Source organism: Ranitomeya variabilis, chromosome 2 (assembly GCF_051348905.1).
Source record: "Ranitomeya variabilis isolate aRanVar5 chromosome 2, aRanVar5.hap1, whole genome shotgun sequence".
Classification (NCBI taxonomy): Eukaryota; Metazoa; Chordata; class Amphibia; order Anura; family Dendrobatidae; genus Ranitomeya; species Ranitomeya variabilis.
In genome coordinates, this window is record NC_135233.1 from 237,383,599 (window position 1) to 237,449,644 (window position 66,046).

The 66,046-nt window shown below is 45.9% G+C and overlaps 1 protein-coding gene across 2 annotated transcripts; it reads left to right on the forward strand.

Moving 5' to 3' along the window:
- The first annotated feature begins 36,915 nt into the window (after positions 1-36,915).
- Positions 36,916-59,438, forward strand: LOC143805195 (ficolin-1-B-like). 2 transcript variants are annotated; one of them, XM_077284171.1, is made up of 10 exons: positions 36,916-37,137; positions 37,614-37,727; positions 38,539-38,583; positions 38,665-38,718; positions 42,155-42,190; positions 53,081-53,125; positions 56,157-56,284; positions 56,982-57,111; positions 58,197-58,331; positions 58,925-59,438. In XM_077284171.1, exons 1-10 carry the CDS (start codon positions 37,047-37,049, stop codon positions 59,185-59,187), a joined length of 1,041 nt encoding a protein of 346 aa, XP_077140286.1. In that variant the 5' UTR covers positions 36,916-37,046; the 3' UTR covers positions 59,188-59,438. The 2 variants fall into 2 exon arrangements, with proteins under 2 accessions (XP_077140286.1, XP_077140287.1); XM_077284172.1 differs by having other exon boundaries at positions 36,996-37,137; positions 37,614-37,912; positions 38,403-38,583.
- Positions 59,439-66,046: the final 6,608 nt, after the last annotated feature.

The following is a 66,046-nucleotide window of genomic DNA, read 5'->3' on the forward strand; positions in this document are numbered from 1 at the left end:
TGTCTGCCATCTCCCCAGATTTGCGACGTGTGCTGCAAGAGTTTCAGGCGGATAGACCTGATCGTTGTCCACCGGAGAGACTGTTTGTCCCGGATGGATGGACCAACAGAGTCATCTCCGAGGTTCATTCTTCGGTGTTGGCGGGCCATCCTGGAATATTTGGTACCAGAGACTTGGTGGCTAGGTCTTTTTGGTGGCCTTCCTTGTCGTGGATGTGCGTTCCTTGGTGCAGTCTTGTGGAATTTGTGCTCGGGCTAAGCCTTGCTGTTCTCGAGCCAGTGGTTTGCTGTTACCTTTGCCTGTCCCGAAGAGGCCTTGGACGCACATTTCCATGGATTTTATTTCAGATCTCCCTGTCTCTCAGAGAATGTCTGTCATCTGGGTGGTGTGTGATCGTTTTTCTAAGATGGTCCATTTGGTGCCCTTGCCTAAGTTGCCTTCCTCCTCCGAGTTGGTTCCACTGTTTTTTCAAAATGTGGTTCGTATGCACGGGATTCCTGAGAACATTGTTTCTGACAGAAGATCCCAGTTTGTGTCTAGATTTTGGCGGACCTTTTGTGCTAAATTGGGCATTGATTTGTCTTTTTCGTCGGCCTTCCATCCTCAGACGAATGGCCAAACCGAGCGAACTAATCAGACCTTGGAGACTTATTTAAGATGTTTTGTTTCTGCTGATCAGGACGACTGGGTTACTTTTTTGCCATTGGCCGAGTTTGCCCTTAATAATCGGGCTAGTTCTGCTACTTTGGTTTCTCCTTTCTTTTGTAATTCGGGGTTTCATCCTCGTTTTTCCTCGGGTCAGGTGGAGCCTTCTGACTGTCCTGGAGTGGATGTTGTGGTTGATAGGTTGTATCAGATTTGGAATCATGTGGTGGACAATTTGAAGCTGTCTCAAGAGAAGGCTCAGCTCTTTGCCAACCGCCGTCGCTGTGTGGGTCCCCGACTTTGAGTTGGGGACTTGGTGTGGTTGTCTTCTCGCTTCGTTCCTATGAAGGTCTCCTCTCCTAAGTTCAAGCCTCGGTTTATCGGTCCTTATAAGATTCTGGAAGTCCTTGGCCCTGTGTCATTTCGTCTGGACCTCCCAGCATCATTTGCTATTCATAATGTGTTCCATCGCTCGTTGTTGCGGAGGTATGTGGTGCCTGTGGTTCCTCCGGTTGAGCCTCCTGCCCCGGTGCTGGTTGAGGGAGAATTGGAATACGTGGTGGAGAAGATCTTGGATTCTCGTATTTCTAGACGGAGGCTCCAGTATTTGGTTAAATGGAAGGGCTATGGTCAGGAGAATAATTCTTGGGTTGTCGCCTCTGATGTTCATGCAGCCGATTTGGTTCGTGCCTTCCATGTGGCTCATCCTGATCGCCCTGGTGGTTTTCATGAGGGTTCGGTGACCCCTCCTCAAGGGGGGGGTACTGTTGTGAACTCTGTGTTCAGGCTCCCTCTTGTGGTCACTGGTGGTATGGTGTGACTTTTGCTTTGGGCTCCCCCTGGTGGCTTTGCCTGTTATCCTGCTGGTCTCTGGCTATCAGCTGGTTCGTTATCCTCTGGGAGGTTCCTATATAGCTCTGTTTTACTTCCACTTGTTGCCGGCTGTCGATGTAATCAGTGCTACTCAGATTCCTTCTGACTACCTTGCTCCCAGTCCATCCAGGATAAGCTAAGTTTTGTTTGCTCATTTTTTTGATCAGCAGTGTTTATCATGTTTTCTGTTCCAGCTTGCTAAAATGTATTTCCCTCGCTTGCTGGTTGCTCTAGTGGGCTGAGTTTCTCCCCACACACCGTTAGTTGGTGTGTGGGTTCTTGAAATCTCAGGATGGATATTTTGTAAGGGTTTTTTATTGATCGCATAGACCCCTGCTCTATTTTCTGCTTTCTAATACTAGTGGGCCTCTTTTGCTGAATCTGATTTCATCCCTACGTATGTGCCTTCTTCTTACTTCACCGTTAATATTTGTTGGGGGCTTCTATATCTTTGGGGATTATTTCTCTGGAGGCAAGCGAGGTCTTTCTTTCTCTTTAGGGGTAGCTAGTTCCTCAGGCTGGCTCGAAACGTCTAGGAATTTTTTAGGCACGTTCACCGGCTACCTCTAGTTGTTTTGGATAGGTTCAGATTTGCGATCAGTCCAGTTACCATCTCCCTAGAGCTCGTCCTTAGTTTAATCACTTGCTGATCTATTTGTAATCCTCAGCCACTAGGGATCATAACAAATACCCCAAAGTTTTAGACAGCCCCCCACAAATAATAACGGTGAGTTAAGGGGAAAACACAGACGTAGGAATGAAAACAGGATTTAGCAAATGAGGCCCACTAACTCTAAATAGACTGAAGATAGCAAGGATTCTGTGCGTCAGTATAAAATACAATCAAAATTATCCACGCAGAGAATGCAAAAAACCCCCACACCGACTCACGATGTGAGGGGCGCAACTCCGCACCCCAGAGCTTCCAGCGAGCGAAGAAATCACATATAAGCAAGCTGGACTGAACTCATCATATACTGAGAAACATTTTCAAGGAAATAATGAGCAAACATGAACTAGAAAAACTTAGCTTCTCCAGAGGAGACAGGTCACAAGGGAAGTCCAAGAGAGATCTGAACCAGTACTGAATACAACGACAGCAGGCAACAAGTAAAGGTCCAGGTGGAGTTAAATAGGAGCCAGACTAGCAGAAAACGAGGCAGCTGAGCCCAGCTAGAGACCAGCCGTATAGCTCAAAGCCACCAGAGGGAGCCCAAGAACAGAACTCACACAGTACCAGTCATGACCACAGGAGGGAGCCCGAGAACGGAATTCACAACACTCTGGTACCAAAAATACCAGGATGGCCAGCCAACACAGAACAATGGACCTCAGAAATCACTCTACTAGTCCATCTATCAGGAACAAACAGTTTCCCCACTGGACAGCGGTCAGGTTTGTCAGCCTGAAATTCCTGAAGAACCCGTCGTAAATCAGGGGAAATGGTAGAAAGGACCACCCCTTCTTTCAGAATGCCGACCGGTTCAAGGACCTCAGGAGAATCAGGCAAAAAACTCCTAGAGAGGGCATCAGCCTTAATATTCTTAGAACCCGGAAGATACGAGACCACAAAATCAAAACGGGAAAAAAACAAGGACCATCGAGCCTGTCTAGGATTCAGCCGCCTGGCAGACTCGAGGTAAATCAGATTTTTATGATCGGTCAAGACCACAATACGGTGCTTAGCTCCCTCGAGCCAATGTCGCCACTCCTCAAACGCCCACTTCATAGCCAACAATTCCCGATTGCCGACATCATAATTGCGTTCAGCGGGCGAAAACTTACGGGAATAGAAGGCACACGGTTTCATCAAGGAACCAACAGGATCCCTCTGAGACAAAACGGCCCCTGCCCCAATCTCAGAAGCGTCAACCTCAACCTGAAACGGAATAGAAACATCTGGTTGACGCAACAGGGGCAGAAGTAAATCGGCGTTTAAGCTCCTGAAAGGCTGAGACAGCCGCAGAGGACCAATTCGTCACATCAGCGCCTTTCTTCGTCAAATCGGTCAAGGGTTTAACCACACTGGAGAACTTAGCAATGAAACGGCGATAAAAATTAGCAAAGCCGAAAAATTTCTGAAGGCTCTTCATACATGTGGGTTGAATCCAATCATGAATGGCCTGAACCTTAACCGGATCCATCTCTATAGATGAGGGAGAAAAAATGAAGCCCAAAAAAGAAACCTTCTGCACTCCGAAGAGACACTTAGACCCCTTCACAAACAAAGCATTATCACGAAGGATCTGAAATACCATCCTGACCTGTTTCACATGAGACTCCCAATCATCGGAAAAAATTAAAATGTCATCCAAATATACAATCATGAATTTATCAAGATAAGTCCGGAAGATATCATGCATGAAGGACTGAAAAACAGATGGAGCATTAGAGAGCCCGAATGGCATCACAAGGTATTCAAAATGGCCTTCGGGCGTATTAAACGCAGTTTTCCATTCATCACCCTGCTTAATACGAACAAGATTATATGCCCCCCAAAGGTCAATCTTAGTAAACCAACTAGCCCCCTTAATCCTAGCAAACAAATCGGAAAGCAGAGGTAAAGGGTATTGAAACTTGACCGTGATCTTATTCAAGAGGCGATAATCAATACAGGGTCTCAAGGAGCCATCCTTCTTAGCAACAAAAAAAAAACCTGCTCCCAACGGTGAAGAAGATGGCCGAATATGTCCTTTCTCCAAAGACTCCTTAACATAACTCCGCATGGCGGTATGTTCAGGCACAGACAGGTTGAAAAGTCGGCCCTTAGGAAACTTACAGCCTGGAATCAAGTCAATCGCACAATCACAGTCCCTATGCGGTGGAAGGGAACTGGACTTGGGCTCATCGAATACATCCTGAAAATCAGACAAAAACTCTGGAATTTCAGAAGTGGAAGAAGAGGAGATTGACATCAAAGGAACATCATTATGAAACCCCTGACATCCCCAACTAGTCACAGACATAGACTTCCAATCCAACACAGGATTATGTGCCTGCAACCACGGAAAACCCAGCACGATAGCATCATGTAAATTATGCAACACCAGAAATCGACAATCTTCCTGATGGGCTGGCGCCATGCACATGGTCACCTGTGTCCAGAACTGGGGCTTATTTTTAGCCAAAGGTGTAGCATCAATGCCCCTTAAAGGAATAGGGTTCTGCAAAGACTGCAAGGGAAAACCACAACGCCTGGCAAACTCAAGTCCATTAAGTTCAAGGCGGCGCCTGAATCCACAAACGCCATGACAGAAAATGATGATAATGAGCAGATCAAGGACACAGATAATAAAAATTTAGGTTGTACAGTACTGATGGTAAATTAACTAGCGATCCTCTTTGTACGCCTAGGACAGACTGAAATGACATGAGAAGCATCGCCACAATAAAAACACAACCCATTCTGACGTCTAAATCCCTGTTGTTCCGTTCTAGACAGAATCCTATCACACTGCATTGACTCAGGCATCTGCTCTGAGGACAACGCCACAGCGCGCACAGTTCTGCGCTCCCGCAAGCGCCGATCAATCTGAATGGCCAGAGACATAGAATCACTCAGACCGAAAGGCGTGGGAAACCTCACCATAACATCTTTAACGGATTCAGAAAGAGCCTTTCTGAATATTGCCGCCAAAGCATCATCATTCCATTTAGTCAACACAGACCATTTTCTAAATTTCTGACAATACAATTCTGCCGCTTCTTGACCCTGAAACAGGGTCAACAAGGTCTTCTCCGCTTGATCCACAGAATTTGGTTCATCATATAATAATCCTAAAGCCAGAAAAAAGGAGTCTACATTAAGCAAGGCCGGATTCCCAGATTCCAGGGAAAATGCCCAATCCTGAGGATCGCCATGCAGCAGGGAGATGACAATTTTAACCTGCTGCATGGAATCACCAGAGGATCGAGGTCTCAGAGCAAAAAACAGTTTACAGTTGTTTTTAAAACTCAAAAATTTGGACCTGTCCCCAAAAAACAAATCAGGAGTAGGAATCTTAGGCTCTAAAACTGGAGTGTGAACAATATAATCAGAAATACCCTGTACCCTAGCAGCAAGCTGGTCTACACGAGAAGCTAATCCCTGAACATCCATGCTAGCACAAGACTCCACAGCCACCCAGAGAAAAAGAGGGAAAAAAAACCAAGCAGGCTACAGAAAAAAAAATGGCTCAACACCTTTCTTCCCTTCTTCTGAGATGCATTTAACTCATTGTTGGCCAGTTGTACTGTTATGATCCGGTGACCTTGGAGCCGCATGAGACTTTCTCAGGAGAAGGTGGAACCTGTACTGACCGCAAACCCTAAACTGACACCACAATTAGAAGTAGCCGTGGGGTGTACCTAACACATCCTAGACACCTTGACACAGCCGGAGGACTAAATACCCCTATAGATGGAAATGGGAATTCTATCTTGCCTCAGAGCAGAACCCCAAAGGATAGGCAGCCCCCCACAAATATTGACTGTGAGTATTAGAGGAAAGACACACGCAGACAGAAATCAGGATTTAGCAAAAGAGGCCACGCTAGCTAAATAGGAAAGGATAGGACATAATACTAAGCGGTCAGTATTAAAACCCTAAAAATATCCACAGCAGAAAATACAAAAATTCCACCATCTAACTAAAGACATGGAATGTATATCTGCATCTCCTGAGAATCCAACTTGACTGAAATATCCAAACACAGTCCAAGCTGGACAAGAAAAAACAATGAATAACACTGAATTGTAAAGCACACCGCATGTGTGCTGTAGAAACAAAAACCAGACACTTATCTTTGCTGATTTTGCAGCAGGGCAGGAGGAACCAGACAGAGAAGCAAAACCTCCAAGAACAATGGACAACTGGCAAGGGCTAATGAATCCTGCACACCTAAATACCCCAGTCAGAGCTGCAATCAGCAGGGACACCTGCCCAGGATTGCAACCCAGGGACAACTGCACTACCACCAACAACCACCGGAGGGAACCCAAGAGCAGAATTCACAACACATCCCCCAGTTTAACCCGAGTGTGAGGAGTGGCCTAATAGATAGGACCCTTTGCTCCCCCTGGTGGTTGGAGTGTGAAGTGTAGTGTGTGACTGTGATACCTGGTCAGGTGAACTCCTTTAGTGCCATCAGACGTACCATCACTCCCCCTGGTGGGAGAGCGACAATACTGCAACGACCAGGACTCTGGGGCGCTGCACTCCCCCCCCTCCCCCCCCCGCTAAGTCCAGTACTCCCGGACTGGGAAAAGAGGAACAACTATACATGTTAGCAAAAGACATACAAAATTTTTGGAATGCTGTAAACAAGTAAATATAACAGTGCTTCCCTTTATGGGAGGTGAGGACACTTGAAAATACAAACAAGAACATATTTACATTGTGCTTAAGATTTTAAATAACACTTACTAATTAACTAACTATAAATAACTGTTATTACCCATACGGGTATGCTATCTACTATCTACTAAGTGCAAATACAAAACAGTACTTTTCCTTTAAGGGCGTGTACCCACCAAAGGCATGCTATAAAACTCTACAGTATAAATCAACATTTTCTTCATTTATCTAAGTGCAAGGTCTATCAACCATCTATTTATGGCTCTCTGGAGGACTCACTAACCCCTACGGGTTCACTTTATTGAAATTCGGCTTTCAACTTTCTCTTGTCCTCAATCTCTAAAGTACATAATTAAACATTTCTTATTGCTAGCTGACTAACTACATACTACTACTATGTAAAACATTATCACTATCTAATTATTTAAGGCAACATTATCATGTTTTAGGCTAAGTACAACAAATGAACATTCCCTTTAAGGGGGAACCAAGTCTCTTCTGAGGTAGTGCAAACTATCAATTTGCAAGTCTGTTTAAAGCAAGAACTTCCGCGCTGTAATCAGGAACAGTCTCTTCAAAAAGCTCTTCTTTTTGTGAAACCAGTAGGGAGCACCTTTAAGAAGGCGCAAACTATATACAGCGACAGTTTGTGAACCATTCACCGTCCATGATTCGGCAGTCCTTTGATAAACATAGAAAACTTGTGCAAAACTTAGAAACAAAAGCAATAGGGATCCCGGGTAAACGAAGGGATCCCTTTAAGAATTAACCCTTGACGGGTCTAAAGCAGCAAACCAGGAAACAAACAGTTAACTATTTACAGTTTTTAGTTCTCCGAGGTTTATTCTTGTAAATTGCAAGACATCAGTCGATAGTGAACACTTCTTGACCAGGGAAGCTTTGGTTCTGTGCTCTCGTCTGATGCGGTGTCAATGTCGTTGGTTCGCTTTTCAAATGCGGTCAAGTCACTAGGAGTCTGGGTTCAAATGTCAGTTTTAGTGGCAGGTTCAGTAGTAGAAATGATGCACACAGTGGTGGTAGTGTTGGGATTCGCTAGTTCAGAGACTAGGGGGTTAATGTCGTTAGTCTTAGTTGTGGCAGGAGGTAGCACAGCTACGCGGCCTATCAGCAGTCCTTCGATCACCGAGGCAGGGTCGGCATTCTTACCTGCTGCAGCAGGGTCCTCGATGTCGGCTGGCTCTGCTGGCGGCTGTGTCCGCGACGGTGTTGGCAGCGGCTCCTGTAGCGATGTAGGGAGAGGTGGCGATGTTGAGGAATCATCCACAGGTGTCGTCCGGTATGCGGCCCTGGTGGTTACCCGCATCTGCAGGAGCTGGTCAATCAACTCCTCCATTCCGGCCTGCAGGGAGTCGGTGTCAGCGGTGGAGGCCTGGTTCCGGTGCCCTTCCGGGTAGCTGGGGGAGTCCTCTGCTCCGACCCCACGCTCTGGTCCTGAGCAGCTCGCCATGGCGTCCTCCACGTAGTTCGCCTCTTCCTGGTCCTTTTCCCGCTCTCTCCTTCGTGGGCGGTTTCGCTTTCTTTGTCTCCGCCCTCCATTGAGGATCAGAAGGCGGATCTCGGCTGCTGACGGACACGTCCTCAAGGTACAGAAATATTTAGACTGGGCGGCCATTGTTCTTCGCGCTTCTCAGTTCGTTCACGCCCACAACTACACGCCCTTCTTCTTCTTCTGCGCTCCTCGTGGTGCTGTAATGGCGGCGGTTTTGGTGTGAATTTTGGCGGCACATGGCAATACACAGTCTTTAAGCAAATCACAGTTCAAGCACAATTCTGGCACAGTTCACACATGACCCGATTCTTGGGCTTAACCCCTTCCCGACCTTTGACGCCACGTAGGCGTCATGAAAGTCGGTGCCAATCCGATCTGTGACGCCTATGTGGCATCATGGAATGATCGCATCCCTGCAGATCGGGTGAAAGGGTTAACTCCAATTTCACCCGATCTGCAGGGACAGGGGGAGTGGTACTTCAGCCCAGGGGGGTGGCTTCACCGCCCCGTGGCTACGATTGCTCTGATTGGCTGTTGAAAGTGAAAGCCAATCAGAGCGATTTGTAATATTTCACCTATGAAAATGGTGAAATATTACAATCCAGCCATGGCCGATGCTGCAATATCATCGGCCATGACTGGAAAACCTAATCTGCCCCCCCCCCACCGCCACCGATCACCTCCCCAGTCCTCCTTTCTGCCCGTACTGTGGTCCGCTCCCCTCCGTCCTCCTGTCCGCTCCCCCGTCCTCCTGTCCGCTCCCCCCGTGCTTCAAACCACCCCCCCGTGCTCCGATCCCCCCCGTGCTCCGATCTCCCCCCCTCATACTTACCGAGCCTCGCGGTGTCCATCCGTCTTCTTCATGGGCGCCGCCATCTTCCAAAATGGCGGGCGCATGCGCAGTGTGCCCGCCGAATCTGCCGGCCGGCAGATTCATTCCAGGTACATTTTGATCACTGTGATAAAACCTATCACAGTGATCAAAATAAAAAAAATAGTAAATGAACCCCCCCTTTATCACCCTCATAGGTAGGGACAATAATAAAAATAAAGAAAATATATATATATTTTTTCTTCCCCCACTAGGGTTAGGGTTAGGGCTAGCGTTAGGGTTAGGGCTAGGGTTAGAATTAGGGTTAGAACTAGAGTTAGGGTTAGATTAGACTATATGCACACATGGTGCGGATTTGGCTGTGGATCCACAGCGGATTGGCTGCTGCGGATTCGTAGCAGTTTTCCATCAGGTTTACAGTACCATGTAAACCTACTGAAAACCAAATCCGCTGTGCCCATGGTGCGGAAAATACAGCGCGGAAACCCTGTGTTGTATTTTCCGCAGCATGTCAATTCTTTGTGCGGATTCCGTTTTACACCTGCTCCTCAATAGGAATCCGCAGGTGAAATCCGCACAAAAAATACTGGAAATCCGCGGTAAATGCGCAGGTAAAACGCAGTGCCTTTTACCTGCGGATTTTTCAAAAATGGTGCGGAAAAATCTCACACGAATCCGCAATGTGGGCACATAGCCTTAGGGTTAGGGTTGGAATTAGAGTTAGGGTTGGAATTAGGGCTAGGGTTAAGATTAGGCTTAGGGTTAGGGGTGTGTTGGGGTTAGGGTTGTGGTTAGGGTTGGGATTAGGGTTAGGGTTGGGATTAGGGTTAGGGGTGTGTTGGGTTAGGGTTGTGGTTAGGGGTGTGTTGGGGTTAGGGTTATATCTAGAGTTGGGATTAGGGTTTGGGGTGTGTTGGGGTTAGTGTTGGAGTTAGAATTGAGGGGTTTCCACTGTTTAGGCACATCAGGGGTCTCCAAACACAACATGGCGCCACCATTGATTCCAGCCAATCTTGCGTTCAAAAAGTCAAATGGTCCTCCCTCCCTTCCGAGCCCCGACGTGCGCCCAAACAGTGGTTTACCCCCACATATAGGGTACCAGCATACTCAAGACAAACTGGGCAACAATTATTGGGGTCCAATTTCTCCTGTTACCCTTGCGAAAATAAAAAAATGCTTGCTACAACATAATTTTAGAGGAATGAAAAATTATTTTTTATTTTCACGGCTCTGCGTTGTAAACTTCTATGAAACACTTGGGGGTTCTAAGTGCTTACTACACATCTAGATAAGTTCCTTGGGGGGTCTAGTTTCCAAAATGGGGTCACTTGTGGGGGGTTTCTACTGTTTAGGCACATCAGGGGCTCTGCAAATGGAATGTGACGCCCGCAGACCACTCCATCAAAGTCTGCATTTCAAAACGTCACTACTTCCCTTCCGAGCCCCGACTTGTGCCCAAACAATGGTTTACCCCCACATATGGGGTATCAGTGTACTCAGGACAAACTAGGCAACAACTATTGGGGTCCAATTTCTCCTGTTACCCTTGTGAAAATAAAAAAAATTGCTTGCTAAAACATCATTTTTGAGGAAAGAAAAATTATTTTTTATTTTCACGGCTCTGCGTTGTAAACTTCTGTGAAGCACGTGGGGGTTCAAAGTGCTCACCACATATCTAGATAAGTTCCTTAGGGGGTCTAGTTTCCAAAATGGGGTCACTTGTGGGGGGTTTCTACTGTTTAGACACATCAGGGGCTCTGCAAACATAACATGATGCCCGCAGACCATTCCATCAAAGTCTGCATTCCAAAACATCACTACTTCCCTTCCGAGCCCCGGCATGTGCCCAAACAGTGGTTTACCCCCACATATGGGGTATCAGCGTACTCAGGAGAAACTGGACAACAACTCTTGGGGTCAAATTTCTCCTGTTACCCTTGGGAAAATAAAAAATTGTGGGCTAAAAAATAATTTTTGAGAAAAGAAAAATAATTTTTATTTTCTTGGCTCTGCGTTATAAACTTCTGTGAAGTACTTGGGGGTTCAAAGTGCTCACCACACATCTAGATAAGTTCCTTTGGGTATCTAGTTTCCAAAATGGTGTTACTTGTGGGCGGTTCAATGTTTAGGCACACAGGGGCTCTCCAAACGCGACATGGTGTCCGCTAACGATTGGAGCTAATTTTCCATTCAAAAAGTCAAATGGCGCGCCTTCCCTTCCGAGCCTTGCCGTGCACCCAAACAGTGGTTTACCCCCACATATGAGGTATCGGTGTACTCAGGAGAAATTGCCAACAAATTTTAGGATCCATTTTATCCTGTTGCCCATGTGAAAATGAAAAAATTGAGGCTAAAAGAAATTTTGTGTGAAAAAAAGTACTTTTTCATTTTTACGGATCAATTTGTGAAGCACCTGAGGGTTTAAAGTGCTCACTATGCTTCTAGATAAGTTCCTTGGGTGGTCTAATTTCCAAAATGGGGTCACTTGTGGGGGAGCTCCAATGTTTAGGCACACAGGGGCTCTCCAAACGCGACATGGTGTCCGCTAACGATGGAGATAATTTTTCAAAAAGTCAAATGGTGCTCCTTCCCTTCCGAGCCTTACCATGTGCCCAAACAGTGGTTTACCCCCACATGTGAGGTATCGGTGTACTCAGGAGAAATTGCCCAACAAATTTTAGGATCCATTTTATCCTGTTGCCCATGTGAAAATGAAAAAATTGAGGCTAAAATAATTTTTTTGTGAAAAAAAAGTACTTTTTCATTTTTACGGATCAATTTGTGAAGCACCTGTGGGTTTAAAGTGCTCACTATGCTTCTAGATAAGTTCCTTGGGGGGTCTAGTTTCCAAAATGGGGTCACTTGTGGGGGAGCTCCAATGTTTAGGCACACGGGGGCTCTCCAAACGCGACATGGTGTCCTCTAAAGATTGGAGCCAATTTTTAATTCAAAAAGTCAAATGGCGCTCCTTCCCTTCCGAGCCCTGCCGTGCGCCCAAACAGTGGTTTACCCCCACATATGAGATATCATCGTACTCAGGACAAATTGGACAACAACGTTCGTGGTCCAGTTTCTCCTTTTACCCTTGGGAAAATAAAAAAATTGTTGCTAAAATATAATTTTTGTGACTAAAAAGTTAAATGTTCATTTTTTCCTTCCATGTTGCTTCTGCTGCTGTGAAACACCTGAAGGGTTAATAAACTTCTTGAATGTGGTTTTGAGCACCTTGAGGGGTTCAGTTTTTAGAATGGTGTCACTTTTGGGTATTTTCAGCCATATAGAACCCTCAAACTGACTTGAAATGTGAGGTGGTCCCTAAAAAAAATGGTTTTGTAAATTGTGTTGTAAAAATGAGAAATCACTGGTCAAATTTTAACCCTTATAACTTCCTAGCAAAAAAAAATTTTGTTTACAAAATTGTGCTGATGTAAAGTAGACATGTGGGAAATGTTAGTTATTAACTATTTTGCGTCACATAACTCTCTGGTTTAACAGAATAAAAATTCAAAATGTGAAAATTGCAAAAATGTCAAAATTTTCGCCAAATTTCCATTTTTTTCACAAATAAACTCAGAAATTATCGACCTAAATTTACCACTAACATGAAGCCCAATATGTCACGAGAAAAGAGTCTCAGAACCGCTAGGATCCGTTGAAGCGTTCCTGAGTTATTACCTCATAAAGGGACACTGGTCAGAATTGCAAAAAACGGCCAGGTCATTAAGGTCAAAATAGGCTGGGTCATGAAGGGGTTAAGTAGATCCTGTTTGCGACGCCAAAATGGAATGCCCCCAGGCGCAGGGCAATGGGGTACTCGGTACCGGGTCCTGCGGTTCGGGGGATGTCACAGTGGCCCGACCCGGTCCGTGGCCCTGCTAAGGGGCGCCCAATTAAAGGTGTGGTTTGTGAAATGTTCGTGACGCCAACTGTGGTGTTCGGTCAGGGTGACCGACGCTGCTTAGGGGTCCGCTGGGGTGATGTTATGGCAGCTAGATGGAATACCTTCCCACAGGTGAAGTATGTCCCCAGGGCTTCCCAGTGGGGTAGATGATGATGGTATAGGTCGCAGTAAATAATGAGGACACAGGGTTGCAGTCTCTTTACCTTTTACTGTAGACTTCAGCGTCCACAATCCAGAGCACTGCTAACAGGGCTGGCTGAATCCGGCCGGTCCGAAGGCACATCCAGAGTTCTCTTTGCAGGTGGAAATCAGTAGCCTTCCTACTAGCGCCTGTGTGTTGTAGTACTTCCCTGCTGAGCACCACGGGATAGTCCTTACAACTGTTGTGTATGTTTCTGATATTCTCTCTCTCTACGTCCCCCAGATGATATGGATAGGGCGACCCATATGACGGCGTAGGCCTGGAACTATTTTATAGGGACCCTAGAGACGCCCCTCTCCCACAATTTGCCTCCGTTGTCTTCATTAGGTTAAAGGTTGGGCAGCCAACTTGGAATTAACTGTCCTGCCATTGTTTGAAGTAATGCGTAGAGCCTATTACTCCCTCGGTGTTCCGGACACCAGCTACACGCCTCAGAAGGATGTTGCCGATCTTAAGGCAGGACTCATCCTGGTATTATCTCCTTGTGCTGTGATATCGTTTCTCACTCCTCCACAATATACTTCGCTTCTTGTCCTTTCCTAGGATGCTGCCGCAATGAGGTGCAGGCGCAGCTCTGTAACGTTCTATCTCTTGCTAAGTCTCTGTCAGGATCCCACCCCTGACAGGGACCTCTGTCTGCAGCTCAGATGTTCCTCCTTCTCTCCCTGTCTGCCTGACAGGTCTTCTCTGGGTCTCACCCAGGCAGCTTTTCTGACTAACTTCCTATCCAACCCCCAGTTTTACTTGAGTGTGAGGAGTGGCCTGATAGGACCCTTTGCTCCCCCTGGTGGTTGGAGTGTGAAGTGTAGTGTGTGACTGTGATACCTGGTCAGGTGAACTCCTTTAGTGCCATCAGACATACCATCGCTCCCCCTGGTGGGAGAGCGACAATACTGCAATGACCAGGACTCTGGGGCGCTGCATATTTGCACAGTGACTCCACCAGCAGAACAGTGAATGCAGCTCTGGAGTATAATACAGGATGTAACTCAGGATCAGTAATGTAATATATATACACAGTGACTGCACCAGCAGAATAGTGAGTGCAGCTCTGGAGTATAATGCAGGATGTAACTCAGGATCAGTAATGTATGTACACAGTGACTGCACCAGCAGAATAGTGAGTGCAGTATAAACGTGCCCAGGGTGGTAGCTGCGGGCAAGTGTCATGGATTCGACACCCCGGCAAGTTACTGTCATGCTCCCGCTTGCCTCGCCACCTGTATTCCGCCATACTTACCACTCTGCGGCGTCCCCGCGTGTCCCTGCTCGTTTCCGAGCTTCTGCTCCTCTCACGCGCCCGGCTCCTGGTCCTCCTCGGGTGCGCGCGTGCACTGGGTTCTGCGGCACATGCGCTCACTTATCTCGCTGACTCTGGCCGCTCTGTCTGCTACACTCTGTGCTCTGGAGGACTCCCACCCGGAAGGTATTCCGCCGCCCTCCTTATCAGGCTGCCTCTTCCTCCTGGCAGTGCCTGATTGTCATTTGTGTTCACATTTGATTCTGGTCCCACGTCATCCTGTCTTTCCGTCCTCCAGTCTCCTCTTATAGCAGCCTTATTAGCCTTTAGTCCTTTGTGTTTCTCCCTAGCCTTCTCCCTCACCTGTTCTCTCTCTTTCGTTTCTTTATAGTGCCTGCCTTCCAGTGTCTCCTGTTTGTTCTTGCTGCCGTGCCTTCATAATTACAGTTAGTCTGCGTCTCTAACCTCTCCTGCCAGGTTCCCAGTGTCTCCTGATTATCCTTGCTTCCGTGTCTTCTCCATACCAGTCTATCTTCACCTCAATCCTGTTCTAGTGTCCTTTACCCCTGCCGTCCCCACCATTTATACCATCGTCTCAGTCTTGCCTGTCTTCCCTGTGCTCTTTCCGAGTCTACCTGCATCTCCATCCTGTCCGTATTCCTGTGCTCCAGCCGTTTTATTTTCTCTTCTGTACATCTCCTCTAGGTACTAGCTGCTGCGGCAGTAGTCTCCCTTGGGCCTGCCCCTAACGCTCCCTGTATAGGGGGTGGTTCTCCGGGTCCACTCGCCCTAGGAGGGTTCGCTGTCGCGGTCTAGCGGGTCCACCTTTTGGAGTTCCTCTAGCGTTCTCACAGTACAATCAGGCCATGGACCCCACTGGTACCTCTGCCTCCGCTCAAAAAGAACTAGGGGTTCTTCGAGAGAATCAAACCAGGATCATGGCCTTTCTAAATGCCATGGAGTCCCGCTTATCGGCGTTACAGCCCTCTGATTCAGGGAACGCGTCCCAGCTGGCCAGTCTCCAGCAGGAGCTCGCCCAGCAACGCAACACCCAGGGCCATATCCTTAATTATATGGCTTCGGTGGATAACCGTCTTCTCTCCCTGCAGTCGGCCGCTTCAGTTCCTGCTCCAGCTCCGGCTCCGCATCCACCGCCTCGTCTGGCTGAACCTCCGCAGTATAGTGGAGATCCTAAATTATGTTGAGGTTTCTTAAACCAGTGCCATTGTGTTTCACTTGGGGGGGAGGCTTTGGCCTGGGTGAATCCACTCTGGGAGTGGGACGATCCTCTGGTTTCCCAACTTTCCACTTTTTTGGAGACTTTCCATAAGGTGTTCGATGAAACCGGACGCCTGGCCTCTACTACCGAGTCCCTTTTTAATCGCCACCAAGGTACCCTTTCTGTCGGCCAGTATGCCATTCGATTTCGTACCTTGTCATCTGAGCTGGGGTGGAACAATGAGGCCTAGGTGGGAGCTTTTTGGCGTGGTTTGTCTTCTCGAATCAAGGACGACTTGGTGGGTCGAGACACACCGACGTCTTTGGAGGATCTCATATCTTTAGCAACTCGAATTGATCTTCGCTTCCAGGAACGTCTTCGTGAAGTAGCCAGAGAGAGAAGACCTTCCCGTCTATCTTCGGCCACTCGCAGTCCTCCCCGTTCGCGACTCGCCTCTTCGCCTCCGGTTTCGGCACCTGAACCCATGCAAGTGGATCGTCTCAGACCAGCAGAGCAATGCCGCAAGGAGAGAATCGCACAAGGTCTCTGCTTCTACTGTGGCAGCGCGTCCCATCTTCTGCGTTCTTGTCCGGTGAGGCCGGGAAACGCCTCTACCTAGGCCAGGTAAGAGAGGCCTCCCTAGATATCAGTGAATCCTCTCTACCTTTAACTCTTTTTGTTTTAGTTAATCGTGGTGCTAGTCGTTTTTCTGAGGAGGCTTATATAGATTCTGGTGCTGCAGGGAACTTTATTCAGTCAGAGGCGGTCAGGAGACTTCACATTCCTGTCAGATCCCTGGAGACTCCTCGATGGATAGCTTCGGTCGATGGTAGGCCCTTGCGGGAGACCGTTACCCTGGTTACTGTGGAGGTGGAGTTACAGATCGGAGCTCTGCATCGGGAGAGAATAGCCTTCTATGTGCTGCCTTCGTTGTCTCATACGTTCCTTTTGGGTCTTCCATGGTTAAGAACTCATGAACCCGTCCTGGATTGGCGATCTGGTGATGTTTTACGTTGGGGTCACGCCTGTCAGACCAGGTGCCTACTTTCTGTTCAACCGGTAAAGATTCCTCAGTCTACCCTGGCACCTGCAGATTTGCCTTCGGCCTACTGATCCTTCGCATCTTTGACAAGAAGGAGGCGGAGAACCTGCCCCCGCATCGTCCATATGATTGCCCGATCGACCTTGTTCCAGGCATGACTCCACCCAGGGGTCGAATTTACCCACTGAATCCTCTTGAGTCTCAAGCCATAACCGAGTATGTCCAGGAGAATCTAGCCAGAGGTTTTATCCGGAAGTCCTCTTCACCCGCGGGTGCAGGTTTCTTTTTTGTCAAGAAGAAAGATGGGTCTCTTTTTCCCTGCATCAACTACCGGGGTCTCAATAATATCACAATTAAGAACAAGTACCCGCTTCCTCTTATTCCGGAGCTATTCGACCGTCTTCGAGAAGCACGCATTTTCACGAAAATGGATCTCCGTGGGGCCTACAATCTAGTCCGTATTCGCTCTGGAGAAGTGGAAAACTGCCTTTAACACCAGGGATGGGCACTTTGAGTATTTAGTCATGCCCTTTGGTTTATGCAATGCTCCTGCAGTATTCCAGGAGTTTGTGAATGATGTTTTTTGAGACATTCTGTACTCTTGTGTGGTGGTATACTTGTATGATATCCTTATCTTCTCTCCGGATCTGACCACCCACAGAAAGCATGTCCGTCTCGTCCTACTGCGTCTGAGAGAGAATTGTCTTTATGCCAAGCTTGAAAAGTGCGCCTTTGAAAAGTCATCTCTTCCATTCCTGGGTTACATTATCTCAGACTCTGGTCTACGCATGGATCCGGAGAAGGTGTCTGCCGTGCTCAACTGGCCACGTCCTAATGGTGTCAAAGCTATCCAGCGATTCCTCGGTTTTGCAAATTACAATCGGCAGTTCATCCCTCACTTTTCCTCATTGACCGGACCTATCATCTCTCTGATACGCAAGGGGGCCAACCCTCACATCTGGTCGTCTGAAGCCAAAGATGCTTTCTTGTCTCTGAAACAAGCCTTCGCCTCTGCTCCCGTACTTCATCGTCCTTAGGTAAATAAACCTTTTGTCCTAAAGGTAGATGCTTCTACCGCTGGAGCGGTATTTTCTCAGAGGTCCTCCTCTGGGAGGCTTGTCACCTGCGGTTTCTTCTCCAAGACATTCTCTTCCTCAGAACGGAACTACTCCATTGGCGACAGGGAGCTGTTAGCCATCAAGTTGACATTGGAGGAGTGGAGATACCTTTTGGAGGGAGCCGTTCATTCATTTAAAGTCTTCACGGACCATAAGAAACTGGCATATATCCGTTCGGTCCAGAGACTTAATCCTCGGCAAGCTAGATGGTCTCTGTTTTTTGCCCGTTTTAATTTTGAGCTGCATTTTTGTCCCAGTAAGGCTACTTTCACACTAGCGTCGCTTGCTGTCCGTCGCAATGCGTCGTTTTGGAGAAAAAACGCATCCTGCAAAGTTGCCCGCAGGATACGTTTTTTCTCCATAGGCTTGCATTAGCGATGCATTGCGACGTATGGCCACACGTCTCATCCGTCGTGCGATGGATGTGTTGTGTTTTGGCGGACCGTCGGCACAAAAAAGTTACATGTAATGTTTTTTTGTGCGTCGTGTTCGCCATTTCCGACCGCGCATGCGCGGCCAGAACTCCGCCCCCTCCTCCCAGGACATTACAATGGGGCAGCGGATGCATTGAAAAACTGCATCCGCTGCCCCGTTGTTCATTATTTTCACAACGTGCATCGGTACGTCGGGCCGACGCTAGTGTGAAAGTAGCCTAATAAGAATCTCAAGGCTGACGCATTGTCCTGGTCTTTTTTGTCTACTGATTCGGAGGAGGAACCCTCCCATATCTTGGATCCTTCCAAGGTCATTATGGTGGCACCTGTCAGTCTGACTTCTTTACCTCCAGGTAAAACTTTCGTTCCAGTGTGCAACAGAAGACTACTCCTCCGCTGAGGACATGCTTCTAAGTTGGCAGGTCATGTCGGCTTCAAGAAAACTCTCTTACTCGTGTCCCGCTATTACTGGTGGCCAACTCTTCTTCAGGATGTCCGAAGCTTTATTGCCTCCTGTCCATCTTGTGCCAAGAACAAGACTCCTAGGCAGCTTCCCTCCGGTCTGCTTCATCCGCTTCCAGTCCCATCCACTCCTTGGCAACACATTGCAATGGACTTTATTACCGATCTGCCTCGAATTTCCGGTTGCACTGTCATCCTTGTCATCGTAGATAGTCTCTCCAAGATGGCTTATTTCATATCACTTCCTGGTTTACCTTCAGCACCTGAATTGGCGAAAGCTTTTGTCCATCATATATTTCGCATTCACGGTCTTCCTCAACATATTGTTTTGGACAGAGGGGTCCAGTTCACCTCTCGGTTTTGGAGGGCTCTCTGCAAATTTATGGACATCACGCTTGATTTCTCATCTGCCTACCACCCACAAACCAATGGTCAAGTGGAAAATACCAATCAAACTTTGGTGACTTATCTCCATCATTTCTCTAACTCTCATCAGAATGACTGGGTAGATTTACTTCCGTGGGCCGAATTCGCATACAACAATCACACCAGCGAATCTTCTTCCAAGTCTCCTTTCTTCATCGTCTACGGGCAACATCCTGGTATACCTCTTCCGGTTCCTCCTGTCTCGCGTGTCCCAGCGGCTGATCTTCTGTCCGGGGAGTTCTCCAGGATTTGGCAGGAGACTAAGACCGCTCTCGAACAAGCCTGCGACAGAATGAAAAGACATGCAGACAAGAGGCATTTGGATTCTCCCCTATTTCAGCCTGGTGATAAGGTGTGGCTATCTTCCAAGTTTGTCCGCTTAAAAGTTTCCTCGCACAAACTGGGTCCCCGCTATATTGGACCCTTCGAGGTCTTGACCCCTATCAACGATGTCTTTTATAAGTTGAGACTTCCCGCCTCGCTCCGCATCCCCAATTCTTTTCACGTTTCCCTCCTGAAGCCGGTAGTCCTCAATTAGTTTCATACCACTTCCACTCGTTCGCCTCAGCCTAATTTTTGTAAAGATGTTTTTGAAGTTAAACACATTCTTGCTATGAAAAAGATAAGAGGGAAGACCTTTTTCCTAGTTGATTGGAAAGGTTTTGGTCCTGAGGAAAGATCTTGGGAGCCTCGGGAAAACATCCAGGCTCCTCGAATCCTGGCAAAATTTCTTTCTGGTCTTAGGAGAGAGGGGCATAAGGAGGGGGGTTCTGTCATGCTCCTGCTTGCCTCGCCACCTGTATTCCGCCATACTTACCACTCTGCGGCATCCCGGCGCGAACCTGCTCGTTCCCGGGTTTCTGCTCCTCTCGTGCGCCTGGCTCCTGGTCATCCTTGGGTGCGCGCGCGCACTGGGTTCTGCGGCGCACGCGCACACTTATCTCGCTGATTCTGGCCGCTCTGTCTGTTACACTCTGTGCCCTGGATGACTCCGACCCGGAAGGTATTCCGCCACCCTCCTTATCAGGCCGCCTCTTCCTCCTGGCGGTGCCTGATTGTCATTTGTGTTCACATTTGATTCTGGTCCCACGTCATCCTGTCTTTCCGTCCTCCAGTCTGCTCTTATAGCAGCCTTATTAGCCTTTAGTCCTTTGTGTTTCTCCCTAGCCTTCTCCCTCACCTGTTCTCTCTCTTTCATTTCTTTATAGTGCCTGCCTTCCAGTGTCTCCTGTCTGTTCTTGCTGCCGTGCCTTCATCATTACAGTTAGTCTGCGTCTCTAACCTCTCCTGCCAGGTTCCCAGTGTCTCCTGATTGTCCTTGCTTCCATGTCTTCTCCATACCAGTCTATCTTCACCTCAATCCTGTTCTAGTGTCCTTTACCCCTGCCGTCCCCACCATTTATACCATCGTCTCAGTCTTGCCTGTCTTCCCTGTGCTCTTTCCGAGTCTACCTGCATCTCCGCCCTGTCCGTATTCCTGTGCTCCAGCCGTGTTACTTTCTGTTCTGTACGTCTCCTCTAGGTACTAGGTACCGCGGCAGTAGTCTCCCTTGGGCCTGCCCCTAACACTCCCTGTATTGGGGGTGGTCCACCGGGTCCACTTACCCTAGGAGGGTTCGCTGTCGCTGTCTAGCGGGTCCTCCTTTTGGAGTTCCTCTAGCGTTCTCACAGTTACAGAAAAAAGGGTGTTCTAGATGTGTGTGCTGGCAGTGTTGCTATGGATACCTTCACCTTCAAGTTGGTCCCATTCCACTCCTCACCAGGATCATTAGACTTCAAGACAAGGACACCAGGTGCGTTCATAACAACAAGCACTCTTTACATGGCAACACGCTTAGGTACACAAAGCAGCAGGCAGTACACCTTACAATGTCTTCTGTTTCATACAAAGGTACGCGTTTATCGGTTTCTGGCTACGGCACTTTAAACACGGATGGTAAATTAGCAGAGAAAATTAGATAAAATTCCAACTTTCCGGTGGAGGGACACACAGGATGATATGTTACACTGTGAACCCTGCACCCAAACAGTCTGTTATCGCTCCTAGAGCTGTTTCGCTCTTCTGTGTCCTGAGCTGGGGTAGCATAGCTCCCAACCGTCCCTCATACTGCAGGACTGTCCCGATTTTGAGGCTGTGCCCCACAGTCCTGCATGGGACTCTACCTCTCCCACACAGCCAGCAGAAGCAGCCGACACGCCCCCTGTTATAAGGCCATGCCCCCTCTGTATCTTCTTCCGGGACGGTGGTTCAGAGAGGGAGAGAGGACATTCTTAGGTACCTGTGAGTGTGTGTGTGTACTGCACACATACATGCAGCTGGCTCTGCTGTGTTTACAGTACAAGGCATTATAACGAGGAGTAGTGGCAGCAGTTAGAGCAATCCAGTGCAGCCTGTTAGTCACAGGCACAGTATATGTATATATGGATCCTTTATTTACTACAGCAGTTATGGAGTGGAGCCAGTAGTGTTGTTGTCTGAGTGCATGCAGAGTTCGCAGAGCTGGGCTACATTGCAATGTGCAGTATCTGTGAGGCAGCAGTGTGGACAGCGACAGGTGGTGAAATCTTTGCCTGCATTGTAAGCTGAGCTGCTGAGACATATCTACAGCCCCGACTGTACATTGGCATCGGCATGTGGGGTCATTATACAGTAAGGAGCACTGTGTGGCCCTTATACAGTATGGAGCATCATGTGTCAGTGGCCATTATATTGTACGCATCATCATGTGGGGCCATTATACCGTATGGAGCATCATGTGGGCCCATTATACTGTACGCAGCATCACGTGGGGCCATTATACATTATGGAGCACTGTGTGGCCATTATACAGTATGGAGCACTGTGTGGCCATTATACTGTATGCAGCATCACGTTGGGCCATTAAACAGTATGGAGCACTGTGTGGCAATTATACAGTATTGAGCATAATGTGTGGCCATTATACAGTATGCAGCACTGTGTGGCCATTATACAGTATTGAGCATCATGTGGAGCCATTATACAGTATGGAGAATCATGTGGGGCCATTATACAGTATGGAGTACTGTGTGGCCACTATACAGTATTGAGCATCATGTATGGCCATTATACAGTATGCAGCACTGTGTGGCCATTATACAGTATTGAGCATCATGTGTGGCCATTATACAGTATGATGCACTGTGTGGCCATTATACAGTATTGAGCATCATGTATGGCCATTATACAGTATGCAGCACTTTGTGGCCATTATACAGCATGGAGCATCATGTGGGGCCATTATACAGTATGAAGCACTTTGTGGCCATTATACAGTATGCAGCACTGTGTGGCCATTATTCAGTATTGAGCATCATGTGGGGTCAATATACAGTATGCAGCACTGTGTGGCCATTATACAGTATTGGGGCACCATGTGGGGCCATTATACACTATGAAGCACTGTGTGGCCATTATACAGTGTTGGGCATCATGTGGGGCCATTATACAGTATGGATCACTGTGTGACCATTATTCAGTATTGAGCATCATGTGGGGCCATTATACAGTATGCAGCACTGTGTGACCATTATACAGTATGGAGCACTATGTGTGGCCATTATACAGTATGGAGCATCATGTGTGGCCATTATACAGTATGGAGCACTGTGTGGCCATTATACAGTATTGAGCATCATGTGTGGCCATTATACAGTGTGGAGCACTGTCACTGTTATAGTTACAAAAAAAACTCCTCACCTCTCAACGTTCCCGCACTGCGCTGCTCCCTCCTTGCTCTGGTCTCGGCAGCTGCCGCTGCACTGCCTGACACACAGTGAGTGCGCAATGACGTCATCGCTCACTCTGCAGCGGCAGTGTCAGAGGCAGAGTGGGGAATGATGGGAGAGGGAGCGTCAGGTGACGCTCTTTCCTCCATCATTTGCTTTGAACTTTAACGGCAGACGTGGGTAAAGTTCAAAGCGGCGGCAGGGGAGTTGGCGCTTGTGACAGGCGGGCCCCCCTGCCTCACAGGGGCCCCATAGCAGCTGCGTGATGTGCCGCTAGCTGAGGGCCCCTGGGGAGCAGGGGCCCTAGGCACTGGCAGCTGCCTGCCCCTAACGCCGGCCCTGAATGGGCCCCCCTGTCTCACCAGGGCCCCAGCACTTGCCCAAGTACGCCGGGTGCTGACGCCGGCCCTGAGTAATGTAATCTATGTACACAGTGACTGCACCAGCAGAATAGTGAGTGCAGCTCTGATCAGCTGTTGCTCACTGTGGTGATTGAGGGTGTGGGTTACTGTTCCTACTGTTTTCTCCTTAGCTAAGGATAGTTTCACACTAGCATTTTGAGGAGCTGCGGACTTCCTCCGTGAGGCCCCACCCTCGGCCGCTAGCTCCACCTACTTCTGCATGCGGCCTGCATGCGGCCTGCGTACCTATCTTTAACATTAGGTACGCAGGTCGTGCCGTTGTATGTGGATGCTTCCGCATGCGTCATTTTGACGATGCGGAGAAAAAAAGAAATGGCTGCCAGCTGCGTCCTACGCTGGTAGCCGCATCGTCAAAACGACGCATGCGGAGGCATCCACGTACAGTGGCACGACCTGCGTACCTAATGTTAAAGATAGGTACGCAGGCCGCATGCAGAAGTAGGCGGAGCTAGCGGCAGAGGTGCGGCCGATGGCGGGGCTTCACGGAGGAAGTCCCCAGCCCTCCGCAGTTCCTCAAAACGCTAATATGAAACTGGCCTTAGAGAACCAACCTCTCTCCACCTGGGGACCTGTTCTCTCTTGTACGCAGGGAGGGAGTAGGTTTCCTGGGATGAGTGATGGAGCGAAGACCCAGGCTTCTGTTCCCTGAACCAGGCTGGTGGGAGGCAGGCGAGGCCAGCGACCGGCCTTCACATCAGAAGACTCGGAGTTAGGGGCACTCCACGAAGAGTCGCAGCAGTGTGTCTCCTGGGGAGACCCAGAGAAGCCACAAGACTTCCAACATGGAGGAAAAGCCTACCAGCGTGCGTGATGGAGGTCCTCTGAGTGCTCAGAGAGGTGAGGTTGACCTCACAGTCCTCAGGTTGGAGGTTGTAGAGACCCCAAGAGTCTGCTTCCACCTGTGACTCCTGGGTCATGAGCCACCTCAATGAGTATGAAGATGTGAGTAAGACCATCAGGAGGCTATAGGAGATGCTGTGCTACACAAGTGCCAAAGCTGCAGGTGCTTCCAAACTGAGGACACAAGTTCCGGTGGAGGTAAAGAGGCTTAAGCTTGAAATTAATGAACTGGAAGTCAGAAAAGCTTTTGGAGCGCCCGCTAGGGCCGTGGGGTACCCGGGCCAGGTCCGGTGGTCATTAAAGAGGCAGTCACGGTGGCAGTGACCCGGTCCGTGGCCCTGGATGTCCAAGTTAAAGGGAAGGTCTTTAAAGGGGTTGTTTTGAAAGAGTAAAGAATGTTTGTGACGCCACCTGTGGTATTCGGTCAGGGATAACTGACACTGCTTAAAGTGGTCCACTGGGGATGGTGTTATTACAGCAGGTATGGTATGACTTCCTACAGGTGAAGCTTAGTCCCCAGGGCTCCCGGTGTAGTGGGTAAAAATGATAGATGGTGTAGTGCCAGAAAGAATTGAAGGACACAAAGTTGCAGTCTCTTTACGTTTTACTGATGAATTTCCAGTACAAAGGTTACAGGTGTTCTTTGGAATCCGGGCAGCCTGGAAGCGACTTGGAATCCCTTTAGCCAGGTGGGGTTGGAAGCCTTCCTTACTGTGCTGTAATGTGCATCCCTTGTTGCCTGAGGCTTCTTACAAGGTCCTCTCTGTCCTAGGATGGCACCCACACGGCAGGCAACACAAGCCTTTTTACAGGTGTCCCTACTTGCGGCGACTCTGGGCTCTATATGCTGCTGAGCCTTCGGGTATAGTTGTGGACAGGCGACTTGAAATCTCCTGCCCTCCAGTTCCTGCTGTAGGGCATACAGTCCCACACAGCCTCGGACTCTCGGTGTCTGGTTCCTGCGCTTCAGCGTGGAGGGTGCTCAGTCGCAGCTCCCCTCCAGCTCCTCACTTCTCCTTTCCTCCTTCTCCCCTCACACTCTCCTACAGACTCCACTGTCAGGAGCTGCAGAACCACGTGTCTGCTCAGCTCCAGCTCTCTTCTCGACTGACTCTCTAACTCCTCCTCCAGCCAGAGTATATAGGGAAGCCACCCTCAAACCGGGTCTAGAGCTCCCCCTTCTGGCCTGGAATCAGAACAGTGTTGTATGCACATGTTACCTGTTAAAGGGAACCTTGTTGCTTCCAGGCATGGCATTACCCTCCCCAAGAGGAAGGCAATACCACTGTGGTACCCAGACTCCTGGGGTGCCACACTTTTATCAGAGAGGAATGGTCCTTTCAAGGAAAAACTGATGAGAGAGGGCAGATTTAGAGATATGGCTGATACCAGAGAGCAAAGGCCAATGGGGATGCAACCTGAAAGCCAGGTGGATGATGACAGTGATGATGACCAGTAGAAAGCCCCACCTGGCACCCTGCAAAGTCATTCACAGGACACGTGCAGCGAGCTGCCTGCAGGACAAGTGATAGTGACATCCGACCGCAGTTCTGCCGGCTGTAAAGATTATGGGGTATAACTCAGGAGACTCTTTGCGTGGAACAAGACAACTACAGGACACAGTTTTATAAGTGGTAAAGTCTATATTATAACACGGTGATTCAAACAGGTGCAGATCAAAGCTCAAGTCCACAACACTTGGTGTAAATATAAAATGCAGCTTAACAGTCTATAGGAACTTTAGAGGAAAAACGCAATCAAGCAGAAAGTCTATGAAGCACAGTTGTACTTGAGGAAACTTGACACGAATAAGTCCTTGTTTAGTCCAAACACAGATAAATATGCTTATAAGACAATTCAAGCAATGTCTTAGCTCAACCAGGAAGGCCTAGGTGATAATCTCAGGTTTAAGCAGAGCAGCAACAGCTTACATGTCCAGCAAATGCAGATGGAAACAAACACAAGCAGCCAGATGGAGGATTACTGGAAACCGATGTATGCAGCAGAAACTCAGAGCTGAGTAGCAGGATCTCCACACAGGTTCACAGGAGCAGGTGCAGGTGCAAAGCCAGGGAGTCGCCAGGGTCAGGAGCTGCATGCAGGGCAGAATACTCTAGCACAGACTAAAGGCTGGGGTGGAGTTATATAGCAGGAAGACACAGTGCACATGAGACCAAAGACGCCATCTTGGAAAAGGGCAGTAATGCACAAAAGGTAATAAAAATGTTCAGAGTCCTGACACCGGCTCTAGGAAGGACATTGACAACAGCAGCTAGGGAGGGACACTAATGGAAGAGATAAAGCTCCTGAAGTCCCCAGGGTGCCTTTAGAACTTCCATCTTGGTGATGATCTACTAGAGGAGGCACCTTGTCATGAATCCCCAATGGCTAGGGATAGCACAGGACAAGCAAATAAAACAAATATCGGACGAGCTCTAGGGTGATGGAACCTGGGCTGACCGCTGCCCTACGCCTGACAAACGCAACTAGAGATAGCCGGGGAGCGTGCCTACGTTGGTTCTAGACGCCACGCACCAGCCTAAGAGCTAACTAGTACTGCAGAGAAAACAAGACCTCACTTGCCTCCAGAGGAATTAACCCCAAAGGTATAGTTGCCCCCCACATGTATTGACGGTGAAATGAGAGGAAGGCACACACATAGAGATGATGTATATAGCTTTAGCAAATAGAGGCCCGCTGAAAACTAGAAAGCAGAATGATACAAAAGGGGACTGAGCGGTCAGCAAAAAACCCTAATCAAAAAAACCATCCTGAGATTACAAGAACCCATGTGCCAACTCATGGCACATGGGGAGAACCTCAGTCCACTAGAGCAACCAGCTAGCATAGAGACATTCTAAGCAAGCTGGACCAAAAACCAAACAACTGAAAATCAGCACTTAGCTTATCCTGAAAGATCTGGGAGCAGGTAGGCAGGAACCAAACAGAGCACATCTGAACACATTGATAGCCGGCAAGGGAAATGACAGAAAGGCCAGGTAAAATAGGAAACACCCAGCCTCTGATGGACAGGTGGAAACCAAAGGCCGCCACCCACCAAAGTCACCCAGTACCAGCAGTAACCACCAGAGGGAGCCCACCAACAGAATCCACAACAGTACCCCCCCCTTGAGGAGGGGTCACCGAACCCTCACGAGAACCCCCAGGGCGATCAGGGTGAGCTCTATGGAAGGCGCGGACCAAATCAGTCGCGTGAACATCGGAGGCGACCACCCAGGAATTATCCTCCTGACCATAACCCTTCCACTTAACCAAATACTGGAGTTTGCGTCTGGAAACACGAGAATCCAAGATCTTTTCAACAACATACTCCAATTCTCCCTCCACCAGCACCGGAGCAGGAGGCTCGACCGAAGGAACAACGGGCACCTCATACCTCCGCAACAACGACCGATGGAACACATTATGAATAGCAAACGATGCTGGGAGATCCAAACGAAAAGATACAGGGTTAAGAATCTCCGAGATCCTATAAGGACCGATGAACCGAGGCTTGAACTTAGGAGAAGAGACCTTCATAGGGACAAAACGAGAAGACAACCACACCAAGTCCCCAACAAGAAGTCGGGGACCCACGCGGCGACGGCGATTAGCAAACTGCTGAGTCTTCTCCTGAGATAACTTCAAATTGTCCACCACCTGATTCCAAATCTGATGTAGCCTGTCCACCACCACGTCCACTCCAGGACAATCCGAAGATTCCCCCTGACCAGAGGAAAAACAAGGATGAAACCCCGAATTACAAAAAAAAGGAGAGACCAACGTGGCAGAACTAGCCCGATTATTAAGAGCAAATTCGGCCAGTGGCAAAAAAGCAACCCAGTCATCCTGATCAGCAGAAACAAAACACCTCAAATAAGTTTCCAAGGTCTGATTAGTTCGCTCCGTCTGGCCATTCGTCTGAGGATGGAATGCAGACGAGAAAGACAAATCAATGCCCATCTTGGCACAAAACGTCCGCCAAAATCTAGACACAAACTGGGATCCCCTGTCAGAAACGATATTCTCCGGAATCCCATGCAAACGAACCACGTTCTGAAAAAACAAAGGAACCAACTCAGAGGAGGAGGGTAACTTAGGCAAGGGCACCAAATGAACCATCTTAGAAAAGCGGTCACACACAACCCAGATAACGGACATTTTCTGTGAAACCGGGAGATCAGAAATAAAATCCATGGAAATGTGCGTCCAAGGCCTCTTCGGGATGGGCAAAGATAACAACAACCCACTAGCCCGTGAACAGCAAGGCTTAGCTCGAGCACACACTTCACAAGACTGCACAAAGGTACGCACATCCCGAGACAAGGAAGGCCGCCAAAAAGACCTGGCCACCAAATCTCTTGTACCAAATATTCCAGGATGACCAGCCAACACAGAAGAATGGACCTCGGAGATGACTCTACTGGTCCAATCATCCGGAACAAACAGTCTTTCTGGTGGACATCGATCCGGTTTATCCACCTGAAACTCCTGCAATGCGCGTCGCAAGTCTGGGGATACGGCGGACAATATTACCCCATCCCTAAGGATACCAGCAGGCCCAGTGTCTCCAGGAGAGTCAGGCACAAAACTCCTGGAAAGAGCATCTGCCTTCACATTCTTTGAACCTGGCAGGTATGAAACCACGAAATTGAAACGAGAAAAAAATAATGACCAACGAGCCTGTCTAGGATTCAAACGCCTGGCAGACTCAAGGTAAATGAGATTCTTGTGATCAGTCAAGACCACCACGCGATGTTTAGCACCCTCAAGCCAATGACGCCACTCCTCAAATGCCCACTTCATGGCCAAAAGCTCCCGATTACCCACATCATAATTGCGCTCGGCGGGCGAGAATTTTCTAGAGAAGAAAGCACATGGCTTCGTCACCGAGCCATTAGAACTTCTCTGTGACAAAACCGCCCCCGCTCCAATCTCGGAAGCATCAACCTCCACCTGAAAAGGAAGTGAAACATCTGGTTGACACAACACAGGAGCAGAAGAAAACCGGCGCTTAAGTTCCCGAAAGGCCTCCACGGCCGCAGGAGACCAATCAGTAACATCAGCACCCTTTTTAGTCAAATCAGTCAAAGGTTTAACAATACTGGAAAAATTAGCAATGAACCGACGATAAAAATTAGCAAACCCCAAGAACTTCTGAAGGCTCTTAACAGATGTAGGTTGTGTCCAGTCACAAATAGCCTGAACCTTAACGGGATCCATCTCAATAGTAGAAGGAGAAAAAATGTACCCCAAAAAAGAAATCTTCTGGACTCCGAAGAGACACTTTGAGCCCTTCACAAACAGAGAATTGGCCCGCAAAACCTGAAACACCTTCCTGACCTGTAGAACATGAGACTCCCAGTCATCAGAAAACACCAAAATATCATCCAAATACACAATCATAAACTTATCCAGATATTCACGGAAAATATTGTGCATAAAGGACTGAAAGACTGACGGAGCATTGGAGAGTCCAAAAGGCATTACCAAATACTCAAAATGGCCCTCAGGCGTATTAAATGCGGTTTTCCACTCATCACCCTGTTTTATCCGCACCAGATTATACGCACCACGAAGATCTATTTTAGTGAACCACCTAGCCCCCTTAATGCGAGCAAACAAATCAGTAAATAATGGCAATGGATACTGGTATTTGACTGTAATCTTATTCAGAAGGCGATAATCTATACAAGGCCTCAGGGAACCATCTTTTTTTGCCACGAAAAAAAAACCTGCTCCCAGAGGGGACGAAGATGGACGAATATGTCCCTTTTCCAAGGACTCCTTAATATAATTCCGCATAGCAGTGACAGATTAAATAAACGACCCTTAGGGAACTTACTGCCAGAAATCAATTCTATAGCACAGTCACACTCTCTATGAGGAGGGAGCGAATTGAGCTTAGGCTCCTCAAAAACATCCTTATAATCTGACAAACGCAGGGATCTCCGAAGGAGTCGATGAAGTGATAGAAATCGGAGGTGCATCATCATGAACCCCCTGACATCCCCAGCTTAGCACAGACATTGTTTTCCAGTCCAGGACAGGATTATGAGTTTGTAACCATGGCAGACCAAGCACTAGTACATCATGTAAATTATACAGTACAAGGAAGCGAATCACCTCCTGATGAACGGGAGTCATGCGCATGGTCACTTGTGTCCAATACTGCGGTTTATTCATAGCCAATGGTGTAGAATCAATTCCCTTCAGAGGAATAGGAACTTCCAGAGGCTCTAGACTAAAACCGCAGCGTTTAGCAAATGACCAATCCATAAGACTCAGGGCAGCGCCTGAATCCACATAGGCATCGACGGAAATGGAAGACAGTGAAAAAATCAGAGTCACAGACAAAATGAACTTAGACTGCAGAGTATCAATGGCAAAAGATTTATCAACCCTTTTTGTGCGTTTAGAGCATGCTGATATAACATGAGCTGAATCACCACAATAAAAACACAAACCATTTTTCCGCCTATAATTTTGCCGTTCACTTCTGGACTGAATTCTATCACATTGCATAGTCTCAGGTGCCTGTTCAGAAGACACCGCCAACTGGTGCACGGGTTTGCACTCCCGTAAACGCCGATCAATCTGAATGGCCATAGCCATAGACTCATTCAGACCTGTAGGCGCAGGGAACCCCACCATAATATCCTTAATGGCCTCAGAAAGACCATTTCTGAAGTTTGCAGCCAGGGCGCACTCATTCCACTGAGTAAGCACCGACCATTTCCGAAATTTCTGACAATATATTTCCGCTTCATCATGCCCCTGAGAGAGGGCTAATAAAGCCTTTTCAGCCTGAATCTCTAGGTTAGGTTCCTCATAGAGCAATCCCAATGCCAGAAAAAACGCATCCACACTGAGCAACGCAGGATCCCCTGGTGCCAATGCAAATGCCCAATTCTGAGGGTCGCCCCGTAGGAACGATATAACAATCTTGACCTGTTGAGCAGGGTCTCCAGAGGAGCGAGATTTCAAAGAGAGAAACAATTTACAATTGTTCCTGAAATTCAGGAAGGTAGATCTATCTCCAGAAAAAAACTCTGGAATAGGAATTCTAGGTTCAGACATGGGAGTGTGAACAACGAAATCCTGTATGTTTTGAACCTTTGCCGCGAGATTACTCAGGCTAGAAGCCAAACTCTGAACATCCATGATAAACAGCTAAGATCAGAGCCATTCAAGGGTTAAGAGGAGGTAAGAAGCAGCTAGACAGCAATTAAGGGCTAGGCAGCAACACTCTGAAGGAAAAAAAAAAAATTTCCTTGAACACTTCTTTTCCTCCTGCTTCAGCCCAAACAATTAACACTTTGTTGGCCGGCTATACTGTCATGAATCCCCAATGGCTAGGGATAGCACAGGACAAGCAAATAAAACAAATATCGGACGAGCTCTAGGGTGATGGAACCTGGGCTGACCGCTGCCCTACGCCTGACAAACGCAACTAGAGATAGCCGGGGAGCGTGCCTACGTTGGTTCTAGACGCCACGCACCAGCCTAAGAGCTAACTAGTACTGCAGAGAAAACAAGACCTCACTTGCCTCCAGAGGAATTAACCCCAAAGGTATAGTTGCCCCCCACATGTATTGACGGTGAAATGAGAGGAAGGCACACACATAGAGATGATGTATATAGCTTTAGCAAATAGAGGCCCGCTGAAAACTAGAAAGCAGAATGATACAAAAGGGGACTGAGCGGTCAGCAAAAAACCCTAATCAAAAAAACCATCCTGAGATTACAAGAACCCATGTGCCAACTCATGGCACATGGGGAGAACCTCAGTCCACTAGAGCAACCAGCTAGCATAGAGACATTCTAAGCAAGCTGGACCAAAAACCAAACAACTGAAAATCAGCACTTAGCTTATCCTGAAAGATCTGGGAGCAGGTAGGCAGGAACCAAACAGAGCACATCTGAACACATTGATAGCCGGCAAGGGAAATGACAGAAAGGCCAGGTAAAATAGGAAACACCCAGCCTCTGATGGACAGGTGGAAACCAAAGGCCGCCACCCACCAAAGTCACCCAGTACCAGCAGTAACCACCAGAGGGAGCCCACCAACAGAATCCACAACAGCACCTATAGGTAAGAAGAAATAGGAAAAGAAGACCAAGCCAAAGCTACAAGAAGTGCTAAGCTATGTGTATACCACCCTCACTATACCCCCTGAGTCAGCTGCGGGGTCAGCTTGCTGCATAAGCCCCATTGTCCATTCCAGCCTGGGTTCTGCTTGGAGAGATCACAAAGCGAGGTAGTGAGGTGCAGAGCTCCGTCTCTGCTTGTAGTAACAAGGACGAAGCATGAGGTGCATCAGCCGAGAGGCTGTACAGTGAGGGCGGCGCAGCAGTGGTCATTTAGTCAGTCCACAATACTGTGGTTTGCTCCTCAGTGGGAGGGTGGAGCAGCCCATTGTCGGGGGCAGTTCCAGTAGCTTTGGTGCCTCTGAATACTGTTGCTACTGATCACTTAGTTGAGGAGCGGCGGCAGTGAGAGGCCTACCGGGGCTAGAAGTTCCGCTACTCCCACCAAAGGGCTATTCTGTGTTGGTGCCACTTTTCAGGAAGATTCTGATGCTAAAGATCAGTGGGGCCACAAAGAAGCTAAGGATCAACGGTGCCTGGTAGCAAATGCAAAGCAACGCAAATTACCAATTGATGATGCAGAGGACACACCTAAGACCAGGGGTCAGGTTGCTTTCAGTTCTGTGTGGTTGGCCAAGCCCTTGTGCCTGATGATGCTGAGATCAAAATGTCCACTGTTTTTACTGGTTCAGCAGGAGTGAATGCGGTGGTGGATGTGAATGAGGCAAATTAATTGTCTAGTGGTGTGGTTGCTGGTTTGGTGGAGGGTGAGATGGTGATGGAGGTGGGTAATAGTGATGCTATTATGGCGGATGTAGTCACTGGTCCGGTTGCCCCTTGGTGGTGGCAACGTCTGCCAGAACACATGCCGGTGTCACCTCTGGGGGAAAGGGCATCCTCCTCGTTTTTGGGCTCCGAGGATGGCATGTTGCAGCAGCATCTCGTTAAGGCTCTAAAAAAGGGGGAGAGATCACTAATGGTAGAGGGTCGAGAGGTTGATCTATCCTTCTGGATAGAGAGGCATGGCCTCAGGGTCTTCCGAGAACAAAAAGGGGGGATACAGTATGGTTCCTCCCAACAGCCGGGCCTGACAATGTGCATAGGAATGAGGTCTGTTTTCGGTGGAGGGGCAGTGATGCATGTCCTTCAAGGTCTTAGGTTGTGGAGCTCCTATGTCATGGGTGTGCCAGGTGCGACAGTCATTTTGGATCCGGCTGTAGAAGGTCGTTGCGCTGGGCTTTGCAAGCACCTTCTTGATTTTTATCTCTGTATGGAGTGATATCCTTCTCCCTTTAGGATCTAGCAGCGACCTTCATCTTCTGCTGCTTATTGACACACCCTTGCTAAATGTTTAGGTAAGTGTATTCCCTCATTTGTCTTCCTTTGTGTTTAGTTGTAGTAGGGTCTGACTAGTGCTCACCCCATCCCCTCATTATCTAGGGCTTATTGCTAGGGGCAGTCAGTGATTAGGTTCCTGCTCAGCGATAGGTGTGGAACCTATTTAGGGATGTAAGGGCAGACAGGGTGTTTCAGATCTGCCTAGGGGTCTCCACCCCCCCTTTCCTAATGTTTGGGCTCCCCCACCCTCTTCCCGTTGCTGTGCACCTAGCTTCTCCTTCATCCAGCTTGACATGATCAGGGAAAAGGAAGTTAATTTGGCTTGCCATAAATGGGCTTGCCATAAATAAATTGTCTGGTCCAGATGGCTTAACATCTGAATTCTGTAAGACCTTTAAGGACGCTTTGGTTCCCCTCTTGATTGAGGTATTCAATGAGTTTCTTTCCTCAGGCACTATGCCAAAGTCAATGAGGAGTTCTGCACTGATCATTTTGTCAAAGGGTAAGGACCCATCTTGCATTGAGAATAGGTGTCCCACAGTGCTTGTCAATGCAGACAGGAAGGTTTTGGCAAAGGTGCTGTTTAATCGGATGGTGAAATTTGCACCCTGACTCCTTTCGGAGGCCCATCATTGCTCTGTTCCAGGCCACAGCACATTTAGTGCTGTGCTCTGTTTCTGAGAGGCAGTGGTGCAGGGTAGGGCTGGTCACTGGAAGGGGTTCATGCTGTCAATGGACCAGGCAAAAATGTTTGGTCGTAATAATCACGAGTACCTCTGGTTTGTACTTAAGAAATATGGTCTGCCTGGGAAGTTTGTTGATTGGCTTAAGACCTTGTACGGTGAGGCATAGAGTTTGCTGCTTGTGAACGGTTGGATTGGCAGCTCTTTTGAGGTTGGGTCTGGTTTTTGCCAGGGTTGTCCCTTGGGCCCACTGCTGTATGTGTTTGCTATTGATCCACTTCTTAGGAGGGTGGAACGTGGACGATTGGCTGGTATCAGGATAGACCAGGCAGCACTGGAAGTCACTCTGAGGGTGGTGGCATATGCTGCTGATGTCACTCTTTCTGTTTCCTCTCACGAGGAGGCAGAGTGGCTGATGTCAGAGGTAGATAGCTTCTTGGAGGCAGCCGGGTCCAAGATCAGACGGGATAAGGGTGAGAGTCTCTGGCTACAAGGAGGAGATTCTGGTTTTGATCTCCCGGACACCCTTCCAGGACCCAAACTCTCTGCAAAAATCCATGGCATCGAATTTAGCCAGGGGGATTACCCCAAACAAAATTGGGACAGCAGGCTAGATATCGCCACTCAGAATGTGAACCAATGGAAGGGTTGGTCTTTGACCCTAAGGGTATGTGCACACGTCAGGATTTCTTGCAGAAATTTCCTGAAGAAAACTGGTAGTTTTCTGCAAGAAATCCGCTTTTTTTTTTTGCGTTTTTTTCCCGGTTTTTTTTAGCGTTTTTTTTTAGCATTTTGCAAGCTTAATTAGCTTGCAGAATGCTAAAGTTTTCCAATCGATCTGTAGCATCGCTTGGAAAACTGATTGACAGGTTGGTTGTGACCAACTTTTTACTATAGATGCAGCCTATGCAGCATCAATAGTAAGATAGAATGTTTAAAAATAATAAAAAAAAATAAAAAAAATGGTTATACTCACCTGCAGACAGCCGATCTCCTCAGCGGCTTCCGTTCCTATAGATGGTGTGTGTGTGCAGGACTTTCGATGACGTCGCGGTCACGTGACCGCGACGTTATCGCGGTCATGTGACCGTGACGTCATCGCAGGTCCTTCACACACACACCATCTATAGGAACGGAAGCGGCGGCATGCACCGATGAGAGGCGGGAAGACTCCGGGGGCCATCGAAGGTGAGTATATGACTATTTTTTATTTTAATTCTTTTTTTTTACCAATTATATGGTGCCCAGTCCATGGAGGAGAGTCTCCTCTCCTCCACCCTGGGTACCAACCGCACATGATCTGCTTACGTCCCGCATGGTGTGCACAGCCCCATGCGGAAAGTAAGCAGATCAATGCATTCCTAGGTGTGCGGAATCCCCGCAATTCCGCAAATGCGATTTTTTCGCGGAAAAAAAATGCAACATTTGCACAAGAAATGCGGAATACACTGAAAATAATGGGAGGCATATGTAAGCCGGTCTTTTTGCGTTTTTTTTCACGTTTTTATCACGTTTTCATAGCAAAAAAACACGAAAAATACTGAACTTGTGCACATGGCCTTAGGGAAAGAGAAAACCTGATCAAGACTTACCTGCTCCCTTTACTTATTTATCTGAGCAGTGTGTGAATCTTGCCGAAGCTTCTTTGGACTTGAGTCTACTGTTTGTTCTTCCAACTCTTATGGGGGAATAGACAGTACCTGGTCAAGAGGGAGGTTACTTACCATATGAGGAGACTAGGAGGGTTGAGTATGGTTAACCCCGTAGTATTAATTGTGAATACCTTCATTAAGACCAATATTGCAAACCTCTGGAAAGAGAGGGCTCCTCCGTGGGTATTCTTCTGTAGGGGATGGTTTCAGCCTTGCCCTCCTTTCTTCCAGGAATGAGAGACAGGAGGGCAAGCGTAGGATCTTCGCATACCGCATCGACATCTTCCGGCTTATGCTACCTTGGTCCTGAAGGTAATTTGCCAGTGGGGTCTAGGAATGTAGGAGATCAGGGCTCTACCAGGGAAGCTCTTTGACAAAAGGGTTGTGTTGACCCATTTTCAGAGGCCTCTGGCATTCAGGGATTGCACAAGTTGGGATCTTGGGGTGGGTTTGCATCTTTTGAATTCTATAAGGACCCTCTCGAAGTTTTGGGACTTGACTTGGCGCTGCTTCCATGGGAAACTGTGTGTGAGGGACAATCTAAAGTGTAGGAGCTCTGAGACCAGGAATTTCTTGCCTCTCTACTTGCCCAAAAATATTCCTAATGTGCTTTTATAGGGCGGCTTGTGGGTGGATTTGTGCCAGCTACTTCAGAATGATTAGTGAGGATATGTCTACTTTAAATTCTAAGTAGCACTTCAGAAAGAAAGTACATAAAGGGTAACTTACTAATATTGTGCTTGTTTAATTGGAAATTCTCATTAAAATGTTTCCAAAATCCCAAACATTTACTCTGATATTTTGTAACAGGACTATGCCCCCAAAACTCCAATAACACAACCTTCACCCTGTGCTGGGTAAATACACTGGAATCAGCCATTGGCTGCATCACCTTAGAATATCACTTTCTCTTTAATGATTAGGGGTCAGCCAGACATTACGGGAAATGTGATGCATATTGGGACACTGTTTGCAGCCAGGTTGATGATACATAAGCTCTGCATAGATCAGTGGATGAGAGACAGAAAACAACCATGAAAGGGTTATCACAATATATACTGTGCATTATCAGCGGACTCTTCATCTTGTTGTATCAGAAATGTGAAGCAGAAGCCTCATGTCCAGGTAGGAAAAACACCTATATCTTCTCTTAATATATTCATGTATATTACAAGGGAAATGATATATAAAGATAGAGAGTGATATACATAGATGTGAGATAGATATTAGATAAATAGATGGGTAGATAGATATGTTAGAAATATGAGATGAAAAAAAATAAAATGTGCATAAAATACCGTATCTTAAAACACGTCACATGATTATAACAATCTGATAAGACTTTTTCTGATATTTAACTTAATATATTTACTAATTATTATTATTATCTTCTCTGTGAATTCCTATCATCAAGTCTAGCACCTCTCTGTATTCCCTCTTACTTCTCTCTTGTGGATATGCCATAAATGTCTGACATGCCCCTATGCCCATCTGGGACATTTATGGCATATCCACAGGACAGAAGAAAAAGTGAATGGAGAGAGTTCCTATGGTTATGCCATAAATGTCCAAGATGAGAATGATCTCCTTTCTCTCTTTAGAAGTGAAGATTGTAGAAGTTGGGGATTCCAAGCAGCTAACTGTCCTGCAAGGATGTCCTGGATTTCCGGGCATACCGGGTACACCCGGACCACAGGGACCCGACGGAATGAAAGGTATTCTGATCCAATAGAGGAACGCTTGTAAACTAGGGATGCTTGCCTTTCTAAGTTTTCTATACATTTTCATATCTTTGCATTACAGAACCCTATGATCATCTAAGTTTGGATCAATAGAACCACAATGGATCTGTGCCATAAAATGCAACCATGATTCGACCGGAGATTGCATCTTACATGTTGTATTACAGGTCCTTCTCAAAAAATTAGCATATAGTGTTAAATTTCATTATTTACCATAATGTAATGATTACAATTAAACTTTCATATATTATAGATTCATTATCCACCAACTGAAATTTGTCAGGTCTTTTATTGTTTTAATACTGATGATTTTGGCATACAACTCCTGATAACCCAAAAAACCTGTCTCAATAAATTAGCATATTTCACCCGTCCAATCAAATAAAAGTGTTTTTTAATAACAAACAAAAAAACCATCAAATAATAAACACTTTTATTTGATTGGACGGGTGAAATATGCTAATTTATTGAGACAGGTTTTTTGGGTTATCAGGAGTTGTATGCCAAAATCATCAGTATTAAAACAATAAAATACCTGACAAATTTCAGTTGGTGGATAATGAATCTATAGTATATGAAAGTTTAATTGTAATCATTACATTATGGTAAATAATGAAATTTAACACTATATGCTAATTTTTTGAGAAGGACCTGTATACGTGGATAGAACCACGTATAATACAACATGTGTTATACATTATACATTACACGGTACCAAGATATATATCTTTCCTGTATTATACGTGGGAAGCAGTAACCTTTCATATGGATTCTTTTTATTTAGGATTTCCAGGGATTCCTGGATTACCAGGCACGGTGGGAATGAGAGGTATTAAAAAAAAGAATGAAAAAAGAGACAATTGGTTTGGCTTTGGTTTTATAGGTCTCATGATTTTTGTTTTACATTAAGGTGACACAGGGGCCCCTGGTCCGCAAGGGATGCCCGGACCCCCAGGAAAACAAGGTAATAAAAATGTACATCAATTTGTACAATACTACCTCGAAATATAGTGAATACTCTGATGACATGATCTTGGGCAATACCTCACAGTTATTACATCACTTTGTATAGCACACCTAATCAGCAGTGTCCATCATTGTCTTTATACAAGTAGAGGCAGGGAATGCAGCAGCCATCTTATGGTGAATCTGGATAGCGAGAGGATGTCAGAGCTCACAGTGTAGCCATAGACATAGAAGTCACAAAAGACTAAAGAAACTGTACAAATAGTGAAGAAGATTAATGTGTGAGAAAAAGAGAATAATAAAGATTTAATTACCATATATACTCGAGTATAAGCTGAGGCATCTAATTTTACCACAAAAAACTGGAAAACGTATTTACTCGAGCATAAGCCGGGTATACATTGTCCTCTCATCTCTATCCGGGTATGCATGACTCCTCATCCTTATCCTGTTATGCATGGCTCCTCATCCCCATCCTGGTCTGCATGGCTCCTCATCCCTATCCTAGTCTGCATGGCTCCTCATCCCTATCCTTGTATGCATAGCTCCTCATCCCTATCCTTGTATGCATGGCTCCTCATCCCTATCCTTGTATGCATGGCTCCTCATCCCTATCCTAGTCTGCATGGCTCCTCATCCCTATCCTTGTATGCATAGCTCCTCATCCCTATCCTTGTATGCATGGCTCCTCATCCCTATCCTTGTATGCATAGCTCCTTATCCCTATCCTTGTATGCATGGCTCCTCATCCCTATCCTTGTATGCATGGCTCCTCATCCCTATCCTAGTCTGCATGGCTCCTCATCCCTATCCTTGTATGCATAGCTCCTCATCCCTATCCTTGTATGCATGGCTCCTCATCCCTATCCTTGTATGCATGGCTCCTCATCCCTATCCTGGTATGCATGGCTCCTCATCCCTATCCTTGTATGCATAGCTCCTCATCCCTATCCTTGTATGCATGGCTCCTCATCCCTATCCTTGTATGCATGGCTCCTCATCCCTATCCTAGTCTGCATGGCTCCTCATCCCTATCCTTGTATGCATAGCTCCTCATCCCTATCCTTGTATGCATGGCTCCTCATCCCTATCCTTGTATGCATGGCTCCTCATCCCTATCCTAGTCTGCATGGCTCCTCATCCCTATCCTTGTATGCATGGCTCCTCATCCCTATCCTTGTATGCATGGCTCCTCATCCCTATCCTAGTCTGCATGGCTCCTCGTCCCTATCCTAGTCTGCATGGCTCCTCGTCCCTATCCTGGTATGCATGGCTCCTCATCCCTATCCTGGTATGCATGGCTCCTCATCCCTATCCTTGTATGCATGGCTCCTCATCCCTATCCTAGTCTGCATGGCTCCTCGTCCCTATCCTGGTATGCATGGCTCCTCATCCCTATCCTGGTATGCATGGCTCCTCATCCCTATCCTTGTATGCATGGCTCCTCATCCCTATCCTTCTGGATCCTACCCGGGGTTGTATTGTCCCATCCATTGGTAAGCGCTGCCTGCATATTTGATTTATTCAGGGTGACTTTTACACTTGACTTTAGCAGCTCACTGCCAGGATTGGTATTTGTATTACTGACTTTACACATCGGGGTATGTCCACTCTTTTTCAGCTATCCTAAATGCACCTTAATTGTTTCTGTATAAATTTGTATGCATTATGTATTAATATTTAGTATATGAAATAAAATATTTATTACTTTTTAACCTATACACTCCTGTGTCCTCCTTTTCTCATCCCTATCCTTGTATGCATGGCTCCTTATCCATATCCTAGTCTGCATGGCTCCTCATCCCTATCCTTGTATGCATGGCTCCTCATCCATATCCTTGTATGCATGGCTCCTAATCCCTATCCTAGTCTGCATGGTCTCCTCATCTCTATCCTTGTATGCATGACTCCTCATCCCTATCCTTGTATGCATGGCTCCTCATCCCTATCCTTGTATGCATGGCTCCGTATCCCTATCCTAGTCTGCATGGCTCCTCATCTCTATCCTTGTATGCATGACTCCTCATCCCTATCCTTGTATGCATGGCTCCTCATCCCTATCCTTGTATGCATGGCTCCTAATCCCTATCCTAGTCTGCATGGCTCCTCATCTCTATCCTTGTATGCATGACTCCTCATCCCTATCCTTGTATGCATGGCTCCTCATCCCTATCCTTGTATGCATGGCTCCTTATCCATATCCTAGTCTGCATGGCTCCTCATCCCTATCTTAGTCTGCATGGCTCCTCATCCCTATCCTTGTATGCATGGCTCCTAATCCCTATCCTAGTCTGCATGGCTCCTCATCCCTATCCTTGTATGCATGGCTCCTTATCCATATCATGGTATGCATGGCCCCCATCAAAAAACATAAAAAAAAAAAAAAACCATCCTGCTTACCTTGCTGCGCTCCTTTGCAGCATCTTGTTCCGGTGCCAGCACCTGATTTATGCTTGTAAGCAGCGCATGGCAGTGACCAGCTGCCGTAATACTCACTGCTCTCCACACCAGGACTATGTGCGTGGAGGGCAGTGAATATTCTTTTCTCTTTAGCAAGGGTTAGCCGCAGCAGAAGTCTCCTGCCTCTTCTGACCCGCTGCTCCGCCGCTGAGGCTCCCCCTCCATCTTTTGGGACCCTCATTCGAGTATAATATGAGGGGGAAATTTTCAGCACAAAAAAATGTGGTCATCATCCAATTACATGTGGCCGTATATATTGAGGTCACTTGGACTTGATTAAGACTGACTGCACATTGAAGTGCTTGAAAGAGGTTGCATACAGTCCTAAGAGGAAGCAGAGTACTATAGACATCTTTTCTCAGCATTTGGAGGCTTTGGATAATTTTGATTCGTGGTGGTGAACTGATTTGCTGCAGAAGATAATTGAATTTCCTGGCAACATTTGTTAAATTCAGATTTCAAAAGATTTGCTGCACTAGTAGCACTAGCCATCCATCACAGAGAGGAGGAGGATCCTTTTCCTGGCCCCTTCAACACAGTTAGATAAATTTCCTAGATGAATATACTGTTCCACATAAATATATGCATATATGTCCGGTCTTTACCTTAAATTGTCCAGTGACTTCCTCTCGTGGCCGGCATTCCAGAGTTTGACTGTCCTACTGTAAAGAACCCTTTGCTATATTAATAATGTAAGGTTCTTTTCTTTATATCTCATGATTGATAAGTGTCTTTAGATATCAAGCAAAACAAAATTATTAGTCTCTCTCACTACAAGGTAAAGCTAAAGGAGTTACCAGCCTTATGATATTGATGACCTATCCTTATATCAGATCTGTAGGGTTCTGACATTCAGCACTCACACCGGTCATCGGTATCATAAGGTCGGACTACCCCTTAAAGTTCTATGACTTTTATAGTCTGGTATAATCTGTGCATTGTGTAATACTTGTTTTTCTTTTCTTTTTGCACAGGAGATAATGGACTACCTGGGAAACCAGGCGAACCAGGTAAAGATGCTGGTTTTCATGTATATAAGGTACTGGTAGAGGGAAATGTCAGAATACTGAGGCTATGTGCACACATTGCAGATTTTTCCGCGTTTTTGACGCTGTGGCTCTGCAACAGTTTTCCATGCGTTTAACAGTAGCATGTTAACCTATGGAAAACCAAGTCTGTTTTTTCCGCAGCATTTCAATTCTTTTGGCGGATCTGCAGCGTTTCTGCACCCGTAGACTTGCATTGAGTCAGGCACATCCGCAGCAAAACCGCAGATGTAGGCTATGCCTGCTACAGTGACAGTGATTGACACATTAGCCAATGATGGGACAGTAGTAGTCCCATCACCCGGCTAATGTGTTGAATGTAAAAAAAAAAAAAACACATACACACATATACAGTACATGCAACATACAACATACAGTACATACAACATATGACATACTGAACATACTACATACAACATACAACAGTACATACAACCAGGGCTGGGCTGGGACTAAAATTCAGCCCTGGCATTTGAAGTTACACAGGCCCACTTGTCACATGGTGACTGTATAATATCTTTGTACACTTGTAGGTTTCAAGTGAGGGGAGTGTAACACAGTCGACTATATAAAATATAATTACAGCTGTATCCAGCATTACAGCTCTGTCCTATTTATGGCTTTTAGTTGCAGTACCAAGAAAAGCCGCTACTTTACCTACATAACTGGATCTCGTAGATAATGAAGGGATGAGACGACCAAAGGCTATGGAACCACATTCTGATGCTTCATAAACTTTGCCTACAGCCACTTTTGGTTCTGCTGCGCAGCACGAGACCCGGTGACTCTGAAGAGCGGTTACATCAGTAATGTCACTGCTTTTCAGCTGTTCCGGGTCTTGCGCTGAGCTCGACGACTGTGAAGAGCAGTATTGTTACTACCGTCACCGCTCTTCAGAGTCGCTGGGTCTCGCCAGGTCTGGGCTAGTAGTGGGGGAGTCTGATAGACACCTCTCCATTACTTACACCAGGGATTGATAGCAGCTGACATTACGCAGCTGACATCAACCCTAAAAATCATTACACATACCAGAATTAAATGCTCTGGTGGCTGGGAAAAGCAGTAGAGTTAGTGCTATTCCCAGGCGTCGGGTGCCAACTACAACTGTCATCATCCTTGACTGGTCTCCCTGCGAAGCATTTCTGCTGTATTTACATGCGCTGATCTCAGGCCACTAAACGAGTGTGATCGACAATACTGAAGTCGTTCTCTTGTTTCCCAGCCTCTTTACACCAACTGAGAAAGAATGAAGGGAACAGAACAATCACAATTAGATCAATCTGTCCCCATATAGTATCATGTTATCAGCAGCACAACTACAGTTTACACCGGCGATGTGCTGCTGAGAACAAGAATTTCTGTTCCCACATAAACAATCCAATCACTCGATGAATAGGCAGCATTTTGCTTGTTTAGTATAATACACCCCATAGTCCTCCATATATTATAATGTGCACCTCAGTCCTCCATATAGTATAATACACTCCTCAGTCCTCCATATAGTATAATACACTCCTCAGTCCTCCATATAGTATAATACACTCCTCAGTCCTCCATAAAGTATTATACACTCCACATAGTCCTCCATATAGTATAATACACTCCTCATAGACCTCCATATATTAAAATACACTGCAATTCCTCCATATAGTATAATACACTCCTCAGTCCTCCAAATAGTATAATACATTCCTCAGTCCTCCAAACAGTATAATACATTCCTCATAGTGCTCAATATAGTATAATGCCCTGCCATTGTCATCCATGTAGTACAAATCACTTCCCATAGTATAATGCACCCCATAGTTCTTCATATAGTATAATGTATTCCCCATAGTCCTTGATACAGTATAATGCAGCCCACATATAGTATAATGATGCCACCCCAGAATATAATGCAGCCACCCCAGATAATATAATGCAGCTCCCTCATATAGTATAATGCAGCCCCTGCATATATAATATATGGTAGCCCCCTTAGAGCATAATGCAGCCCTCCATAGAATATAATACAGCACCCTATAAAATGTAATACAGCCCTCCCCCATAGAATGTAATGCAGTCAGCCCCCATAGAATGTAATGCAGCCAGCCCCCTATAGAATGTAATGCAGCCAGCCACCCATAGAATGTAATGCAGCCAACCCCATAGAATGTAATGCAGCCAGCCCCCATAGAATGTAATGCAGCCAGCCCCCATAGAATGTAGTGCAGCCATCCCCCATAGAATGTAATACAGCCAGCCCCCATAGAATGTAATACAGCACAGCCCCCATAGAATGTAGTGCAGCACAGTCCCCATAAAATGTAATACAGCACATCCCCCATAGAATGTAATACAGCACAGTCCCCATAGAATGTAACACAGCACAGCCCCCATAGACTGTAATACAGCACAGCACCCATAGAATGTAATACAGCACAGCTCCCATAGAATGTAATGCAGCACAGTCCCCATAGAATGTAATACAGCACAGCCCCCATAGAATGTAGTGCAGCACAGCCCCCGTAGAATGTAATACAGCACAGCCCCCATAGAATGTAATACAGCACAGTCCCCATAGAATGGAATACAGCACAGCCCCTATAGAAAGTTATACAGCACAGCCCCCATAGAATGTTATACAGCACAGCCCCCATAGAATGTAATGCAGCCAGCCCCATAGAATGTAATACAGCCAGCCCCCATATAATGTAATTCAGCACAGCTCCCATAGAATGTAATACAGCACAGTCCCCATAGAATATAATACAGCACAGCCCCCATAGAATGTAATGCAGCACAGCCCCCATAGAATGTAAAACAGCACAGTCCCGATAGAATGTAATACAGCACAGCCCCCATAGAATGTAATACAGCACAGCCCCCATAGAATGTAATACAGCACAGCCCCCATAGAATATAGTGCAGCACAGCCCCCATAGAATATAGTGCAGCACAGTCCCCATAGAATGTAATACAGCACAGCCCCCATAGAATGTAATGCAGCACAGTCCCCATAGAATGTTATACAGCACAGCCCCCATAGAATGTAATGCAGCTAGCCCCATAGAATGTAATACAGCACAGTCCCCATAGAATATAACACAGCACAGCCCCCATAGAATGTAATGCAGCACAGCCCCCATAGAATGTAAAACAGCACAGTCCCGATAGAATGTAATACAGCACAGCCCCATAGAATGTAATACAGCACAGCCCCCATAGAATGTAATACAGCACAGCCCCCATAGAATGTAGTGCAGCACAGCCCCCATAGAATGTAATATAGCACAGCCCCCATAGAATGTAATACAGCACAGTTCCCATAGAGTGGAATACAGCACAGCCCCCATAGAATGTTATACAGCACAGCCCCCATAGAATGTTATACAGCACAGCCCCCATAGAATGTAATACAGCCAGCCCCCATAGAATGTAATTCAGCACAGCCCCCATAGAATGTAATACAGCACAGTTCCCATAGAATATAATACAGCACAGCCCCCATAGAATGTAATGCAGCACAGCCCCCATAGAATGTAATACAGCACAGTCCCCATTGAATGGAATTGTCAGGACTCTGAACATTTTTTACCTTTTGTGCATTACTGCCCTTTTTCAAGATGGCGTCTTTGGTCTCATGTGCACTGTGTCTCCTGCTATAAAACTCCATCCCAGCCTTCAGTCTGTGCTAGAGTATTCTGCCTTGCATCCAGCTCCTGACCTCTGATTACTCCCTGGCTATACACCTGCTCCTATGAACCTGTGTGGTGATCCTGCTACTCTGCTCTGAGTTCCTGCTGCATACACAAGTTTCCAGTAATCCTCCTTCATCTGCTGTTCATGTTTACTTCCATCTGCATTTGCTGGTCATGTAAGCTGTTGCTGCTTTGCAATAACCTGAGACTATTAACCAGGCCTCCCAGGTTGAGCTAAGATATGATTTGAACTGCTTAATAAGCATACCTATCTGTGCCTGGACTAAGACAAGGATTTATTCGTGTCAAGTATCTTCAAGAATAACTGTGCTTCATAGACTTTCTGCTTCATTGCATTTTCCTCTGAAGTTTCCTATAGACTGCTAAGCTGCGTTTATTATTTGCACCAAGTGTTGTGGACTTGAGTTTCTGTCTGCACCTGTTTGAATCACCGTGTGATAATTCAGACTTTACCACTTCTAAAACTGTGTCCTGTAGTTGTCTTGTTCCACGCAAAGAGTCTCCTGAGTTATCCCCTATAGTTATTACAGGAATACAGCACAGCCCCCATAGAATGTAACACAGCATAGCCCCCATAGAATGTAATACAGCACAGCCCCCATAGAATGTAATACAGCACAGTCCCCATAGAATGTAATACAGCACAGCCCCCATAGAATGTAATTCAGCACAGCCCCCATAAAATGTAATTCAGCACAGCCCCCATAGAATGTAATGCAACCAGCCCCTATACAATGTAATGCAGCCAGCCCCCATAGAATGTAATACAACACAGCCCCCATAGAATGTAATACAGCACAGTCCCCATAGAATGGATAGAATTGATAGAATTGATACATTTAAAAAAAAATAAAAAAAACACTCGCCTCTCCTCGCCTCTGCCCAGCGCTGCTCCTGGCTCCGGTCTCAGCAGCTGCAGTCTGCAGTGTCAGCGCCAGGCAGAGCAGGGAATGATGGGAGAGGGAGCATCAGCAGACGCTCTCTCCTCCATCATTGCATTCAACTGTACCAGCGTCATAGACGTCTCTATAGTTCAATGCGGCAGCGCTGGCGGGGGGGAGTCGTCGCAGGAGTCGGCGCTGGCGAGCGGCTCACGACTGCCACCGGCCCTTCTGGCATTTGCCAGAACTGCCCGATGGCCAGTCCGGGCCTGCATACAACATATGATACACAGTACATACAACAGTACATACAACATACAGTACATACAACATATGACATACAGTACATACAACATATAACATACAGTACACACAACATACAACATATAACATACAGTACACACAACACACAACAGTACATACAACATATGACATACAGTACATACAACATACAACAATACATACAACATACAACATATAACATACAGAACATACAACATACAACAGTACACACAACATATGACATACAGTACATACAACATACAACAGTACATACAACATACAACATATGACATACAGTACATACAACAGTACATACAACATACAACATATGACATACAGTACATACAACATATGACATACAGCATACAACATATGATATACAGTACATACAACATAGAAAAGTACATACAACATACAACATATGACATACAGTACATACAACATACAACATATGACATACAATTATACAACAGTACATACAACATATGACATACAGTACATACAACATATGGTTCACATCTACCAGAACCGAAACGTTGCTGAGATGGGCTAATAAAAGTAGCTCCTGCTTTTTCCACTACTAATGGCGTGCTGCCTCCGTTTTTGGGATTCCTATGGATATATCTATCTATAGATATATTTATAGATAGATAGATATATCTGTAGATACATAGATATATCTATCCATATATCTGTCTGGCTACTTTCACACATCAGGTTTTTGCCGTCAGGCACAATCCGGCGAGTTTTGAAAAAAATGGATCCGTTTTTTTTCCGCCGGATCCATTTTTTTTCCTCATAGGGTTGTATTAGCGCCGGATTGAGCCTGATGGCCACACGTTTCATCCATTTTTTGCCGGATCCATAAAAAGAAACGGATTCGGAGGCCGAATTCATCATTTCACATCTCAGTTTCATACGTTTTTCGCCGGATCAGTCACTGGGCGGTTTTTTCGCCGGACAGACAAACCGTTCTTCTGTACATTTTCTCTGTCCCCTGGAAACAGCTTTTCATGCATTTTTCCATTTAAATCATGCATTTTTTTATTTAAATCATGCACATACACAATTCTGGTCTCTCTCTCTCTCTCTCCTCTCTCCTCTCTCCTCTCTCCGTTTTTTCAAAAATTCGTCGGATCCTGCCTGACGGAAGAAAACTGATGTGTGAAAGTAGCCTAACTATCCATATATCTATTTACATCTATCCATAGATATATATCCATAGATATATCTATCCATACACATATCTATCCATATATATATCCATCCATACATATATCTATAGATCTATCTATATGTAGATCTATCTATATATCTATCTATCTCATTCCTTCTATCTATCTATAGATAGAGAGGGGATAGATAGATAGATAGATAGATAGATAGATAGATAGATAGATAGATAGATAGAGAGAAGGAATGGGATAGATAGATAGAAGGAATGAGATAGATAGATATATCTATTCATATATCTATCTATATATATCTATGGATAGATGTAGAATAGATGTAGATAGATACAGTCATATGAAAAAGTTTGGGCACCCCTATTAATCTTAAGCTTAATGTTTTATAAAAATTGTTTTTTTTGCAACAGCTATTTCAGTTTCATATATCTAATAACTGTTGGACACAGTAATGTTTCTGCCTTGAAATTAGGTTTATTGTACTAACAGAAAATGTGCAATCTTCATTCAAACAAAATTTGACAGGTGCATAAGTATGGGCACCCTTATCATTTTCTTGTTTTAAATACTCCTACCTACTTTTTACTGACTTACTAAAGCACTTTTTTTGGTTTTGTAGCCTCATTGAGCTTTGAACTTCATAGCTAGGTGTATGCAATCATGAGAAAAGCTACTTAAAGTGGACACTTGCAAGTTGTTCTCCTGTTTGAATCTCCTCTGAAGAGTGGCATCATGGGCTCCTCAAAACAACTGGCAAATGATCTGAAAACAAAGATTATTCAACATAGTTGTTCAGGGGAAGGATACAAAAAGCTGTCTCAGAGGTTTAACCTGTCAATTTCCACTGTGAGGAACATAGTAAGGAAATGGAAGAACACAGGTACAGTTCTTGTTAAGGCCAGAAGTGGCAGGCCAAGAAAAACATCAGAAAGGCAGAGAAGAAGAATGGTGAGATCAGTCAAGGACAATCCTCAGACCACCTCCAGAGAGCTGCAGCATCAATTTGCTGCAGATGGTGTCACTGTGCATCGGTCAACTATACAACGCACTTTGCACAAGGAGAAGCTGTATGGGAGAGTGATGCGAAAGAAGCCGTTTCTGCAAGCACGCCACAAACAGAGACGGCTGAGGTATGCAAAAGCACATTTGGAGAAGCCAATTTCTTTTTGGAAGAAGGTCCTGTGGACTCATGAAACCAAGATTGAGTTGTTTGGTAATACAAAAAGGCGTTATGCATGGCGGCAAAAAAACACAGTGCGTTGTATAGTTGACCGATGCACAGTGACACCATCTGCAGCAAGTTGATGCTGCAGCTCTCTGGAGATGGTCTGAGGATTGTCCTTGACTGATCTCACCATTCTTCTTCTCTGCCTTTCTGATGTTTTTCTTGGCCTGCCACTTCTGGCCTTGACAAGAACTGTACCTGTGTTCTTCCATTTCCTTACTATGTTCCTCACAGTGGAAATTGACAGGTTAAATCTCTGAGACAGCTTTTTGTATCCTTCCCCTGAACAACTATGTTGAATAATCTTTGTTTTCAGATCATTTGACAGTTGTTTTGAGAAGCCCATGATGCCACTCTTCAGAGGAGATTCAAACAGGAGAACAACTTGCAAGTGGCCACTTTAAGTAGCTTTTCTCATGATTGCATACACCTAGCTATGAAGTTCAAAGCTCAATGAGGTTACAAAACCAAAAAACGTGCTTTAGTAAGTCAGTAAAAAGTAAGTAGGTGTATTTAAAACAAGAAAATGATAAGGGTGCCCATACTTATGCACCTGTCAAATTTTGTTTGAATGCAGATTGCACATTTTCTGTTAGTACAATAAACCTCATTTCAAGGCAGAAACATTACTGTGACAAACAGTTATTAGATATATGAAACTGAAATAGCTGTTGCAAAAAAAACAATTTTTATAAAACATTAAGCTTAAGATTAATAGGGGTGCCCAAACTTTTTCATATGACTGTATATGGATAGATATATCTTTCTATCTCATTCCTTCTATCTATCTCTCTATCTATCTCTCTATCTATCTCTCTATCTATCTCTCTATCTATCTATCTATCCCATATCTATCTGTCTATAGATTGATAGAAGGAATGAGATAGATAGATGATGGATATAATAGATAGATAGATAGATAGATAGATAGATAGATAGATAGATAGATAGATAGATAGATAGATAGAATGAATGAGATTGATAGATACTGTAGATAGATGATAGATAGAATAGATAGATAGAAGGAATGAGATAGATAGATAGATAGATAGATAGATAGATAGATAGATAGATAGAAGGAATGAGCTAGATAGATAGATAGAAAGAATGATCTAGATAGATCGATGACAGATCTATAGATAGATAATATCTATCGATCAATGTATAGGTCTATCTATCTATCTATCTATCTATCTATCTATCTATCTAGCTCATTCCTTCTATCTATCTATCTATTCTATATTTTATCTATCTATCTGTGTGTGTAATGTAGTGTGGGTTGGACAAGTGTAAAAGAGGAGGTTGGACAAGAAATGACATCACAAATCTTTTTTTTTTGTTCAATAACACATCTTTATTTACCTATCAAAAATGCATACAAAAACGCATTAAAAAATGCGCAAAAAAAGTATCAAAAACGCACCCGTGTTTTCTGCCAAGAGATGCAGATTCAGTGCAGAAAAATCCGCAGGCAAATCTGCAACGTGTGCACATACCCTAACCCCTTCATGACCGGAGATTTTTTCGCTTTTGCGTTTTAGTTTTTCACTCCCCTCCTCCAGAACCATAACTTTTATTTTTCCGGCATTATGGCCATGTGAGGGCTTATTTTTTGCGGGACGAGGTCTACTCTTGTACAAATCCATTTGTTTTAGCATCTCGTGTACTCGAAAATGGGAAAAAAAATTCCAGGTGCGGTGAAATTGCAAAAAAAGTGCAATCCCACACTTGTTTTTTGTTTGGCTTTTTTGCTAGGTTCACTAAATGCTAAAACTGACCAGCCATTTTGACTCTCCAGGTCAGTACGAGTTCATAGACACCAAACATGTCTAGGTTATCTTTTATCTAAGTGGTGAAAATAAATTCCAAAGTTTGCTCAAAAAAAATTAAAAAATTGCACAATTTTCAGAGACCCGTAGCATCTCCATTTTTCGTGACCTTGGGTTGGTGAGGGCTTATTTTTTGCGTGCCGAGCTGACGTTTTTAATGATACCATTTTGGTGCAGATACGTTCTTTTGATCGCCCGTTATTGCAATTTAATGCAATGTCGTGGCGGCCAAAAAACGTAATTCTGGCGTTTTTAATTTTTTTCTTGCTACACCGTTTAGCGATCAGGTTAATCCTTTTATTGATAGATCGGGCGATTCTGAAAGCGGCGATACCAAATGTGTGTATGTATTTTTATTGTTTTATCTTGAATGGGGTGAAAGGGGGGTGATTTAAACTTTTATATTTTTTATTTTTTTCATATTTTTAATCACATTTTTTTCTTACTTTTGGCATGCTTCAATAGCTTCCATGGGAGGCTAGAAACTGCCATAACTTGATCGGCTCTGCTACATAGAGGTGATGCTCAGATCACCCCTATGTAGCAGAATTACTGCATTGCTATGAGCGCCGACCACAGGGTGGCGCTCACAGCAATCCGGCATCAACAACCATAGAGGTCTCAAGGAGACTTCTGGTTGTCATGCTGACGCACCGCTGACCCCCGATCACGTGACAGGATTCAACGGTGCGCGTATTTCCGGCCTGATGGCCAGAAGCGCCATTTAAATGCCGCTGTCAGAGTTTGACAGCGGCATTTAACTAGTTAAAACATACTATCCCGTCCAACGTCAGAAAGTGGTGGACAAACAAAAGTTGTGGACAAAGTTAATTTTAAAGTTGAATTTAATCATTGCATATTGGAATAATAATTTCCATAATAGGATGTGTTTAAATAAAATGTTCCTGTGCTGAGATAATCTTATAACTGTGCCCCTGCTGTGTACTGTGTAATGGCTGTGTCTGACTGGGCAGGAACATGGACTGATCATACCACATCTCCTGGGCAGAAGAGTATACAGACATTATAGCGCGGGATCACAGCTGATTCTTTTTGTGAGGTAAAACATTTCCCTGCCTGCTTTTAAAAAATGTTTTACCTCAAAGGAAGAATTATTTGCGATCCCATGCTGTAATGTCTGTATACACTTCTGACCAGGAGCGGTGGTATGATCAGAACATGTCCCTGTACAGTCAGACATGGCCATTACACAGTACACAGCACATTTATAAGATTATCTTAGCACAGGAACATTTTTTTTTTAAACATATATAATTGTGGAAATTATTTTATTTTAAGATCTATTGGCTAAAATGAACTTTGTTTATGGGAAAACCCCTTCAAGCATTTGAGACATTTTTGTATGGTTAAGAAAAATACACCTCATCGTGTTTTTTGTGTGTTAATAAGCGCAGGTATAATTGGGTCATGTAAATGTTCTAATTTACAGTTATACTCTAGATATCTATCATTTGTGTATCTCAGTGCCAGGCTGGGCGTGTAAAGCTCATACATATTTATACTGCTGCCACTGAAGGAGGAGGCAATAATATAATCATATATGTGACTAGCTACGCCTAGTGGCAGCCATCAACAGGACATTGTGGCGTAGATGTGGGCGATTGTAGGAACTTTTAACATAAAAATCATTCATAATTTAGATTTTCATTAGGATCCTCCTTCTAAAATGTGAAATGGAGGGAAATGAAATCTATCTATCAGTAACACATGATTTTGCACTTTCTCCAGGTGAAAAAGGTGACCAGGGCGGCTCTTGTCCTAAGGAATTTACTGGTAAGCACCGATGGCATCAGTTCCCAGGAAAGGGACGATTTACTGAGGAAAATGTGGCAGAATTATGGTGAAAATTGTTACAAAAATACTGCACACGTGCCGTGTATTAATGGTGCCAATAGTCAATGTACTCTGTGTTGTGCATCATTTTCGGGCGTATACGCCTCCTCGGGGTGGACGCTCAGGCATAGTAGATTGTATCTGGGTGTATGCTGCCAGTAGGCGTATACGCCCGAAAATGATACATGTCAGATCGCACGATGACTCTGTTGGCACCATTATTGTCTATGGCCCCGTCAGAGCATACATCCCAATCCCGTTTTTGGGGGGTCTGGACGTAAGCCCCAGTGGGACCACTGAAGGTGGGACAAAGCGCAGTGTGAAAGCACCCTAGCGGGAATATCCAGCACTTCTGTGGACAGGTATCAAGTACTTTTAAGCAACCTTTATGCTTTACCAAACACTTTTCATAGTGGGAAAATGGGGACTTAAAATATCAAATGTATTAATGGTGTGCACCACATGTCTGACTCTGGTCTACAGTAGGGTATTATATTAGTGCCATGATTGGTTGCTATGGGCAACAAAGAATGTTTTTGTTTTTAATATTAATAAATCTGCTCTATTAACTCAAGGTATTAAACTTATACAGAACCGCCGTTGTTGTATTGCTACACCACTTAGTGCCAGGGTAGCAGCGGGAGCACAGAGGGAGTGTGGCCCATTAGTGCTGCAGAGACAATGGCAGTGCAATGCCGATTTCCCTGACAACCAGACCCCATGCAGGCCTATTGGGCAGATCCAATAAGTGGTCAGGAGTGCAGTTCCCAGAAGGAGGGGAAGGGCTGTACCTGTACGGCTGACGTAGACCTGTTGGGTAGATGTAGGTAGGGTGAGGAAGAAAAAGAAGGAATTCAGAGAGATGCCAAACAGCAGAGTGAAAATGCTAAGACGACTACTGAGGAGTCCATGTTGGGTCAAAAAGCTGGATTTAGGCCTGAGAAGCCCAAAAAGGCAATGTTCACTCAGAGTTATTTTTTTTAGGCATTCAAAAATTCTGAGGTTTTCAAGAGGAAATCACATAAGGTAGGGGCATACATACAAATCATAGGGCCCCATAGCAAAAGTTCTAATTGAGTCCCCTAAAAAAAAATGAATATACGGCAGGGTCAGAGAAGAGTATGTCTCTCAACTATTTAGGCCTTGCGAAGTAATTCTCCTCCTATTAAAGCCCCTAGATTCCTCTTTCTTTGTCCCCATAAAGTATGATACCAATAAAAATTCATACCCACAGTGAATTCCTCCACAGTACCGTCCACATTCATAGTATGATTGATGAGTCCACTGTACCCCCTCAAAGCCCACAGCAAAGTATGGTGACTCCAACAGTGTATGATGCCCCAACAGTGACCTCCCACATAGCCCTCTATATAGCCTTTCATACAGTATAGTGGGCGCCATATAATCATCCATATAATATAATGGGCCCCACATTGCCTTCCATACAGTATAATGGTCCCCACATAATCCTCTATACTTTATAATTGGCCCCACAATGTCTTCTATTCAGTATAATGAGCTTCAAATAATCCTATATACAGTATAATTGGCCCCACATTACCCTCCATATAGTATAATGCAGCCCCATAGCCCTCCAACCAGTATAATGGCCCCCACAATGTTCTAATTGATTAAAAAAAGAATACTCGCCTTTCCTTGTCCCCCCGCTGCTCTGATCTCTGCAGTGTGTGTTCTGTAGCTCTTCACTGCTCAGCACAGCAGGCACAAAGTAGTGACATTGCACCCGCTGTGCTGAGACATCAGAGCTCAGATGCAGATGGAGTATGCTTGAGGAGGGAGCAGATGGCCTCCTCTTCCATCATTGCTTCCATCACCAGGCCCCCAGATTAATGGGTCCCTTAGTGGATGCATGGTCTGCTGCCATTGGCAGTATGCCATTGACATAAAGGGGTTGTCCCGCCTTAGAGTCCAAGTGTGCAGGCCGACTAGACTTGCGCTGCCTCAATCAATACAAGTGTCATAAGTGAGGCTGGATATATCTAGTTAGCATGTGGCCAGGAGTATGGAAATCGCATACTTGCGGTCACATTACCTCTTGCTCCCATCACCGGGGAATCCTCACAGCGTGCAATGCGCGTGCTGTGAGGATTTACAAGTCTGCAGTTACATAGAGTGCCTGCAGGCTTGTACCCTAATGCCGGACAAACCTTTAAGGAAACTCTTGTTGTTTTGGGGGGACATTTTGGAGGATTTCTTTTCCTCCAAAGGTTTTGGAAGAGGTTTTTCCTTAAACTTTTTTTTAAGCAGCTCTCTGCTTGGTCAGCACTTAGTTTTGGTGGGTATTCCATCAGGGTCTGCTGCAAAGAAGCAACATGCATTATTTTTTTCCAAAAATTTGTGTTTAAAAACATCTTCAGAAAAAAACAAATGAGCATACAAATCTTCATAAGACTTGCAATGTGGATTTCCCATGGAAATCAATAGGAAGAGATTTGCAAGTGTTTTTTTGAGGAGTTTGGAGCGGATCCACTCACAAATCTCTATGTGAACATAACCTAATCTCACATGTGGAATTTTTTGAGTATTTCTTTCCATATGAAGTTTTTAAAATCTAGTGGAAAAAAAGGTGCATGTCACTTCTTTGAAGCATCTTCTGATGGAAAATGCTTCGATCTGTCTAATAAGAATGCTGCAAAAAACTCTACAGGAAAAAAAATGCTCCCAAAACTTTTCTAAACCTCTTCAGGAAAAGTCCTCTATCAATCCCCCCAAAAGAGTGTTCCCTGCAATGTTGTCTGCTCAATAGGGTAATTCCACATTCTGAGATATTGCTCTACGTCATTCTGCAGGGCTTAACATGCATCACATCAGAAATCCCAAAGATATGAAATCTCACCCCTGATCTTCACGGTCCTCTTTTTTCAGACATGCTGATTGCTATACAGTTCGCAACATATTAATCCTGCACACAAATAACCACACTGACCCTGTCTGTTCTTCTACTGTATAGGAGCAAAGAACTGTAAAGAGCTAAAGGACGGTGGCTTTCACCTGACTGGATGGTATACTATATACCCTGATGGCAGACGGCCTTTGGCAGTCCTGTGTGACATGGACACAGATGGGGGAGGCTGGATTGTAAGTTTCCCATATACCTTATCTGTATATATGTACCCAATGTATATTTTTCAGGGACCCAAATTGGGGAAATAATGCTTTATAGCTACAATGCATTTCACATTTAAACATCTTTGGCTAGTTTCACACTAGCGTTAACTGCAATACGTCGCAAATGCGTCGTTTTGCCGAAAATACGCATCCAGCAAAAGTTCTTGCTGGCTACGTTTTTTCGTCATAGACTAACATTAGCGACGCATTTGCGACGCATTGCCAAACGTCGCGTCCGTTTTGCGACGCTTGGGCGTGTGGTAGCGGACCGTCGGGAGAAAAAAACGTTTTTTGCTCCCGACGGTCCACTTTTTCCGACCGCGCATGCGCGGCCGGAACTCCGCCCCCACCTCCCCGCACTTCCCCGCACCTCACAATGGGGCAGCGGATGCGTGGGAAAAATGCATCCGCTGCCCCCGTTGTGCGGCGGAGACCACCCTAGCGTCGGGAACGTCGGCCCGACGCACAGCGACGGGTTGTTCCCGACGCTAGTGTGAAACTAGCCTTACAGGTAGAACTTTTACCCGGGGTAAAAGAAGACTTCTTTTCTCACACGTTTGTCTGTACATTATCGTTATAGAACCATTCCCATGCCCAAAAGTCATCATAGCACATGTGGTTCTTTTTGACTCTTGCCTTCCCATCTACCTGATCTCTGTTCTCACAGGTATTTCAGAGGCGCATTGATGGATCGGTGGACTTTAATCGTGATTGGAACAGCTATCAGTGGGGGTTCGGCAGTCAGTTGAGTGAATTTTGGCTTGGAAATGAACATCTCCATCGCCTGACAAGCTCAGGTAACTCACCACGACTAGAGGATATGTCAGGGCGCTCAACAGCAGATTTGAATGGTTTGTCCTGTAAAACACCCAGCCATCAACTGATCACCCATTGCTGTCATGGTGCATGGATCCAGTGGCTCTTTGCTCTGGTGAGCCAGATCCTGGGCAGTGTATCTCTACTTTGTAATACATATAGTTTAAATCACCCATTAAAATACTGACTTTATGGCTCAAAACCCAGTTTAAATAATTGCTAGATGCACATCTGCCCCTCCTCTTTCCCCCTTATCATCTGTGGTGCTGACAGGTCCATTCACGACCCAGCTGTCGGATGACCCGGGACCAGAATCTCCTTCCCTGTCCCTACCACTAGGGGGTGCCCTAGCTCACCCTACGCCCCGGGATACTTCTGAAGGTGAAGATGTTGGGAACAACCACCCTTGCCTTATCTCCTGAATCAACCTTCCATCTGTTTTCTTCCCCCACCCAGGGAAGAGGGGCGATACTGTGCATCGCAGTACACCAACCCAACGAACAAGGCAACACAAACAAGGGTAAAATGATAATGCCAAGCATTCAAATATTCACTCACATATAACAGAGAAATTCACTGGGGAGTGGAGGATGGGGGAAAACCAAAGTAAGAGGAGGGAAGGGAATTATCATACTTACAAACCATGCAACAATCACAGACAACTCCTCCAAACTCCTCATATAAGCACCAAAAACACCTCTCCTCCAAGCCATGCAGCATAAGCTAGCTCTGACATTGGTTTGAATCAGGACCCAGGTTATAAAGGGGATAGGAGTGGCTAACGGAGCTCAACTGGGAGCTCAGACTCCTAGAGTTACCAACATGGCTGATTAACCCCTGTTCTGCCAAAATAAATAAACACCATTTAAAAAGAAGGAGAAGTGCTTCTTTTCAGGGCAGGTGTAGGAGCAATCAGATGCTGCGGTCTTCTGGCTCCTCTCTGTTGCGGCAACCCGGTGACAGATCCACTGTTTGGTCTAGACATAAACTATTGGATAGTCGGGGAGGAGGATAAGACAAGTAAATTAACACTGGAACTTTACGTATTGGTGATCATTTCTTGCAGGATCCTATCAACTCCGCTTTGATTTGGAAGACTTTAAGGGCAATAGGACCTATGCCACATACAGTAATTTCAAAATTGATGGAGAGTCTGACCAGTTTACTCTGCGATATGGTTCATTCATCGAAGGAGAAGCAGGTATAAGCAGCTACTGTCCCCGTTCGCTTACACTTAAAGGGAATCTGTCACCTACTTTTTCGTATATAAGATGCGGCCACTGCCATTAGGGGCTTATCTACAGCATTCTGTAATGCATAAGCCCCCGATGTATCCTGAAAGATAAGAGAAACAAGTTATATTATACTCACCTGGGGGGGGGCGGTCCGGTCCGATGGACGTCGCGGTTCGAGTCCGGCACCTCCCATCTTCATGCGATGACGTCCTCTTCTTTGCTTTCTGTCGTGGCTCCGGAGCAGACGTACTTTATGTGTCCTGTTGAGGGCAGATCGAAGTACTGCAGTGCGCAGGTGCTGGGCCTCTCTGACCTTTCCCGGATATTCGCTCATCACTAATACTTATACGTGTAGGGATTGTACAAAGTGGAGAACCCCTCTAACACCACCAATAATTGGCCCACAATGGCCCCCACAATGACGTGGGAATCTTAAATAAAAAAAATTATTTTTATATGGAATTGGAAGAATATCAAAACACCATATGTATTGTCCTGAGTGGAAGAATATTTGGTATTGTGATTTTTTATTTTGTGGTTTCTCTGGATTTTTCTCTAGGCAATTCATTAGAACAACAAAAGAACCAAGCCTTCTCCACCAGAGACCAGAACAATGACAAGTCTACTAAAGCAGAACAGAGTTGTGCTGAATACTTCAAGGGAGGCTGGTGGTTTGAATCCTGCCATCTCTCCCACCTGAACGGGGAATACGTGGAGGGTGAACACAATATCAAAGGCAAAGGGATCATCTGGTACCATTTCAGAGGCAACTATTACTCCCTAAAGTCCTCGGAAATTAAATTTCGCCCTACTAAAAAATAGAAAGACCGCGGTCCGGAAAATGGGATCAGATTCCTGTTTGTCTCTGGACTAGTCAGTATGAGGGTGCTACAGGCGGAGGTCCTCTATACATGGGAATATCAATATCATGACCCCTTAGATTGCTATTGAACCTGATGTAGGCAGCTCCTGCGCCTTCCATATAGTCAGTGTGAAATTCTCACTATTTTTATCCTCTAATCACTGATTACAAGTGTTCAGGGCAATAAAAAGCCAGGTGTAAACTCTTCCACATTGGGGGAATTTGTGAAGTCTTTTTGCTGTGTCCCATGTGTGTCCCTCTCTCCTCCTTGTCCTTTAGCCAGTGAGGTTGATGGTGTGAGGATAATGTATAATATATGTTTTAGTCTCTTGCCTGTTAGTGCCATGCTGTGGGCTAAAACCCCCCCCCCCCCCTTCTCTGTGTGCTTGCTGGAATGTGTGTGAAGCTTTTCTTTTCAATGGGGGTGGAAGAGTTTTTATTGCTCTGGCTGTGAACCCCGGACTTTGAGCAACTCACCCTTCATGCCCCTCCCAAAAGAATTTTTTACGATCGCTTGGGTAGGCTCAAACTCTCCTCCAGCTAGAACTGGATTAGAAGTCTCCAGAATCCATGAGGGTCTTTGTTCTAATATAATAAGATATTGGGCCAATGGTTTTGTCTAGGAAAATGATGGGTCCAGTTTGTGAATCTCCATCGACGGTTCTATCAGCCATGATAAACGCGGGCTTCTAGTTCAAACAGGGACAAAATATGGATTTCTCTGGAACTGAGTGTCTCTACTAGCCCGAATTTAGTATCTATAGAGAGCAAATGTTAATACAAGATGAATGCTGGGTGTGTTATGATTCTGACATGTTCTGGAGCGGAGATACAGGCATTAGACAAACTTGTGTGGAATTTAGTTAAACTGAAGAGATAGGAGGGTCTTGGAAAACCAACCCTTTTTGTGATGTCATCAGGCTGAGCTATAAGTCTGCCAGGCACCCCAGCCTGTGGTCTGTCTGCTGGAGCCTATGTGAGTCTGACTTGAAGAGCTGTTCCTAACCAGAGTCCTGATGCATTGGGACATATGGAAACTCCACTAGCCTGGTTGCCTCAAATGATCTGAACACATGTAAGTGTTATTTCTCATTTAATCCCTGTTTGTTTTATAATTACCTTGTACATATTTTCAATTGTCTCTTTTTGTAACAACCTTGTAATATTTTTCTATAAACACTGCCTAAATTTTAATGGGGTATAATATTTAATACTAGATTCGTTCTTCATGCTCTAAAACGTACCCTAAGTCTTCTGAAGGGAATTACGCTACTGTTTTGGGTTAGCTTTGGACCCGTTTAATCGAAGTTGGTGGCAGCAATACCGTGCACTGTGCCTTTGGGAGTCATTGTAGCGACGGCGACATTGATAATTATTGTTCCTGCCTGAGCGGGAGTATTTATATCGCCTCGTTGCAGCTTGCCCAATAGCCAGTACATAGCAGGCAGCCTTTCTGGCGACTAATTACCCTAGGTGCAGTACCTAATCTGACCTGAGAGTAAGGGGGGCACCAGAGAGCTGCAAGTTTCAAGTGGAACTGTAAGCGGGATATACATAAATCCCTGCAGTTTGTGGTATATTGAAGAGCAGTGGGATACCTAAAATAAGCCCCTGCTGTAAACTAAGAGGTCAATAGCCTTGTGTGTGTTTTTTTTCATCACATTGTAGCAGTGGAGGGATAGCTAAGATAAGCTCCCCTGCACATGTGATAGCCATCTGTTGGCCTAAAGTCACCCCGATCTGTGACGTAGGGGTGACGGTCACGGTGTGAATCGTGACATATTGGTGGCGGCGGTGCGGATTCATGACAAATTGGTGGCAAGGCGGTGGGATCTTAGAGCATTAGTGATTTGGTTTGAGCAATCATTCCTCTCACTAAAAACTTGCGAGGACTCTGCGCAAATAAGTTTGGAGAACGAACTCAGTGCTTATTAGTCCTGAGACAATTGTGTGTACTGGTAATTATCCCTTCCCTTTCTCTTCGTTTTTCTGTTCTATCTTTTATTTGGAAACCATGGTTGTGCTGGGAGAAACCTTTTATGAGCAGCAGACCAAAGACACCCTTATTGTCTTATGCAAGTCACAGCACATTGACTTTGCGGGCAAAAACAAAGCCCAACTGGTTGCAGTTCTGTGCAATGGGAAGCCGCTCTAGACCACTCTCAGAGCCCAGTGGCCGCAGAAGCCAGCACCAGCGAACATGGTGCTGCAGCAGAGGTCCAACCACTGAATGCCGGCCCTGTTAGCAATCAGGGCGAATTGGACCCCCACCTGCCGGCGGCCTTGGAAGAACTCCCCACTGACGACCATGATGGATGTCTGCAACTGATTCAGCAATACCGGCAGGAGGCCCGAGCCGAGCGGCAAGCGGAGCGGGAGTACCAGCTGCAGTTAGCGTGACTGCAAATGCAGGGGTCGTCCCAGTCCAGCCATGAGCCCAGCAGCACTCAGATACCGAAGCCCCGGTCCGATCATTTTCCTGTTATGGAAAAGGATGGGGACTTGGACACTTTTCTGCGGGCCTTTGAGAAAGCCTGCAGACAGTACCAGCTGCCTCCAGACGAATGGGCACGATACCTGATACCAGGGCTGAGAGGCAAAGCTCTGGAGGCGTTTTGCTGCCCTCCCTCAAGAACAAGATGGTGACTATGAGGCCATCAAGCAGGCCCTCATAGCCAAGTACCAGCTTACACCCGAGGTGTACCGTAGAAAGTTCCGGAACCTCCAACGTGCCCACACGACAGTTACAGTGATGTGGTGTTATGACCCCAATGGCAGAGGGTCTCAGAAATAATTACTAAGTCTGCAAACACAAAAAAACAGCTCATAGGGCAGTGGTAACCGAGCTGACCATATATCTAATCCTAGCACCACAAATAGCAGCAGCCGGGGAACGTGCCTACGTTGGTTCTAGACGTCTCGCGCCAGCCGGAGAACTAACTAACCCTAGAAGGGAAAAGAAAGACCTTTCTTGCCTCCAGAGAAAAGACCCCAAAAGTTGGATACAAGCCCCCAACAAATAATAACGGTGAGGTAAGAGGAAAAGACAAACGTAAGAATGAGCTAGGTATTTAGCAAAGAGAGGCCCACTAGCTAATAGCAGAATATAGTAAGATGACTTATATGGTCAGCAAAAACCCTATCAAAAAATATCCACGCTGGATATTCAAGAACCCCCGAACCGTCTAACGGCCCGGGGGGAGAACACCAGCCCCCTAGAGCTTCCAGCAAAGTCAGGAATCACATTTAGTACAAGCTGGACAAAAATAAGAGCCAAGCAAATAACCAAAAAACAAAGAAGCAGGACTTAGCTTAATTTTGCACGAACCAGGAACAGCAGACAGGAGCAAACAGAAAAGGATCTGATTACAACGATGCCAGGCACCAGACTGAGAATTAAGGAAGTTTATATAGCAACACCCCTGGACTAACGACCCAGGTGGATGCCAAACAGAGGAAAGACAATCCCAGAGTCATATCACTAGTGACCACAAGAGGGAGCCAAAAAAGTCTAATTCACAACAGTACCCCCCTTTAAGGAGGGGTCACCGAACCCTCACCAAGACCACCAGGGCGATCAGGATGAGCAGCGTGAAAGGCACGAACTAAATCGGCCGCATGCACATCAGAGGCAACCACCCAGGAATTATCCTCCTGACCATAGCCCTTCCACTTGACCAGATACTGAAGCCTCCGCCTGGAGAGACGAGAATCCAAGATCTTCTCCACCACGTACTCCAACTCGCCCTCAACCAACACCGGAGCAGGAGGCTCAACAGAAGGAGTACGTGGTGGAGAAGATCTTGGATTCTCGTCTCTCCAGGCGGAGGCTTCAGTATCTGGTCAAGTGGAAGGGCTATGGTCAGGAGGATAATTCCTGGGTGGTTGCCTCTGATGTGCATGCGGCCGATTTAGTTCGTGCCTTTCACGCTGCTCATCCTGATCGCCCTGGTGGTCTTGGTGAGGGTTCGGTGACCCCTCCTTAAAGGGGGGGTACTGTTGTGAATTAGACTTTTTTGGCTCCCTCTTGTGGTCACTAGTGATATGACTCTGGGATTGTCTTTCCTCTGTTTGGCATCCACCTGGGTCGTTAGTCCAGGGGTGTTGCTATATAAACTTCCTTAATTCTCAGTCTGGTGCCTGGCATCATTGTAATCAGATCCTTTTCTGTTTGCTCCTGTCTGCTGTTCCTGGTTCGTGCAAAATTAAGCTAAGTCCTGCTTCTTTGTTTTTTGGTTATTTGCTTGGCTCTTATTTTTGTCCAGCTTGTACTAAATGTGATTCCTGACTTTGCTGGAAGCTCTAGGGGGCTGGTGTTCTCCCCCCGGGCCGTTAGACGGTTTGGGGGTTCTTGAATATCCAGCGTGGATATTTTTTGATAGGGTTTTTGCTGACCATATAAGTCATCTTACTATATTCTGCTATTAGCTAGTGGGCCTCTCTTTGCTAAATACCTAGCTCATTCTTACGTTTGTCTTTTCCTCTTACCTCACCGTTATTATTTGTTGGGGGCTTGTATCCAACTTTTGGGGTCTTTTCTCTGGAGGCAAGAAAGGTCTTTCTTTTCCCTTCTAGGGTTAGTTAGTTCTCCGGCTGGCGCGAGACGTCTAGAACCAACGTAGGCACGTTCCCCGGCTGCTGCTATTTGTGGAGCTAGGATTAGATATATGGTCAGCTCAGTTACCACTGCCCTATGAGCTGTTTTTTTTGTGTTTGCAGACTTAGTAATTATTCCTGAAATTCCTAAACTTAAATCGGTCTCCAGAAAACAGTTCAGGAATAGGTATTTTAGGTTCAGACATTGGACTACTGGTAACAAAATCTTGTATGCCCAGCACACGAGCAGCAAGCTGGTCTACACTTGTAATCAAGGTCTGGACATTCATGTCTGCAGCAAGCACAAGCCACTCAGAGGTAAAGGGGAGGAAGAGAGGAAAAAAAACAAAAACAAAAAAAACTCAGAATTTCCTTTCTTATTATCCCACTTCTGCAATGCATTAAACATTCAATGTTGGCCTGGCATACTGTTATGACCCCAATGGCAGAGGGTCTCAGAAATAATTACTAAGTCTGCAAACACAAAAAACCAGCTCATAGGGCAGTGGTAACTGAGCTGACCATATATCTAATCCTAGCACCACAAATAGCAGCAGCCGGGGAACGTGCCTACGTTGGTTCTAGACGTCTCGCGCCAGCCGGAGAACTAACTAACCCTAGAAGGGAAAAGAAAGACCTTTCTTGCCTCCAGAGAAAAGACCCCAAAAGTTGGATACAAGCCCCCAACAAATAATAACGGTGAGGTAAGAGGAAAAGACAAACGTAAGAATGAGCTAGGTATTTAGCAAAGAGAGGCCCACTAGCTAATAGCAGAATATAGTAAGATGACTTATATGGTCAGCAAAAACCCTATCAAAAAATATCCACGCTGGATATTCAAGAACCCCCAAACCGTCTAACGGCCCGGGGGGAGAACACCAGCCCCCTAGAGCTTCCAGCAAAGTCAGGAATCACATTTAGTACAAGCTGGACAAAAATAAGAGCCAAGCAAATAACCAAAAAACAAAGAAGCAGTACTTAGCTTAATTTTGCACGAACCAGGAACAGCAGACAGGAGCAAACAGAAAAGGATCTGATTACAACGATGCCAGGCACCAGACTGAGAATTAAGGAAGTTTATATAGCAACACCCCTGGACTAACGACCCAGGTGGATGCCAAACAGAGGAAAGACAATCCCAGAGTCATATCACTAGTGACCACAAGAGGGAGCCAAAAAAGTCTAATTCACAACATGTGGCACATGGACTGGGGACCCACTTTGACCAGTGGACCTAAGGACTATCAGTGACCACCTTTGCACAGCTGCGAGACCTGATGATCAAAGACCAGTTCTTACATCTTTGTCCAGCTGAGGTGCGACAGTTCATGATGGACAGAGAACCCAAAAGACGTGACGAAAGCAGCGCAGATTGCCGATGCCTATGAGGCCAACCGTAGATCGGAAGTGCAGAAACCAGTCACCACCAGCTGGAGAGGGGGTAAGCCTGCAACCACCACCAGTAACCCTGCCAGCCAACACCTGTCCCTGTAGCCAACAGCATCAGACCTACCACCGAACCTCGCCAGTGTTACGTCTGCAACCGGACTGGTCATATCAGTCCCTACTGTCCAGACAAGCCGAAGAAACCCCCATCCAAGTCCCCTGGGCCTAATGCAGCAGTTCTTTTGGTGGGTGGTGTGGCTGGGAGGGGGTGTGACAACATACAGCACGTCACCGTGGGAGGCCATGTTGCTACAGGCCTCAGGGACACTGGGGCTGAACGAACCCTCATCCGACACGAACTGGCGGCCCCTGAAGAAATCATTCCGGGGAAAACCCTAACTGTCACTGGGATTGGGGGCATCAGCTGTCCCTTGCCCATGGCTCGGGTTTATATTGATTGGGGTGCCGGGAGCGGGGTGAAGGAAGTGAGGCTGTCTGATAATTTGCCCACTGATGTCTTGTTGGGGACTGATTTGGAGAGAATGGTTGCATACTAGAACCCCTGACACCCCTCCCCAATCTGCTAATAAGGGTAACGTTAACCCTGATGATGATGATGATGGGAAATCGCATGTGTTACCTGACCATGCTTTATCTTATAATGATGCATCTGATGACCATTTTTTCCCTAGGAGTGATGGTGAAAATGTTGTACCTGTGCCAACTGAACCTGATAATGATTTTTCTGTGAAAGTTGATGTGTCCATAGGTACAGGAGTGCTCAGCCACGTCGCTCTGCGGAGTGAGATGACTGAGGAACCCCTAGCAGGGGCAAGT

Coding starts and splice junctions, on each gene's coding strand:
- LOC143805195 (XM_077284171.1), top strand. CDS start 37,047: ATGAAAGGGTTATCACAATATATACTGTGCATTATCAGCGGACTCTTC. Junction 38,719..42,154: donor CGGACCCCCAGGAAAACAAG/GTAATAAAAATG, acceptor CTTTTTGCACAG/GAGATAATGGACTACCTGGG. Junction 57,112..58,196: donor CCATCGCCTGACAAGCTCAG/GTAACTCACCAC, acceptor CATTTCTTGCAG/GATCCTATCAACTCCGCTTT.